The sequence below is a fragment of the Gymnoscopelus microlampas genome, assembly GCF_963454915.1.
Source record: "Gymnoscopelus microlampas genome assembly, chromosome: 21".
NCBI lineage: Eukaryota > Metazoa > Chordata > Actinopteri > Myctophiformes > Myctophidae > Gymnoscopelus > Gymnoscopelus microlampas.
The window spans coordinates 40,602,831-40,674,919 of NC_139958.1; the positions used below are offsets into that span (position 1 = coordinate 40,602,831).

The following is a 72,089-nucleotide window of genomic DNA, read 5'->3' on the forward strand; positions in this document are numbered from 1 at the left end:
TCCGTCTTTTCCTCACAGCTGCCTACGACACGGTCTGGCTACGTGGGCTACACATGAAGCTTCTGGAAACCATCCCAGATAAGCACATGGTGAGCTTTATAATGGAGACGCTGAGCAACCGCAGCTTCCGGCTACTGACCAGCAACGGCCAGAGCAGCAGGGTGAGAAAGCTCAAGAACGGTGTCCCACAGGGTTCGGTGCTGGCACCCACGCTGTTTAACATCTACATCCATGACCTACCCCCAACAACATCAAGGAAGTATGGTTATGCAGATGACCTGGCCATCCTAACCAGCAAACCATCCTGGCAGGCAGTGGAGGAGGGCCTCTCGGAGGACATGAGCATCCTGTCCTCGTACCTGAAGGACTGGCGCCTCAAGCTCAGTGTGGACAAGACCGTGTCTACAATGTTGCTGGACTGGCTTGCTGCAACGGAGATGAGGATCTGATGACATACGCAAGAAGAAGAAGATCCACTTTGATAGTGTTTTGCTTTCCCTTGGAAAGTTGCACAACTTCATATAAAGAGGCAAATGTCTTGGCCTTATTCTTTCGAATAGGTGGTTTCAGAGCCAGGTGCTGGTCACTATCTGGAGGCTCACACAGACGTTTCTCGACAAAGACTTTCATTTGTACTTGTCCAAGTTCTTCTGCATTAAGCAGAGATTCCTGAATCTCAGATGTGACTACAGTACATCCTTGTTGATCATGTTTTTCAATGTGTCGCCACCATCTTGAAACACACCATGCTGTTTCAATGACACAACTATTCTGCCTTCATCAGAGTCGTCTTTTTCTTTTTTTGTGCACTCATTGTGTGTGTACTCATCATCTTCATTGCCTGATGTCATTCCTAGCAAAGCTGCTGTCTGATAAACTATGTGTGTCCTCAGATTATATGACAATGTCCATCTACTCAGTGCAGACCCTATTCTGGTAATACCTACTAAGCCTCCACTCTTCTTTCCTGTAGCATTTAGCCATTCTCTACTTTGGTCCGCTGAGCAAGGTGTTTGTGGCTGATATTTGAGTTAGGCCATCACTTTATACCACAGGCTTGCAATATGCTCTTTCAGCAGTTTCTTCACAAGTATTATGAACTTGGTTACCTTTATATATTTTCACTCTCTGATTTAAATGCATATTTTATGAACAACCTTCATTGTAACATAAATACTGTCAAACATAAATTATCAATATTACATCAGGAGCAATGGAGGGTGGACATTTGGAAAAAAGCAAAGTTAAGAAATTATGTTCAATATAAAGAGAATTATATCACTGAACCTTATGTTGCATTCAATCTAAAGAGAGGACAGAGGTCTCTCTGTGCCCAGTTAAGATCTGGTGCATTGCCTCTGGCAATTGAGGTGGGTAGATATACTGGCATTCCTGAGGAGCAGCGATTGTGTGTTCTGTGTGACCTGGGAGTTGTGGAGGATGAGGTTCATTTTGTTTTTCACTGTCCACTGTACAATGATGTACGAAATTCTTTATTTGAAAAAATGCAGGATAAGAATCCAGATTTGTTTTGGATGTATGAATGTTATATGTTAAGTTGGCTGTTCAATAAGGAAGTTTTTGTTTTAGGAAAATTCATAGAGAAAGCATGGCAGTTGAGATGGAGGACGATGTACCCGTAACTTGGACAATCAAAATGTTTATGTATTCTGTCTGTGGTGTATCTTGGTGTATATGTACATTGTGTGAGTGTCTTATAAGCCCGTGCGGGCTGGGCATCATGTGGTGCAGGACACTATAATAAAAATCTATCTATCTATCTATATAATGACACATTTATGTACATCATTATTGGGAACATTTATTGGTGAATAATATTCACCAATAAATGACAATTTTCACAATATATGAGTTTTAAGTAGTTTCCTCACACTTGATTTCAAACCAAAATATTTAATTGGATTCCTCATAAATGAAAAACTAAAAAAAAAGAAAATCAATCAAGTTTCTACCTTGTTTAGTCAAAAAGATGCTTTGTAATATATTCCAGCATTGTGGCGGCCGCCATCTTTAAATGGTCCATTTTGAGGGCTTAGCGGCCATTTTTGAGCTTGGCACACAGCAAATTTGGATTCAGCACACCTTAATACCCCTAAAAAACATGTGTGCCATAAATTAACACGATTTGCCTTCAGCACTTTAAATAAGCACATTTTCTGAAATCCTGCCTAGTCTACTCCCAGACTCCCACTCCATCATCTTATTCATCAGTCAGAGTTCAGAGTTGTATACCTGGACACATCATGTTTGATTTACTCCGCCTTTTCTGCTTGATCTCTCTCTCTCACACTTATGCCAGCGTTCCATTGAATACCCTCCTCCGAATACCCTGCTTTGGAGGGTTAACCCATTGAGACCTGAAGCCGATTCTACATGTCTCCTAAATCTCAACAGTTTTCTGAAAAACGTATGTTTCTATATCAGTGGTGCTCAATCTTTTTCATGTCAAGGACCCCCAAAATGATATGTATTTGCCCACGGACCCCCATCAAAATATTGTGTTCCAGGGACCCCCAGAAGTAAAGTTTTGAGTTCAAAATGATCGCTTTAAAAGTATTTATATTTAAAGATTTGCACACATTTTCACGATTTTTCAAAAATAGCAGATCTACAAGCTCGTAGCGCGGCACTCGGTGCCGCGCTATGAGCTTGTATATCTGCTATTTTTGAATAGCCCAAAGTGTAAAATAATGCTTTTTAGCTCAAATCTAAAAATGACACAGTTCCAGGTCTTAAAGGACGACTTCACCACTTTTCAACATATCTTCATATAATAGGTCCTCACTAATGCTCATGATAAAATGGTAAAAAAAAATCCTAATCAGTCTGTGTCTCAGAGGAGGGCTGTAGACAGTTCAGAAACCCGTCTACCAGTGACATCATCGATGGGGAATCCAAGCTAATAGAAACTGCAGGCTTTGTGTTCCTGGAAAGTTACAATGCAATAATAGATCCCATTGTTCTCCCCTTAATAAAAATCAGAATAAAACATTTTTAATCTTTTTGGAAAAAAGAATCCTGCCTAACGATGATGTCACTGGTAGACGGGTTTCTGGACTGTCCACAGCCCTCCTATGAGACACAGACCAAGTAGATTTTTTTAAAATCATTTTATCATGAGCATTAGTGAGGACCTATTATATGAAGATATGTTGAAAAGTGGTGAAGTCGTCCTTTAAGGCAAGCTGCATTATGTAACTTTCCTCTTCTACCCCGGATTTGAACCCGGTTTCCTGTGCAAGTGCTGACATTTTTACCATTGAGCTAATAGAGCCTGCCTGCTTGCTCAGGGGATAAATTGAATCTTGACCAGCAGGTCAAAATTTGAGTCAAATCCTGTGTCTAGGTGAGACATGACCTTTGGCACAATCTAAATGTTTTTATTGTATTTACATACTCTACCATATAGATTGGACACAATTACATTTTAGATACATAGTGCCACTTATAAATGATCACTTTGTAATGCCTTGAAACATAGTCATGGATTCCTTTGTTTGTTTTTAGACTTAAAACATTTTTGTTTTTGTTTTAAGTTGTGCGTAGTTGGGGGGAGGGGGGTCTCCTATACATTGTTTATCTATTTTCTTGACCTTTTTATGCCATGTAGCACTTTAAGATTTGTTTCAAATATAAATTGCATTATGAATAAAACTTATTATTATTATTATTCATAGTGTTTATATTTCTGACTGACCTTTCTCAAGAGACATTTAAGGGTTCTGATTTTCATTGTGTTTAAAAAATTACTGATATGAACAAAACACTGTATAGGGCTGCATAATATAATGAAAATGTATCGTCATTGCAATATACATACTGTATATCGCAGTCTTGTATGTCACAAAAGAGATTATTTAACTTGTTTTCAAGTTTTTAAACAGTCCATATAAAGTGTGATTTTGTTTAGAATTGCACAAAAATGTTTTAAGCGAAGTAGTGAGAAACTGCATTGCTAAGTTGGTGGTATATATTCATTGTCAATAGCAGCTGTAGCCAGACGCAATGTTTTCACTCAAACCATGTTGTTGGAATGGAAATATAATACAATTATTTCTTCTTCTTTCAGTTTGTGCGCACAGTATTCATTGTAGACATTGCAACTGTATTCTTCAGTTTTTGTTTACTGATCTCGAGTCATATCGTCATCTATAGATGTAACTAATCAGTAACGCTATTGCACCTCTTCTCCCACACCGGTGCACAACGAGACCCCCAAAGTCTATCAAACACATAATGGCAGGGAAATACATGGCACTTTGCCTATACATAAATTGGCAATTCGCCCATCCACTACATGCGTCACGCCAGTCCACCTGCCTCAAAATCAAATAAAACAAAACAAAAGCGGAAGATGAAAATGAATGCTTTGAAAGAATAGTGAAGTCATTTATTTCGCCTCCGGTCTTGCAAACTTCCCCTTTGGTAAATGCAAAGGTGATCATTTGTTTATGAAACACTGTAGCTTTATGTATTCACAGACAATGAGTACTAGAGTATCATTTTATTAACAGTAATTAACATCCTCAACATGACTCCTCTCTCTCACACACACACAGTTGTTTAATGTTTGGGGGAAGGATGGTTGTGTGCAGTAACATGTGTGGGTGGGACTCCTGGTCCGTAGCCTGTGTGATAGACCACTGGGACTGGTATTCAGATGAGAGACATGGCATTGGGCCAATCATGTAATCTCTCTCTGCTCTGTGGGCCGGGGCTACTCAAGGATTGGCCAGTTTAGATGACAGACAAACCGATGGGCCAATTGCATGATATCTCCCCTCTGTGGGCTTGTAGTTAGCCAAAAAAAGAATGATGAACAATAAAATATCCATACTTCTGTCACAAATTCCCCACAGCTGGGTTGCGATATCCAGGTATTCATTTAACAGCAGTGCAGGGCTGTAGTGAGCAAGTCTCCACTCCATTCTGGCTTCCAGAAAACAGTGGCAGTATGAAATGTGTCTGTCTGATGTTTTTTGGGGTTGGGAAGCCCTCCCGAAACGAACTGACTTTGGTTGTTCTGGTATTGTACAGCTACCTTTAGCCAGACAATTACATTGCCAGTTGTTATTTAGCTTCTGCTGTGATCCAGATCTCAACCTGGCAGTATATCTAATAATCTATCTACAGTAGTTGACTAATCGGTAATCCTACTGCACCTCTCCTCCCACACCGGTGCACGAGTCCCCAAAACACCAAACACACGCAGGCGGAGAAAATACTGCACTTAACCAACAGAAATTGCCCATTTGCCCGCGTCCACTGCGCGTATCATGCCAATCCACCTGCCTCAAAATAAGGCCCAAGGTATTTCAGTCAACAGTTATCAACACTATTTCTCACTCAAATATGAGATGTAAATATAGTGTTTATAGCAGGGGTCTTCAACAGCAGGTCCGGGACCCCTAGGGGGTCCTCAGAGTTACTACACGGGGGCTGCCAAATCTTTGTATAATGAACCAGTTGAACCCTATAGCATCCCTATTCTAAGGGGAACATTGACCGACAATAATAGTATTTTCAGCAAATAGGTTTGGTGCAGGGGAGAAAAAGAGCAGTATGGGGTTTAAGTGGTTAACTGACTGAAAATACATGAATCCAACACAACGCTACACAATGATAGTGCTGTCAAACAGGTCTATGAAGCTATTATGAAATCTGTGAAAAAGTTGAATCTGCAACACAATCTTATACAATAGTGGGGTTCCCTGCTTCATCTCTCACTCAGCTAAGGGGTCCTTGGCCTAAACAACGTTGAAAGGCCCTGGTTTATAGAATGATACTCAGAGTGTATGACCAGGCCAATGATGACAGCCAATAGGAGAAGACACAGCAGACACTGCAACAGCTACTGTATGTAACAATTCTTCTTTGACACGTCAGAGCCTGGAAAACATTATGACAAACCATGAGGTTACTTCAGAGAGTTTAGTTCCAAAATAAGACATTTAAAATAAGTTACACCTTTGATGCTTTGTGAAAGATGATATCAAAATGATATCACACTATGAAATACACATTTACAGCATGGGCCACGTTGAAATAATTTTTGATGAATTAGGGTTTGGCAACTTCTCCAGACAGCACCTTGTGTGTCATTGACATACACGTCCGCAGACATTCTAGTTGATCTTCAAATTGCACTTGTTGAAAAACTCACAAAAGAGGAAGATGAAAATGAATGCTTTGAGTGAATAGTGAAGTAATTCATGTATACACTGGTTCTGTAAAATGTCCCTTTGGGGAATGCAAAGCAGCAAATGCAAAGCAGCCTGTCATTAACACAGACAGACTGTGAATGATGACTCCTTCATGTTATACTGTAGGTTGTACAACATTATGTCTCATTGTAAACATGGCACGGTATAGTGTTTCACTCTGGAAGGATTTCCATGAATTATAGTAACCCCAGAACTAGTTAAGTTAAGGGTGGGTGGTTGTTTATTTAACTTTTGTTGTTGACACAGATACAGTAAGGTTATACAAGCTCTTTCTGACAGTCCATTCACAAGATGACTGATAATTATATTACAGTGGATTTACAGTAAATGACATGTGAGAGTAAAGTACATATCCACCACCGTAGAATCGAGTTTGAATCCAACACGATGCAAGCAGCCTTCCAAGCGTCTATATGAACACTGGGTGGGGAGGAAGATTGTTGTCACTGCAGGTACTATCTCGTTTTGTTTTCCCTGACATGGCAACGATATGCTTCTGTAGTTTGTGGTCCAAAATATATATATTTTTAAATAGAGCCCTGTTTTAATAACAAAATCTAACTAAACTAGATCATTATTAAAATATATAATCATTATGATAGCCTAATAATAATAATAAAATCAGATGCTCTTGAAAGAAAGAAAGTTTGGTGACATTCTAGCAGTTCAGCACAGTGTGTGGTGTTGGTCATCTCTACAGTACATTCATTCTGTGGACCCTATCCTGAGGTGACTATTCACCAAAAATGGATCTACAAGCTCACTATGTTTGGATATTTGGTGTAGAGGGAAAAAGAAGGGGGCCTAGGCCTAGGCTAGCATAGACCCCAGGCCGGCTGAAGACAGTGTGCATAGGTTTATGATTAACACTGTGTTTACAAAATCACTGATATGAATTAAAACACTGTTATGGAATTACAACTAAATTACCAGTTGTGTAGAAGAACATAATAAACATTTATGTGCTGAAAACCCCTGCAGTGCTTAACCTGAATGTGCCTTGTTTAATGGAAGTTGCGTGTCAGTGCTCTTGGTGTCCTGCTTTTTAATTTAATGTGATTACGACATGACAGTACAGACTCGAGGACGAGTCCCCTTTTTCAAGACCGGGAGAAGTGTGGCGTGTGTGGGGGAGCACACGCTCAGTAACAATGCTGTACAACACAGGTGGAGCAGATGTTACACTCTGCTAAAGTCTCAGCCCTATCTGGCTACAGGAGACCATATAGATACATTCCTACCTCACATGAAGTCAGATAACTCCCCCTGACTAACTGTCTTCACCGCTGGCAAGACTATAACCTGCGAACGGCCCCCTCCCGTCCCCAGAGGGCCGTACCGCAAGACGAAGTGCTCCGTTCCTCTGAGAGAATCCAACTGACTGTTTTATCATGTCAGCGTGTTTTAATGGGGTGGGAAACGCAGCGCTACAGGTAGAACGGGTGGTCATAAGTAGGCTATATAGCTGGAGGGGCTAATATGCTAGATATTTACAATGTACATTTATAAAACAATATTGTACCAAGTACCATCATTACAGTATGTACAACTAGTAACCTCCTCTACAGGTGATGTCATCAATGTGTAATTCTGTACAGCTGCCTTTTCAGAACTTCTCATTTTAAGTCATTTCCATATGATTATATTAAAAAAAGCAAACTGATATAGTTGTCTAGATATGGACTAGTATGTAAATATCTGAAGTTGTTCCTCATCTGTTGCCCTACATTTAAAGAAGCCCAAACCCAGGGACATGTATTATTCATTTTACACATACTGTACATCGCCTGTATCTTCCGTGAGGAAGAAGCCCAACAAATCCACGGTGAGGCCTTTAAGGAGGGCCATTCAAGCAAGCCGCAAGTGGAGCCTGCAGTACCACCACAGCCCAAGAAACATTCAGGTCCTGGACCTGGTGAGACTAGGCTCTGTGGCCATCCACAGAGCCTAGTCCCTGCACATGCCAGAGCCTCTCCTCTCACCCAGTCCCGGCAGAGTATAGTTTCGCGAAGCGGATTGAGTGGCCCTGTCTGACCCTAAGAGGACTGACCATGGGTAGCTACTGGGACGTAAGTTGGGGGGCTTGATCAACCCCGGCTGGGTCACCTGGGCGAGAGTGTATGTTGCGAGACCCGAAACACCGGTCGACCCCAGGCTACAACACTAATGATACGTCCCAGTTGCATCCATGTGATGTTTTTCTTTATTATACATTTGTCGCAAAAGTGTATTTTATATCATAGAGGTGCAACAGTTTATATCAGCTCACAAACAGAACATTGATTTGATTATTTCTATACAATGAAATGTAACAGTAATTTAAAATGCAGTCAGTAATTTGTATTCATGTACTGTTTTATTCGTGTGTGTTACAAAGTTACAATTACAGTTTTAACAAACTGATTTGAACCAAATCCAGTTCCATCACAATTCAACACAGAATGCAAAACACTTTATTGATCTATCTGTCTGTGGTATTAAAATGAAACAGATGGCTAGTATTCATGTATTACCTGTTACATTACATAGAGTCCCCTTTAACTAAATAATGAAAATATGAATTTAAATTATCCTCTTGAAACCCAGCATGCCCATTCAGGGGGGAACATTTGCCAAAAATAGCAGATCTACAAGCTCACATCATGTCGTGAAGAGATTTGGTGCACAGAAAAAGGTGGTCCAAGTAGAATTGTAACTCTGGCCTGTTTTACTAAGGTTAAAGTGGTTAAGTAATGTCTACAGTGCATGTTGGGTAGAATTACAAGTCAGACAAACCAAAGCAAACACATAAACTATTACATGTAAACACACCATCATGTAGCTGTACCAACACACCACATAACTAATACACTGTGGAAACTAGAAAAAGTGCTCCTCGGAGCACAGGTCTCCGCCAGGTCAGGTACGTTATTCTGGCCTCCTGGTGGCGCTATAATAGGCCAATGTGAAAAGGGTAGCATTTATTCTTAGGTCTTTCACAGCAATCAGACACTGCATTCATGATTTGAGGCATTTTGTTCCAAGAATGTCTTTTACTAAATTAGATCTGCTGGTGGCGCTATAACAGGCCAATGTGAATGTGAAAAGGGGGCCATTTCTTCCTCGGCCTAGTGTGAATCTGCATGCAAAATTTCACTGAAATTGCACACTGCGTTCATGTTTTGAGGCATTTTATTCCAAACTGACCAATCCTGAAAACTTTGGAAGCCACTGTAAGCCAAGTAGGATGGAATATGAAATATCGGACAGATCCATCAGAATCACATGACTATGGAGATACTGTGTACCAATTTGCGTGATTTTTGGACACAATCTGAAGGATTAATATCCAAAAATGTATTTTACATAAGTCGGGCCTCCTGGTGGCGCTGTAAAAAGCAAATGTGAAAAATGCAGTGCAGATGTTTCTCCTTGGCCTCTAGGGAGTGTGCGTGCAAAGTTTCACGCAGATCTGTGCAGTTATACTTAAAAATGCAAATCGGCCGGTGATAGCGCCACCATGAGGCTGATTTGAAAAACTTTAAGTGGCATTTCTTCCTCGGCCTAGTGGGAATGTACGTGTGCAATTTTATGGAAATGGCAAGCTGCGTTCATGATTTGAGGCAGTTTGTTCAAAACTAACCAATCCTGCAAACTTTGGAAGCCAACCTTAGCCAATGAGGATGGAATATGGGAAATTTAACAGATCCGGGTTGATCACATGACTATAGAGATACTGTGTACCAATTTGCATGACGTTTAGTTAAAAGCTGTAGGAGTAATGGGAAAAAATGGGTTTCGCAAAAATCTGCCTCCTGGTGGCGCTATAACAGGCCCATGTGAAAAAATTGGGGCAGAGGTTCTGAATTGGCATCGAGGGAGTGTGTGTGCACAGTTTCGGAGCGACCGGGCCAACGGTGCCGGAGATTAGCTGGTAACACACAGACAGGACGGACACACACACACACACACACACACACACACACACACACACACACACACACACACACACACACACACACACACACACACACACACACACACACACACACACACACACACACACACACACACACACACACACACACACACACACGGACGGACGGACGGGGTGGAAAACATACTCTCTCGCCATGCCTTTCGGCCTGGCGGAGACAATGAGGATCTCACTAGATAACAATTTCACACATCCAAGGTCTATTTGCTGAACACGGTCCATCGTTCCATCCTCCTTGATACAACTCAACACAGTCTTCTCCTCCATTAACAAAGTCATTAGGCTCAGTACCGCGCCAGTACCTGTAGGAACATTTCATTCATTACAATACCTTCACAAGAATGTTTTATTTCTTTGAACGTTTAGTTTTTTTTAATCATTACTTCATTATTTAACTGGATAATAAAATAAACAACAGATACAGTATAATTGTCTTTTTTATAGCGTTTATACCATTTAGAAAAAAAATTTGGTGAAATATGTGAATGTATAGTGGATGAAATGAAGAGTAGAAGAATGAAGGAAGGGTCTTACGTTGCGGTGGTCAGTGGCGTTCCATCTACCCACTTCCAGACTCCTTCTGTCTCACTGTCAGTCAATCCCATCCACACACTCTGCTCCCTGACAACGACTCTGACAACCAAGTCCTGGACAGAAAAGCAGCTGGTTACTGAAGTACAATCTGTACAATAAGTAGGTAGGTAGGTACTTTATTCATCCCAGAGGGGAAATAGATGTGTGTCTCTCAACCAAATGGAATAGGTTATTGCACTGATGGACACATACATGCACGCACGCACGCAAGCGCACACACACACACACGCACACGCACACGCACACACACACACACACACACACACACACACACACACACACACACACACACACACACACACACACACACACACACACACTTCACCTGTTTTTCTTTGCTGTTTATGATGATCAGGTCAGATTGTTTGGCTGTACAGTATGCTCTGCTCTCCTCCCAGGTTTTACTCTCAGTAGAGATGTAGAGATAACACACACCATCACCAAATGTGAATTCACGTGATTCTAACAACACAATATAATGTTAGACACTGTTTTTACATGCTCAGATTAATGACAAATGATTAACAACATGATATAAGAATGAAGAAAAACAGTGATGTCTCACTGACCACAGAGAATCTTCTTGATGTCATCTCGTTCAATTAGGTTGGTATGTCTGGTCTTTAACTCATCAAAACTAGTCTGCAACTTGTCTTTCTGTTTGGTCATGTTGTCATGTCTGGTCTGTAACTCTTCAAATCTAGTATTCCACTGGTCTTTCTGTGCAGTCATGTTGTTAAGTCTGGTCTGTAAGTTGTCTTTCTGTTCAGCCATGTTGTTAAGTCTGGTCTGTAACTTGTCTTTCTGTCCAGTCATGTTGTCATGTCTGGACTGCAGGTAGTTTTTCTCTTTAATCGATGCACAATCTGTAAAGAAGGAGAATCAATAAACAGATTATCTTTACATTCAACTTTATTCTGATTGTTATCTTCATTTGACAATGAGACAAAAGGACCTTTTGCTGAAAGACGTCATGTACGGTGGGGAGTGTTATACACTGGTGTTTAGGATGGAGGAACTGTGGCCAAGTGGCGAGGTGGGAGGGATCATATTTAATTATGTTGTACAGACCTCTGCCTAATGACTGCTGTACAGACCTCTTATAGACAAATCCACAGACGCGTTGCCTGTAGGCAGTCATAACTGCGGTGTCCACACCACGACACCACGACACCGCAGGTATGACTGCCTACAGGCAGTGTGTCTGTCTGTAGATTAGTCTATACAGGTCTTCAATGTTTTCATGCCAAGGACCCCCTAGCTGAGAGAGAGGTGAAGCAGGGACCCCCTCTGTATTGTATGAAATTGTGTATCAGATTAAACTTTTTTTGTTTACTTGGTCTGCTCTTTTTTCCCTCTACACCTATACCTCTTTGCCAAAAATAGCTGATCCACAAGCTCACAACGTCTCGCAGCGCGAGGCGTTGTGAGCTTGTAGATCTGCTATTTTTGGCTAAAGTTCTCCTCAGAAAAGAGATGCTAGGGTTCAAGTGGTTAAGGTAAAAAAATACATTATATCACACAAAGATTTGGCGGACCCCCTGTAGTGACTCTGAGGACCCCCTAGGGGTCCCGGACCCCCTGTTGAAGACCCGTGGTCTATACAGTAGGTGGATATAAACTCAGGCTCTGCATGGACAGATAATGGACTATACCTGTCTATGTGACCTGTCCATGAAAAAAATGTTGTCTATAGGGGTGTTAGTTACCCTCTGAATTTGTTTCCAGTTCACTGGAGTATGAAAGGCAAAGTCCATGGACAGTCCACTGGACTCTCCATAATGTGTTCCCTGTTATAAACACTACATAAACACCTAAAGAAACTGTTCAATAACATCTGGTAATGATCGAAACAGAACTTGGCAGTGAGTGAATTTGAAATAATCTATCTATAGCTGACTAATCAGTAAGCTTACTGGAGCTCTCCTCCCACAACTGTGCGCACGCAGGCAGGGGAAAAAAATCACCTAAAGAAATTATCAATCTGCTTCACATTTTACGCCAATCCACCTACCTCAAAGAGGTAAAATCTCAAATATTTAATTCAACAGCCATCAGCAGTATTTGTGAGTCAAAACGTAGACACACATAGTGTTCATAGAAAGATACTCACAGAGTATGACCAGGACAATGATGCCAGCCAATAGGAGAAGACACAGCAGCCCCACACACACTGCAGCAGCTATGTAGCGATTCTGCTTTGACACTTCACCGCCTGAAAAACAAACGGCATCAACATAATAGACACTTCATCACACTTTACTTTATATTAGGTTTTAGAGAGTTTAGTTCCAAAATAAGACATTTGAAATAAGTTTGAAATACATTTTTTGAGTGAAAATGGCAGATCTACAAGCTCACAACTTTTTTTTTTTTTACGAGTGCATTTTTTAAGACGCACCTATTATAATGGATAGTAAACCAAAAAAGTCATAAAGAGAGTTTACCCACGTCTGCAGACACCACTACGCTGTCTAACGCCCATAGCTACGTGAACCCATTAAAACCGGGAAAGGATCCGTGTACATTTTAGATTTCAGTGTTGGCTATTCAAAAATAGCAGATATACAAGCTCACAGCACGTCACATCTGCTATTTTAGATTTTTTGGGGGAAAAATCTGCTGATTTAGAAGGCGTTTGTACAATCGGCCTCTGGTCTTGCGTTAATTAACTAATTATGGAATATTTTTTTCTTTGTTTAGGTTTTATTTTACCTCCATGCTGCTGTTGTGCTGTGTTGTTCTGTACAGCATCCTTCTGTATGCCGGGGTCAGGGTTGGGGTCAGGTTGCTTTGCAGTCACATAGATACTACTATATACTATTCTATCTTCCCACTCTTCTCTGTCTTCTCCCTCTTCTTCTCCCTCTCCTTCTCTCTCTCCTTCTCTCTCTCTTCGGCCATATCTGACCTTCTTGGTCAGATCTGGCTTGGCATACACGTCCTCACTCATTCTAGTTGATCTGCAAACTGCACTCGCTGTACGATTTGTAGGAAAACAAAGGTCACAAAAGCGGAAGATTAAAATGAATGCTTTGAAAAAATAGTGAAGTCATTTATTTCTCCTTTGTTCCTGAAAACTTCCCTTTCGGTAAATGCAAAGGTGCTAATTTGTTTATGAAACACTGTAGCTTTATGTATTCACAGACAATGAGTGCATATCATCGCATTAACCCTTTAAGGCCTGAGGCCGATTCTACAAATGTCTTCTAAATCAGTAGTTTTCAAACCTTTTCGTGCCAAGGACCCCCAAATTGATACGTATTTGGCCGCAGACCCCCCCCCCCCCCCCATCTGAAAATGCTTTGTGCCAGGGAGAAGATTTGTGTTAAAAAATACAAAATGATTCAACATTTTTCAAACACTTTCAAGATTTTTCAAAAATGTTAAAATGTACAAGCTCACAAGTGACTTGCTCTGAGCTTGTATATCTGCTATTTTTTATTGGCCAATGCTAAAATCTAATATGACACTTTCCCGGTTTTAAGTAAATAACATCACTGTCAATGAGGAACATGGCAGGTTCTTCTGGTGGTCCCCCTTGTCCAAGGTCGCTGTTTTCTTCAAGCCCAGATCAGCTGCAGCGTCTCCTCAGCCATGAATTCTATCAAACCACCTGCAGCCACTGTGTTTGGCGGCTGAATTTATTCCACGTTTGGAGACGTTTATTACCTTTTGCAGCAATATCAGTAAAAGTGACCGTTTTATACTCCAGCCACAGTATCAGTGGTCACAAACACTGAGCTTTGACCAGACATGGTATGACCAAGGTGTATGCTGAGTTCTGTTGCATCAATTTGGTCTGTGTGGACCCCAGCACATAGCCTACCTGGTCTGTGTATGTTATGTATACACTATGAATACATTCACAACAGCCATATTGTGAAGACATTCCCAGCTGTTACCAATGATACTAATGAAGGCTCTGTTCCATTCTGGTCAAACAGAGTCAGGGTGCTGATATTGTGCATTGTTGGCTCACTGGAAACACTCTGTTACACCAGTGTGTCTAAAGTTGGGGTCCAGGGACCCTCATGGGCTTCCAAATGGCCCCTTACGGGTGTGTAACTCTGAGAGTGTACAAATGGAACCAAATGTAAACCACTGTGCTACACTAAATGGAACAGAGCCTTCATTAGTATCATTAGTAACACCTGTGAAGGAAGTGATAATATGGCTGCTGTGCATAGAGCCTATTGCCCTTTAGGCCAGTGGTTCTCAACCTGAGGGTCGGGGGTCTGGTCAAACATTGACCAAATTGTCAAATAATATTAGAAAGAGGCAACAATTTAGAAAATGGCCGATCTACAAGCTCACAACGCGGGGCATCTGCTATTTTCACAATAGTTATCTATGGAACAGAGTCAAACTAAAATCGAATGCCCCAACTCCTACATTCCAAGTGCTTATCAGGGTGGGGGGTCCCCGGTTCATATATGATTATTTTTGAGGGGGTCACGGCCTGAAAAGGTTGAGAACCACTGCTTTAAGCTGTAACATTACTATGTTTTTCTTGGTAATGACAACATGCCACACTACCTTTTTTAGTTTTTCCTTTTTCCTTGTTATTATTTGGGGGCATTTGCAGGTCTTATTCAACAGAAACAGTGGAGAGAGACAGGAAGGGCCTTGGGCCAGATTCTAACTCGGGCTGAGCCTTAAAGGAGCATGTCACCCATTTTCAACCATATCTTCATATAATCCTCATTAATGCTCATTAGCACCATTTCCGTCTACTCACTCTGTGTCTCATTGGTGTGCTGTGGACAGTTCAGAAACCTGACTACCAGTGACATCATCGATGGGGATTCCAAGCTACAGTAATATAAACGACAGCCTTTCTCTTCCTGGAAAGGTAGCATGCTGAAATAGAAGCAAATTGTTCTCGCATTAATAAAGGAATAAAGTTTGAAAACTTGTTTGAAACCTGTCTACCAATGATGTCACTGGTAGGCGGGCACAGCGTTTAGCAGACAGAAAGAGTGTCATTTCATAATGAGCATTAGTGAGGACCAGTTGAGGATAAAAAGGTTAAGCGCTACTTTAATGGTATGCACTCTACCAGCTGAGCCAACTTGGGGCGCCCACCACATTACTTTTAGATGTGTTCGATGTCCACGCAATTGTCTCCATACAGCCTGTAACTCTGTAATACACTGTAATGATTAAATAATGACGGTCATTTATTATATCCCTGCCCCCCATCGGCCTGTGCCTTTTCATACACACACACAACCCCAAAACATTGTCATCACATGACCCAGGCAGACAGAAAGATGGTGGGAGGTAGGACACGCCTCCTGGCGGAGATTTGCACTCTACTGAGCGCGCCTGTCAAGTTTACAGTATGTTCTTTAACCCATTAAGACCTGAGGCCGATTCTACAAATGTCTTCTAAATCACAAACAGTTTTCTGAAAAACGTATGACGCACAGTGGTGCTCAAAACTTTTCATGTCAAGGACCCCTAAAGTATTATGTATTTGGCCGCCAACTGCCCATCTCAAAATAGGGACCCCCAGAAGCAAAGATTTTTTAATTAAAAATGTTTGTTTAAAAATATATATTATATTGAAAGATTTGCAAAAATGTTCAAGATTTTTTAAAGAAAATAGCAGATCTACAAGCTCATAGCACGGCACGAAGTGACGCACTATGAGCTTGTACTGTATATCTGCTATTTTTTTTTTTGAAAGATCATGACACACACTCAAATATATAGCTAAAAGCTAAAATGACACAGATGCTTATTGGGTTACTGTACTGCTCCACTGTATGTATGGGGCTTCTTTCTTTTTTTCCTTTATTTATTCAGGGAAGCACATTGAGAGCAAGCCCTCTTTTTCAAGGACGCCCTGATCACAGCATGTAAAACAAAGTACAGGTATAAAACACAATACATATAATGAAAAACAATAACACACATTTGAACTACAATAAAACAAATCACAGTTGCCAATAAATATAGGGTTACATGAAACAGGAGCATAGTCACTGTGTAAAGTGTACTCAAGAAGCACCCAAAATGTCTCTATTGAGATCTGCTAGTTTCAAAAGATTTGTGTACATTTCATACATTTGAAAACTTGTGAAACGGGACATTCTGCATAATGAGTACCTTCTACTTTTGGTACTAAGTACATTTTTATACCAATACCTTTGTACTACTCAAGTAAATTTTCAATTCCGGACTTTTGCTATTTCTACATATTGATGCTTTTAGTAAAACATGTGAGTACTTTTCCCACAACTGCTCAACTCTGGCAAGAAAAACAAGTGATGGTGCAAGAGGCATGTCCTGCACTGGGTTGAGTCCTGTGGCTGTTGACAAGCCAGCCTGCTGTTGTTGTTTAAGACTGGGAGAACTCCATCAAAGGTGGCATGGACACATTATGCACCGGTCAGAAGGGCCTGAATGTCCCCCCACTATTGGGGGGACACTATTGCGATCGACTGGTCTATTTATGTATTTATTTTTCCAGACCGGCGCCTCACCAGCACCTCACCGTTTCCCATTGTGTTGCTGCAATGACCGTTCTGTTGTAATGGCTACGTGCAGTTGCTCTCTCAGATCAACTAGGTGTCATCGTATCAGACAAGCTAATACACAACAAATCGTTGATCTGTGTATGCTGGCTGTGGGTGTGAATGAAGTAAATGCCCGCGGGGCTTGGCTGCTAGAATCAAGTGCTGCTATGATAGACTGACTGCAGGGATCAGATTACTGCAGGCAAAATATGGGGGAACAAAGTTGTTCCTCCAGTTAAAGTGAGAGCCGAGAGTACACGCACAAAGCACATCAAATTATACCTCTGTGGAATCAAAGTGCACCGTGGCATCACGTGATCATGAATCCTTATTAATCGAGGCGAAAACATGCAATTTAAGGTCAATGTCTCTTATTGTAAGCTGCTACAGCATGGAGTAGGCTGTAGCTGACATCTCGCCTACTGTGTTAGAACAGCATTTTAGGTTTGGCAGGTCCATAACATAATGGGTGCCTTCTGGGTGTGTCTTTCTTTTTTCTTTTTTTATGTCGGCTTCACTCAGAACCAATTTCAGGGGTCCATGAGGGTTTGGGTCCACCATTTTGAATGTGAAGAGCTCTATGTGTATAATATCTAATCTAATATGTTCACTATTTATTCTGACTTCCTTACACACAATTCCCTTAAATTAAAGTCTGAAAATGACTTTAACATTTACAATCTGTTCTTTACCCAGAGCTATAGTGCTTATAGTTCGTTAATTAAATTCCGAGGGCTCGTTGTCCATTTGGTTACATTTGTATACTCTTCGGAGCTACACCAAAACTGACAGTGACGTCATCGGCGACCCCCCAGCTAATGTCCCCCGACTTTTTCTCTCATGATGGCGCGCTTGCTTGGACATCAAACGCAAATCCTCCCTACTGTTTCCACACATGCTTGAACATCCATATGTCAACAGCTGACAACTTTCTGTAAACAGCCATGCTCACAGGATGTGTCCAAAACTACCGATGTTTGTTTAAAGTCCCGCCTGGCCGGGCGGCATCATTTGAACTGAAGCAGGGCATCGTGGAAGAGAAGATAAAGGGAGATAGGAGAGGAGTGGAGAGGAGTGGAGTGGAGTGGAGTGGGGAGAGGAGAGGAGAGAAACAGTGGGTCGGGACCCACATTTGGGTCGCAGACCGATTGTCACAAGTAAATATTTCCTTGTGTCCGTTTCCTACATTTTGAAATATATTTCAAAGATCAAAAAAAGTTTAAACAAAATAAGTCACAATTGTTCATCAATTAAAAACAATTAAAAAAAAAATCCATAAAACAAAATCTAATAATTTCCATAAATATATATTTTTTAAAGTTTAAGAAGTAGTGAAAATAGCAGATCCACAAGTTAGTAGATCGGCTACTTTCACTACTTTGGGTCCTGGGCAAACGGAAATTAAATGAAAAACGTCCTTGTTTGTATTTTGAGGCGATGCTGTGGGCGAGTGGCAGACAGTATGCTCTCAGAACATAGTTGACGCTCCAAGCTAAATTGGCCTCAACCCTGCTCCTGTCGTCACGGGATCTTTTCCCGCCAAACACTTTCCGCCAAATCCTTTATGATACAACATCACAGGGAGCTCTGCAGACCGAAGATAATCCTTCAAACATTTTCATCACTTCAATCCCCCATTCCCCCAACCCCGTCCATTCCATCTGCACACTGATTGGCTGTCTGCAGATCTAATCTGCCAGCCAGAGCATGCAGGTCCTGACAGATCGCACACCAAAAACAGCTCCGTTCCCCCCTCAGGGTGACGAGGTGTCAAAATAATACTCTTCTCAATGCTCTGAGTGGCGGCCTCGTTTTGAAATATGTAATTTCAGCCACACACCTATACAGTAACATTATTCCAATGCACTGGTTCTCAATATGGGGTCCGGGGACCCCCGCGCGAGTCGGAGGGCTCGCTCGAAACGGTGGTCCTTGAGGCGGTTACAGGAGGTCCCAGCAAGGGTCTATTTCACTCATTATTTCACCAGCTAGAAGTTAACCCAATGAGAGAATGCATAAGAACAGTCTGTCTATTCTCTTCAGAAAGTTCGGTGGGATACGCATTCTCACATTATTAACGGAGGTTTACTGGTTTATAACTCTAGTTGCACAACAAAAATAGCTGATCTGCAAACTCACAAAAACTGGTAACCCACCATGTCCCTTCTCTCTCTCTCTCTCTCTCTCTCTCTCTCTCTCTCTCTCTCTCGCTCTCTGGCCCCCCTCTCTGTCTGTCTGTCTGTCTGTGTCTGTCTGTCTGTCTGTCTCACACGCTGTGCATGCGAACACACGCACGCACGCACGCACGCACGCACGCACGCACGCACGCACACACACACGCACGCACGCACACACGCACGCACACGCACACACACGCACGCACACACACGCACACACACACACACACACACACACACACACACAGGACACGCAACTTCTCCTGCCATGTTTAATTTACAGCACTCTTGTCCGGTGACCATTTGGGAGAAACTTCAGAGAAAACTATTTCCTACAAAAATAACAATCTATAAGCTTTTTACCAGATGTGCATCAATGCACTGTTTATGAACTATGCTTCATTCTGCCAGTGAGTTGGTTTATGATGGTGCTCTAAGGAGAGAGGGAACTCACATCACATCATGTTGAGAGAGACAGAAAAATACAGTAAAATACAGAGGATTTGTACTTTGTTGTAAGACGGAATTGTGTGCCGAAAAAAGCTGATCTATGCAAGCTCACAACGAGTTGCATTAGATTGGCATTTTGGGGGCATGCAACTGTATGCTATAAATGAAGCATAAGATTGGATAAAAAAAATGTCTAGTGGGGAGAAGGGGGTATCATGCACCCCCCAGAAATATACTTCTAATCATTTTCTAGATTGGAGAAAATGTGTAGAAAATGATGAGCTATGAAAATTTCATTTTCACTGTATCTCAGTAGCACTTAACTGAACAAATAAGGTGTCAATACATGTTGTGAGGGTCAAGGATCATAGAGTGATCACATGTACCTGTGGCATGCTGGTGTGCCAAATCAGTGCTGCCATTGCACATTTTTAGCCATCTGCAAAATAATTGCTTACCAATCACTTTCTTCGCCAATCTGTTCATAAAGGTGTCTACTACACCTCTCAATTAGTTCCAACCCAAATCCTCAGTGAAACTTTGTGAGAGCCAATCAAAGTTGGGGTACCCCGAGGGCCTGGGTGAAAAACTGTACAAATTGGCCAATATGAGCTTATGGGATGTCTAATTAGTGCTGAATCCATTCCCACTATTAGATTTTAGTAAGACTGACCCCATGCCATATAATCGGCCACACACACCTTTTAGGCAGGCTCCATCAATTTGTGGTGGCCATAATTTTCACTTTTCACATTTTTGTTGAGTGGTATATTTTGATACTCAAATGGAAATGTCTTTAATTTAGCATTAACTTTGAAATGTGATCTAAGAGTCTATGTCCATGTTTGTGATGTCCAGCAATGCATCTATTACCACGGTGCAGTCATGCGACCTTGCCTCGTTAGCATATTTGGCAATAATATTTGTTTATTTGATAGGGACAGTATAATGTTAATGAACAGGGCATTCAGCAGTACAGCATTGCATAGAGCAATTAGAATGCGGTGTAAAGAATGCGGTAAAGGATGCTATTTTCATCCTTAGTCCCTGACATGTAACAATAAAAACAAGATACCACAGTATGTAAGACAAAATACAAGGTAAAAAACTAAATACAAAACAAACATAGCAAAAGTGCAGTGCGTAAATAAAACTAGAAAACAGACAAACATACGGTGGCATTTAAATGAAGGAGAACACAAAAATAGTGAAATACCTTTAGGTACAGATTATTTAAGAGTTGATGTAAGAATCATTAAAAAAAACCTGGCCTCGGTTTAGAATGTGTGGTCTGGGAGAGAGAGCTCCAGTTCAGCAGAACGTGCAGGTCAGCAGGGGAAATATTTGACTGTGTGTCGGTGCTTTGCACAGAGTGAATAATGTCCGACATGACAGTTTAATGCTTATTCTGGTGAAAAACGCTTCCTCCGTGACTTTCTGGGGCAGAGCGGTAATCGTCACTGTCGGGGTGGAAACCTTGTATGTCCAAAACCGTTGCCTCTCAAGAAATGGAACAAAGAAGGACTGCATGTGTTCAAATAGCTCCAAGTTATTATTTAGTCACAAGCTCTAGTTAATAGTTTTCATTGGTTCAATTATATAATAAAACCCAGATATAAAACACTTAAAGACCACTTCACCAATTTTCAACAATTTCAATATTTCAAACTTTGACTTTGACCTCTTTATTGATAATAAATTATGTAAAATACCACACCACATTATCAAAAGGATAACATGCAAAAAAGCCAGGGGCTTATTTCCATTGCGGTCCTTTATGTGCAAATTATGTCGTGTTGCATAATGTGTATGTGTATGCGTGTACACATTTTTTATTCTTTATTCTTTATCAAGAATAATGGCTTCCAGGAAGAGAAAGGCTGTAGTTTCTATTAGCTTGGAATCCCCATCGATGATGTCACTGGTAGGCAGGTCTCTGAACTGGCCACAGCCCACCAATGAGACACAGAGTGAGTAGACAGAAATGGTGCCATCTAATAATTAGTGAGGACCAATTATATGAAGATAGTTTGAAAATGGATGAAATGCTCCTTTAACCACTTTCACTTTACTTTTTTTTTGTCAAAAATATTTTTGCGTGACACTCTTGTACATACAGTACATGGGCAACTGGCGACCCGGGGGCCACATGCGGCCCCACCTTCAGTTAATGCGGCCCACAGGTTAATATTGGAATACTGATATATTGTTGATTTCAGCAGTTACAATTCCAAACATGCAAACATGACCCGCTTTAATTACTTCAGTCTAAATTAGTAGCTTAATGACTAGTATTAAAATTCTATTGTCTTTTTTATGTCCAATATATTTGTATTTAAGTTCATAAAGTTAACATAAGTATAACTAAATGCATTTGAAATTATTGACATATAGATTGGCGAATTAAGGCTTTCATTTTAAGAAAAAAGTTAAAATACGGAGATAAGAGATGTCTGCAAAGGGCAATATTTGATGAAAACACATTAAAAGGTTGAAATATGGAGATACAAGGTATCTGCCCAACAGCGTTATTCAGGGGAAAAATGGTTCCTTCATGACTTTCCAGGGCAGAGGAGAGTATACTCATACTCCATGGGGCCGGGGAGGGTTTCAGTGAAATATGCTGCTTATTCACATTCATGAATTCAAGCTGGGGATATAAATTACACCCCAGACATGTCAATCCCACTCCCCCATGTAGAGTACTATTTCATCACAAAATGAAAGGGAGGGGAGCGCACGGCGATCAACGGCATAATTCGTGACTCGTCCATTTTGGAGTATGAGACACATTTTCCAGCATGACGTCACGTGAAGTAGCGATGCACAATTATTCTTTCTATTATATCTTATAGCTGCAATCTGTAAATTGTATGAAAACATCTACTCTAAACAAACTACCGCTCAATCAAGAGGCAATCCTCGCTTGGTCAGGAGAGATTGTTGAGCATATCAGCTTCATACAGTAGGCCTTCTGTCAACTAGCTGTATGACCTTAGTTGACAGGTTGACAGGACCCATGTTGGCATTAGGGATGCACGATTAATCACTCTTCATCTGCAATATCTGCCTTAAAAATATCGGTATTGAACCGATAATAATATAGTTTTGACCATAGCCAATATATATTTTTTTTTTTAATAATTATGTTTGAATGTGAGCTTTAAAAAAAGAAGAAGAAAAAAACAGTGAAATAGGACGTTCTGCATTTCACACACAGTACTTTAATAGTACTTTTGGCACTTATTTTGATGCCAATACATGCACTTTTTCACAAGTCAAATTTTGAATACAGAGTTATTTTTCTACATTGTGGTAGGCCTATTGCTGCTTTTACTTAAAGGGCAAGACCACTTTGGTAGAGGTTTGGGTTGTTCATGGCAAGTTACCTTGCCATGATGTAACAACCAAGGTGGAGAATAAATAAAAAAATAATTGCGCCATTAATTAGAAATTGATAATTCAAAATATGCAGATGTGACTTATAGTCATTGGAATGCCTTCTGAGGGTAGCAACATGCTTCTTGTTGACTTACAGTGTACGGTGAAACAGGTTACTAACTACACAACCCAAACCTCTACCAAAGTGGTCTTGCCCTTTAAGTAAAGGTAGCAATACCACTGCAATAGGACATGAATGGAGGGCTGCTCTAAAAATACAGTTGATGGTTGTTTGCCAGAAATACTCCCCTTGAGCTTATAAAAGTGTTTCCATTTCTTTTTAAGCTCCATGTTAGGCACAGCTCTGGAAGATTAAGGACACAGCAAGACACATTAATCTGCTCATTCATACAACATTGTAGCCACAGGTTATGAAGGACTAGGAATACTTTCACACACGCACACACACACACGCACGCACACACACACACACACACACACACACACACACACACACACACACACACACACACACACACACACACACACACACACACACACACACACACACACACACACACACACACACACACACACACACACACACACACACACGCACGCGCAATGTAAATCAACAGATTCAGGGGATCAAATCCCCTCAGATTTAACTATTTCTGGATGCCTCTCTAATAGCTCTTGTCAGGCATCATTTTGTAATTAGGATAACTAAATTAGCTCACTCCAAACCCAGTCAGCAGTCATAAATGTAATGAAGTTATTAAGGTTGCAGATTTATAGAACCATTAATATAGGCTATAAACTGATGATCTGACTTCATTACATTTATCTTAGCAGGTTGTAAAAATGGCATAAAAAGAAGAAAAAAGAAAGTAGGCCTAATAGTCTACAGTATCTTTACTGCCCCTTTTTCTGAAATATGCTGAGAAGCAAAACTCATGGGACATAATATATTATTTCTATAGACCCAATTAAAAATAAAACTAATTTAGACTTAGATTAATTGGAAAACTAAACAGCTTGAATATTAGGTAATATGCCTGCATTATTTTTTATTCCGCTCACTTGTTGCAAAGCATTTTACCTAAAGCCAACATCAACAGGACTGACCTTTTAAAGCATGTGGTTCTTAAATATGTTCTTGTGAAGGACCCCCAAATTAATATGTATTTGCATTTGCTTATAAAAATGACAAGTATACAGTCTATCTTCATTGCCATTTTCTATTAAATATGCTGAGAAGCTAAACTCACAGGACATAATTTATCAATTTATAATCGTATAATATATTATTAGCATTAATACAGTATTATAGTGGCTACAGTATCATGAGGAAGACTCTACTCTTACAGTACATGTAAGCATACTGTATACTGTATAGTGTTTAATCCTTACCACACTGCTATGATAACCGCTTTTTCCTCAGGAATGGATAAATCTGTCTGTCTGTCTGTCTGTCTGTCTGTCTGTCTGTCTGTCTGTCTGTCTGTCTGTCTGCCTGCCTGCCTGTCTGTCTGCCTGTCTGTCTGCCTGTCTGCCTGCCTGCCTGCCAGCCAGCTAGTGTTGCCATGTCTGCTCATTATAAGCGACTTTAGGCTTTTCTGTAAAGTTGCTTGTAAATTATTGGTGGTTGGGGGTTTTTGGGCGTGTTTTTTAAGATTTTGTTGCTTATTTGTGGCTTGCTTCCTAATGTTTGCTTCCTAATGTTGTTTAAACCAGTGGTTCTCAAACATGTCAAGGACCCATATGTAGACCTAAGTAATTGTCCGTGTATCCCCATCTGAAAATATTTGATGCCTAATGGTATTTGTCCCTGGCATTCAATATTTTCAGATATATATTTTATAGAACTTAAGTGGTTATGTTTAGTAGGCTAATACAAATCTAAATCTACAAAGTACTAACTAAAGTTTTCAAATAGTAGTGGAGTAGGCCTAAAAGTACGATATTTTGCTCTGAGAAGTGGAGTAGAAGTAAAATAATTGAAGATTGTAAATACTTCAGTAAAGTAAAAAATACCTCAAAAGTATACTTAAGTACAGTTCTTGAGTAAATGTACTTTAGTTACTTTTACACCACTGGCTTTCATATACCTAGCTGCTTATTTCTCTCGCAAAATCTGGCAACAACACTGCCAGCAGCCATCTGCACCAGAGAGCGGCTCAGTGGCTGTGAAGTGTCCGTCCTGGAAGCATCTCACAGCGGACTGGACCACTGGACTGACCGCATGGATGGAGACAGGCTGTGGTTGTACTGTGGACAGACGCGTCTGGACGCAGCAGTGAAAACATGTTGGATTATGATGGAATAATATTTTCTTGATCACCGTGGAAGGAATGGATCCGTAGTTTTTTTTTTTTTTTTAAATATCAACGTTACAACTACAAATAACGGGACAAAATGTAGTTACAATATGGAAGAAAAAAAAGATAAAGGAAAAAAATAAAATAAGCTCGAGGTTATACTTTTTAGGCAATATCACAGATCCTTCTGGTTTTCATATAGCTTTAGTGTAGCTACAATGCTTGTATGACAATATTATGACAATAATAAGGCTTTAAAAACAATCATATTTGGACGTTGGTTAGCAACTCTGCAAGAAATGGATCCATAGTTTTACAACGCGTTTGCTGTACAGAAGGACGTAATAACTACTAAAGAACACATATATGGGAATAAAAGTTGGATTTGGAATCTCAAGTAACCTTAAAGGAAGAGATTTTTCTGGAAAATATAGTAAGACGAAACTGGATTAGTCATCCTTTTTGGGAATTTCTTTTTTTTGGCTTTGATTTTTTTGGCTTTGATCATTTTAAGGACGTATGCATGGATTACAAAAGCGTCCAACACCAAATAAAGGCATTTATTTTGGTTTGATTGAAGTAACGCACTACAGTCCCGACGCTTTTGGCTGTTCTGTCTGTCTGTCCATTCAATGACAGATGATATCCTTTCAGGATCCGTTCCGCATCCATCCATCAGGGTGAGCTCACTGTCTGCAGTGGTGGAAAAGGTAGGCTACTCACATTTTGTAGGCTACTTGAGTAAAAGTGTCAATGCTGCAATGTAGAAATACTCTGTTGCTGCAAGTAAAAGTAGGCTACGGAATTAAAAATGTACTTGAGTAAAAGTGCAAAAGTATTGGTAAAATGTTCTTAGAAAGTAGGCCTACTCATTGTGCATATATTTTCCTCTGAGATGTAGTGGAGTAGAAGTAAAAGTACTGAAAATTGGAAATACTCCAGCAAAGTCAAAATTACCTCAAAATTGAGTAGTTGCTTTCCACGCTGCCTCCAGGATGCTGTTTTATTAACTCCTCTGGATCCCATACTGCAGGCCAACAGAATCCCCATCAGAATCCTCAGCATGTTGACGGCTCACCAGAACCACCTGATCCACCAGGAATACCTGCAGCCTCTCAGGACAGCTACACTCAGCATTGAGGTATAGAAACAACACAACTCTTTGTCTTATGACAAGTTTTAATTAATTCATTAAGTTTTAATGAATTTACTTATTTATTAACTCAATGATTATCAACATGTTTTGATCAGTTTGATAATTATGCAGTTATTATAGGCCATCCCATTTGATTTTTTTTTTGGGACCCCTATATCTACACTGTAAAATCCTCAGGGTTATTTTAACTGTGAGAGCGCACTTAGACTAATGGGTCCATTTGGTTCTATAGCTAAATTCCAATCCCCCAAACTCGGTCACTCCTCCACTCGCGCCTAAGCCCCGCCCCTGCGCGGAGCCGAGGATTATTTGCGAGGACGGAGTGGTCGACCGGTTGGCCTCACAGGATCGGAATGCACTCAAGCGTCATTTCAAAGCGTTCCGCGATCACTTATGACGTTTCATACAGCTGGACCAGAGCAGAGGCGTGGATGAAAATATACATGCATAGAATAATATGCAGGTATAGAATAATACAGAATATAAGAATAGACAATTCATCAATGTGGATGGCCACATTGTTATCTTTATAGTTAACATTTTGCGCAAAGCCGTTTATTCCTGAAATAGTGAATGGCCGGTGTTTTCGGCATGGTTTTGGGTTTCAAGCATTGTTTGTGTGGCCACATGTGGAGGAGGAGAATTTATACGTCACGGAAGAAGGGAAAAAAAACGTGTACACGTGATGCGGAAGTCTGCCGCGAGGAGCTGTGGAGACGGTCGAGCGTACACTTCATAGATATAGAAACCTAGATACCTCATTGGCCTCTGCAGTTCATTGTAACGACTGGTATCTCAATACAAGGCTCTTCCGCAGGGCTGTTTGACTACTGTCCAATCACATCGCGTTAACTACTGGCCAATCACAGCGCGTCTAACTGACTAGTTGCTGCACGGCTGCCTCTTAAGAAAAGACCCGCCCCACCTGCCTCTGTTTGGCCTACCGAACGCCCCCTTCTGTGACGCACACGGAAGTTTCCAGCTTGCCCTGCTGAAGCGGAAGGAAGTGGAAGGCTAGCCCAAGCCTTATATGGGCTAGCCCTGCGGAACAAGGAAGCGCGCCCGAGATACCAACGCTTCAGAGCCGAAGGAGGCGTCTACCTTTATATGTCTATGGTACACTTCATGTACACTCGCTCAATGCGGAAGCGGAGAGCCTCCTCGCCTCCTCCACTCGACTCCACTCGCCTCCTCCAAGAAGCAAATGAACAATTGGAACCAGACTACTTCCGGTTCGAAGTCGGAGTGACCGAGTGGGAGTGAGCGAGTTGCCGAGATTTTCGGTATTAGAATTTGGCTTATGTGTAGCTACACTCTCAGAGTTACAGTAAGGGTCCATTTGGACCCCTGGTGGTCTCGGACCCCATGTTGAGAGCCAGTGGGATAGACTATGTGTGTAATCCAACCAACCACTACCAACTATGATTCTTTCATGTTGCACTCTTAACAACATATAAGTTGTTTTAAACCATTTTAAGATTGATCGACTGGCTGGCTGGCTGGCTGGCTGGCTGACTGACTGACTGACTGACTGACTGACTGACTGACTGAAAATAAGGGCATGAATAAGACAATAAATATCAGTTGTGCTGCACTTATATTAATATATCATTTCCTAGTAAGCTTGGACTGTGTAGCTACGTATGTATCAACTTGCTTTTTATATACCTTGACCAAAATATTGTAGTGTCCTATTGTATGTCATAATATGAAATTACACATTTTAAAGCCTCATTATGTAACGTTTTTTTATTTATTTAAATCTGTATGGTAGAGTATGTTAATACAGTAGGCTATGACTAATTGGGGTGATTGTATTTTGTCTCCATTCTGTTGAGACATTTAGATCGTGTCAAAGGTCATGTCTCATCTAGACACAGGATCTGACACACATTTTGACCCGATGGTCAAGATTCAATGTATCCCCTGAGCAAGCAGGCAGGCTCTATTAGCTCAGTGGTAAAAAAATAAATCAGGACTTGCGCAGGAAACCAGGTACAATTCCAGGGTAGAAGAGGAAAGTTACGTAGTGCTGCTTTTAAGACAAGAGATTCAACCTATATCAAGCAATACTAACTTATTGTAATTTTTTAATATAACTCATACAATAATTTTTTTTCCTTCTTTTTTTGTAGTTGGATGCCAATAAAAGCCCTCTGGCGCTGCTAGCACAGACGTGCAGTCAGATTGGTAAACCAGACCCTCCGTCCTCCTCCTCCTCCAAACTGTCCTCTGCCTCCTCTGGGAGGACGCGGTCGTCCTCCAGACCCTCCTTGGGGACGCCGGGGGACAAGGAGGCCCGCGGACGCTCATCCATGCCGGGTTCGAACCCGGGGGAACGGCGATCCTCCCAGGTAGGCCCCCCTTCACAATTATGAACCCATTCAAACCGGGACAGCATCTGTGTTATTTCAGATTTTAGCTATATCTATGTACATTGGCTATTAAAAAATAGCTGATATACAAGCTCATAGCGCGGCACGAAGTGACCCGCTATGAGCTTGTTTATCTGCTATCTTTTTTTTTTATTGTGAAAATCTGTGCAAATCTTTAAATATATACTTTTTAAGTGAACATTTTTAAATCAAATCTTTGCTTCTGGGGGTTCCTGGAACCAAATATTTTGAGATGGAGGTCCGCAGCCAAATACATCATTTTGGGGGTCCTTGACATGAAAAAGTGTGAGCACCATTGCTATTCTGTAGCAACATACGTTTTTCAGAAAACTGATTTAGAAGACATTTGTAGAATCTGCCTCAGCGGTCTTCACCTGATCACAATTATTTGAGATAATCTGAGATATCCAAACGTTTCAAAACAAGCTTGTAGATCTGCTATTTCCACTTCTTTTTTGACAATTTTGGAAAGTATCAAATTATTAATTCTATGGCCTGTTGTGGCCATAATACTGTACATTATTTATTTTGATTATTGGTTGCGGCCATCATTTAGTCCTTTCTTCGTATATTTCAGTTATTTGTTATATTTGTCCTGTGCCAATTTCTGTTAACAAAGCCTAAAAGGCAAACGGAAATGTAATTTGGATTTATATGTTCCAATGTTCAATGCCAAAAACACAAACAAATCCTTAAAGGAGTAGTTCACCCCAAAAATTACTTATTTTCTATCAATTATGAAGCCTTGAATTCAAGGAGAATTTTAGTTTTTGTCGGATTCCTGAGCCAATAATCTGATGACCGGCGAAGTCTCCAAACAGACTCAAATAGTCTCCTATTGAGGCTTCTACTGACCGATGATCAAATTATTGGCTTAGGAATGTGACAAAAACAAAAAAATCTCCATGAATTCAAGGCTTCATTGGGTGTGTAAATGATTGAAAAGAAGTATTTTTTTTCCGGTGAACTGCTCCTTTAATCGCAATTATTTGCATGACAATTAATTATCAACTAAAATGTCGCGACCGTGTCAACCCTACTCCCAGGAAGACAAGTGCAGCTTCAAGCCCTACAACGACGACAAGGTGGGAGGAGAGAGTGGCAGAGACGGAGCTGGCAGCAACCTCAACTCTGGTGGCAGCACTAGTGACAAGACCGGTGGCTTCGGCGTCCCCAGCAACACCAGCAGCACTGATGGCGATACACCTAACTGCCGGCACACTTTCCCAACGCGGACCACCTCCCCGAAGCCCGGAGCAGACGGTGGCAGCCCACCCACATTGACACAGCACCCGTCGCAGCCTTACAGACGGAGCCGGTCACCCAGTGGACGGCGGAACTCGCCCTCTACGACTCCAAGCGGAGAGAACGACAGACACGGACGGGCCAGTCCCGACAGCCCTGTCAGCGTTGGCAGCAGTAACGGACGCCATCTTAAAAAAGATACGGACGTAAACGACGGCGCGGACGCGGACGGTCCACAACTGGCAAACTCCAGCCAGGTCAGAGCTAGCGCTAACTCCAGCAACGCTAGCTCTGAATGCGGCGGCTCCGACCATGAGGGGGATGCTAAGGGAGACTCTCCCCGGCCCGCGCAGCCGAACCTGGGTTCGACTGGACACGTTGCACCCGTCTCCCCCTATAAAGCCAGTCCATCCATGTTCCTTCCGGCCTCCTCTGGTGTTAATGGATACCATGGTTCTCTGGCGGGAGCCTACGCGGGCTATCCACTCCACCAAGGTTATTATAGTTTTGCATGTTTTATTCGTTTTTATTTTTATTTTGTTTTCAGTGTCAGTTTATTTATTTTGTTTTTAAAGCGGGTTCACTAGTTGTTTTTTTGTCCCTTTTTGGGGCTTAATTTTAGTTTTGTTTGTACTAGTCTTAGTGTTAGTTTCAGTTTTCTATTGTACTATGGGTTGGTCAGGGGTGAGTTTTAAAAACTTCAGAGAAATAGCAGATATATCAACAGCTAATAAGCTCACAATGCATCACATCTTCTTGTGATGTGTTGTGAGCTTGTAGTTATCTTTCCTTTTGTTTTTAGTTTTTAACAGATTTTAAAACAGGTCTTAAAAACAGTCACAGAAGTATTGGAAGACAAGAAATATTGACAAAGACTAATATTTTAGTTAGTTTTGTAAACACGCAATACAGTTTCAGTTAGTTATCGTTTTCTTTGTGAAGCCTAGTGTTTGTTTTTATTTCAGCGAACCAAAATGTGTTTTTCAATACTACTTTTCATTATTGCGTTCGTCTTAGTTAAGTTTAATAACCCTGCATCCCACTATGTTCCAGGGACGGACTCGGCCAACACCGGCCCGGGCGGCGTCTCAGGAAAGCCCCCGCCCACCAGCCCACCCACGGCCTCCACCCCTCCCTCCTTCATCCAGAGTTTCTGTCGGGACCCCTACTGTCTGACCTACCCCTGCGCGCCCCACCTCAACGACCCCTCCTCCCTAAAATCCGGCTTCCCATTGGTCTATCCCTCAATCCACCCGTCCTCCTCCACCTTCTCCCATCCTCTCTACACCTACGGCTTCGTGCTTCCTAGCGAGCCCCCGCGTCACACGGGCAACTGGCCGTGCGACAAGCGCTTCGCCGCCTCGGACGAGCTCTTGTCTCATCTCCATTCGCCCAGAGGGATGGACGGCAAGTTCCTCTCCGTCTGCCCGTCTGCTGTCCCATGCACCTCTGGACCCGGCTGTCACCTCCACTCGTCCCACCATCATCAGAGCGGCCCGTCTGCGTCCCTTCCCGGCTCGCTGGCTCTCAGAGGACCACCTCCTCCTCCAGGCCTGGGTTTAGCCCGCTATCACCCTTACTACAACAAGATGCAACTGTCCCTGGGGCCTCCAGGATCGATCCCCCTACTACACCAAGGTCATTAAGAGTTTTGAATTTATTTCATTTTATTTCAATTTCAGTTTAGATTTGATTTGTTAGTTTTTTTTAACCCATTATGACCTGAGGCCGATTCTACAAATGCCCTCTATATCATAGGTTCTCAAACTTTTTCGTGCCAAGGACCCCCTAAATGATGTATATTTGGTCGCGAACCCCCATCTGAAAAGGTTTTGTGCCAGGGACCCCCAGAAGAAAAGATTTGTGTAAAAGTATTATTCACTTAAAAAAAAAACACTGTTCTAAACTACCAATCCTAAGAGTTTTCTGAAAAACTTACGTTGCTGTATATGTTGCAAAAATCTAAAATGACAGAGATACTTTCCCGGTTTGAATTGGTTAAAGCAGGTTTGGGAGTTGAGTTTCAAATATATAGTATATATATGTTCAAAGATTTTTTTTTCAAAGATAGCAGATCTACAAGCTCATAGCGCGGCACTCGGTGCCACGCTATGAGCTTGCATGTCTGCTATTTTTGAATAGCCAAAGAAATCTAAATGATGACACACAGATGCGTTCCCGGTCTTAATGGATTAAAGTAATTATTATTATGGAGTAGATAACAACCCTGCACTCTCTGTCCTCTGCAGCATCGTATTACCCCCACTACGCCCTCTACAGCCAGAGACTGGGACCTGCATCTGCTCTGGGCTACCAGTGAAGACCACCTGCTTAGAGAAAACCCCCCCAAAGCACTTATTATTAATGGCGATCCATTGCTTCTTCCCCTGCTTCAGACTGTGGACCGTATCGGCCTGAGAATAGACTTAACGGGAATCTCCTCGTGCCTTTTGGATGGTAACTGAAGAGGATTTGGTGTTCCTGACACACTAGAGGTCACTCTAGTCGAGGTCAGAAGACGGCGCTCGGGTGGCGCAGTGGTAAAGTGCCTGCCCACCCACACGGAGGTTGTGGGTTCAAATCCACCGTGGTGCACCTGCCTTTATCGAGCGTCTATGCGAACGCAATAGGCTCTATATGCACAGCAGCCATATTGGAAAGAAATTGGGCCTCTTCTTACTTCCTTCACAGGTGTTACCAATGATACTAATGAAGGCTCTGTTCCATTCTGGTCAGGGTGCTGATATCGTGCATGTTGGCTCACTAGAAACACTCCATTTTGGTTCCCAAATGGCCCCTTATGGTGGGTGTGTAACTCTGAGAGTGTACAAATGGAACCAAATGGACCCTTACGGGTCCATTTGGTTCCATTTGTACACTCTCAGAGTTATGGGGGTCCTTGAAAATAAGACAACCACAATGCCACACGAAATGGAACTGAGCCTTAATTAGTATTATTGGTAGCACCTGTGAAGGAAGGAAGGAAGGGGCCCAATTCATTCCCAATATGGCTGCTGTGCATAGAGCCTATTGGCACGTGTTCAGGGGGACGGAAGCCGGTCGGTGAGGGTGATAACTGTCACTTTGCGTAATCCTACGGGCTGTCAGCAGGGAGTGTTGGGCGGGAGGAGGAGAACGAAGGCTCTACGTCCTCCCGGTGGAGGCTCCTCACTGGCAGGTGAGTCAGTAGGATACGACAGCAGTGACAACACACAATGTGTGTGGGGAGGAATTAATTGGCATAATGACTTAAACAGGGAGAAAGGGGGGTAAAACACCCCCCCCCCCCAAAAAAGGTGTCTGCAGATGGTTTGGATGGATACTGTCTGTAATGATTGATTCATTGATTTAGTTTATTTGTTGATACACAAAGGCCCATTAGCACTTCCAAAATGAAGCATCCGACAGGGAAATAAGTTGGAGGTCTGGCCTGAAAGATGGCAGCTGGTTGGAGGCTTTGTAATGGCACCCTGGATTATCTTAATCACGTGAATGTGTCCCTATTCTGGGGCAAACTTTCGGCGAAAATAACGGATCCACAAGCTCGCAACGCGCTGTGTGTTTTGGTGTGTTTTTTTTGTCGGGGAAAAGGAGTGAACCAAGTACAGAATCCTTATAGACGCTGGTCAACTAACTACAGTATAAGGGTTTAAGTGGTTAAAGAATTACTGATGAGACTAATGAGAACCACCGATGAGACTCAGAGTGAGTAGACAGAGATGGTTCCATCTTATAATGAGCATTAGTGAAGACCGATTATATGATAAGGGTTAAAAGGGGCTTGTTTAAGCTCATGCTGCAAGTATTGATTTAAGTATAAATAATAGTCTCTGCATAACTGTAGTTCCCTTTTCCAGAAGAATGAACATTTCCTGTTCCGGGTCAGTGTCTCATAGCTTCATTTGATTGGCTCAGCAGCAGATTTGACCCGGCAACACATGGTGTCGGGTGTTTATGCCACCTTCTGGAAAAGGGAACTGTTAAGGTTGTTACACACCGGGGCGATTTTTTCGTGCGAATAATGAGTTTTTTTTTTAAAAACCTTATAAAGTCAATGGCTCCGTACATGGAGCGAAAAAGCGAAAAAGCGAAGCGAAAAAGCGTCTTTTAATTATTCGGAACGAGTCCGAATTTTGCGTATATTCGCTATTTTCGCCGGTGTGTAAGGACCTTTATGCACAATCTATTGCCATGTGACAAGACCAGCAATAGGCTCTATTCACAGCAGCCATATTATGAAGACATTCACAGGTGTTACCAATGATACTAATGAAGGCACTGTTCCATGCATGGTCAAACAGAGTCAGGGTGCTGATATTGTGCATGTTGGCTCACTGGAAACACTCTGCTACACCAGTGGGTCTAAAGTTGGGGTCCAGGGACCCTCATGGGCTTCCAAATGGCCCTTTACGGGTGTGTAACTCTGAGAGTGTACAAATGGAACGGGTCCATTTGGTTCCATTTGTACACTCTCAGAGTTATGGGGGTCGTGGAAACCACTGTGCTACACTAAATGGAACAGAGCCTTCATTAGTATCATTGGTAACACCTGGGAAGGAAGTGATAATATGGCTGCTGTGCATAGAGCCTATAGTGCTGTGTGGAGGTCTGACCGCTATGAGGCGCTATGAGGAGGTATGGTCCCCATGACAGATGCTGGATTAACATCTTTATAGTTTATTAAACTTTGCTTTGAGAGGTTTGCTCTTCAATTCCGTGTCTTCCTACTGAGAATTTGTTTGTATCTCTTTTTTGGTTCCTATGTTGACTGTATGAATCTATTATTTTTTAACATCATTTAATAAGATCTTTGACAATTCACAGGCCAGTTATATTCCCGAATATATTCCCTTAACACCTTTAATAATTAATATCAATATCACATCTGAGTTATTATACCAAAATACCCCAAAAGAGATGTGATATTCTCTTTTTTGTAATACATATCACCTGGCAGTAATATCCAGTGAAAGTTGAGGTCATATTTTGTTTAATAAATTGCAACAGATATGTAAAAGCTGTGTCTTCATTTCTGTGGATCTACAATTACGTAATCTATGTTGTTCATTGACAATTCATTAACAATTATCCTGGATTCATGTTTCTTGTTTACCGTTACTTTTAGTCTTACATCTAACAATAAGAGACTAAATTGATTTAGCTGAAAGTACTGTATTTATTAGAAACAACAGGACCTACATTGTTTGAAGCACATATAGTGCGGTTTTATTTTACGTATTTTTCACAGTGTATGGTTTATATAATGCCTTTATTCAAAGAGCTTTACAATGTGCTTTACATTCACAAATTCACACACAATGCACGTACATTTTATCATATCCCTCCCCTTTTGCGTGGCATGCACTCATAGAGTCTCTTAAGGGTGCGTTCGGAAATGCGCACAGCGAGCGCACTCGCCTAGTAGTTTGTATTGGCCAGTGCGCTCAGTGCTATATTTTTGGAACGCACCCTTAACATACACTTTACACATCCCTCACTAAATAACTTCATACACATCTCATTTTAACCCATTATAACCGGGAATGTGGTCTACAAAGTAACTATCTGTGTAACCACTTTAACCATTATTTTATACTTTGGCTATTCAAAAATAGCAGATCTACAAAGCTCATAGCGCAGCACAGTGCCGCGCTATGAGCTTGTGAGTTTGTTTGACGATTCATTATAAATGATATGAGTCATTGTGATGGCGACATTGTGACGTAGTTGCGTGATGATATCATTACGCAGAGTAACCAATGACGTTACTGCTGCAACCGGGACCAGTTGTTACTGTAACCACTAGCCAGGGACACTTCTCTCCTTACAGTGTTGTAAACATTCTAATATACATTAGGATCACATCAGTAACCTCTGTTTTTACAGTGTTGTAAACAGCTGAGGAGAGGAAGAGCCATTCAGTACTTGGTTGAGACAGAGTTTCATGTTGGTAAAATGGTTCATACAGTCAGTCTCTGTGTGCTTTCAGACATTAACACTGCTTCTAAAAAAAAGTGCTTCTTCTGACTCTGAGCTCTGTCAGCTACACCTGTGTCGTGGGTAAACCCAAGAAGGGAAAAGTATCGCCAGCTCACTTTGTAGTCAGGGGATATTAGCAGAATATTTTCCAATCTTGGAATAAATTCCTTACCAAAAACGATCTTCACCAATGTGTTTGTAAAGGTGTCTAGTAACACATCTCAAAAAGACTGAAATTCAGTATCCCTAGGAGAATTTTTGACAGCTCCTTAAAGTTGGGGTACCCACCATAACCTTGGTTAAAAAAAATCAAAAACAAATCAAAAATTAATTCTGTTTTAAGTAGCATGTGAGGGGTCAAACTAGGGTGTTTTTATGATTCTGAATCCATTGCAATCATTTGTTTTGCACCAAAACCACTCCTTGGGCTAAAAACGGCCATAGCCATGTATACTTTTTGTGTAAAAAGCCCATTGAGATTGGGCTGTTTTTAGCCCAAGGAGTGGTTTTGGTGCAAAACAAATCTGGGTTGGCTCAAGGTAGAACGCAGATTAAAACATCTCTCAATGGGTCTGGTCTTCAAGATACTCAGAGAGGATCAGTGCCCACTGCCCAGATACCTGTCAAACTACTTATCTAGAGTGAGTGATGTCCATGGGCACAACACCAGAAGGAGATCTCGTTTCTCCCATTTTGGTTATTTGAAAAAGAAGAATCTTGAAAAAGAAATACATGAACCTTTTGGAATATTTGTGAAAGATTTTCAAAGCACAAATCTTATCAAAATATTTTCAGATGGGGTCCGCAGCCTTCATTACGGGTCCATTTGGTTCCATTTGTACACTCTCAGAGTTATGGTGGTACTTGAAATTAAAATGTTTGAGAACTGCTATAATTGTAATAGGCTCTATTCACAGCAGCCATATTATGAAGACATTCACAGGTGTTACCAATGATACTAATGAAGGCTCTGTTCCATTCTGGTCAAACGGAGTCAGGGTGCTGATATTGTGCATGTTGGCTCACTGGAAACACTCTGCTACACCAGTGGGTCTACAGTTGGGGTCCAGGGACCCTCCTGGGCTTCCAAATGGCCCTTTGCGGGTGTGTAACTCTGAGAGTGTACAAATGGAACCAAATGGACCCGTAAGGGTCCTAATAAGGGTGTCATTGGTAACACCTGTGAAGGAAGTGATAATATGGTGCAGATGTGCTACCTTTGATGCTTTTGTGTGACGCTGTGGTGTGATCAAGTAGGGCATTAATTTACGAAAAAACACAAAAAGTTAGAATACGGAGATAAGAGGTTTCTGCCCGACAGCAACGATATGCATCACTAACATAGAGCTCCTCACAGGAGAACGTTGGTGTTGCCATGACATATTATAAGCAACTTTGGGCTTGTTTTTCTGTAAAGTTGCTTGTAAATTATTGGTAGTTGCAGGTTTTTGGCTTGTCTCTAACAGGTATAGTTGCTTATTTGGGCTTGTTGTTTAAACCAGTGGTTCTCAAACATTTTCATGTCAAGGACCCCCAGATGTATTTGTCCACGGACCCCCCCCCCCCTCCACACACACACACACACACACACACACACACACACACACACACACACACACACACACACACACACACACACACACACACACACACACACACACACACACACACACACACACCCATCTACAAATATATTTGTGCCAGGAACCCCTGTATCAGATTTGTGTTGTTTAAATGTTTCAGAAAATATTCATAATCTTTCGCTTTCTTTTTTTTCAAGATTTGTTTGAAAATAGCAGATCTACAAGCTCACAAAGCATCGCAAGACAGACAGACAGACAGACAGACAGACAGACAGACAGACAGACAGACAGACAGACAGACACCTGTATTGATGAATTTCAGTCGCCCAGAGGCAGCACAGCAGTTAAGAGTTACAGGTACAGAGCAGGAAAGAACTGTCGTATAGCAATACTAAGGCAAGAAAATACGAAACACTGTCAATACAGAAAAAAAGTATACAATAGTGTCTATCAATACAACTAGCCTGCACGATTCAGGAAAGCTACGACACAATTGGTTACAGTGTCCGCAGAACAAAGCCCAAAACATAACCACTAAACTTTACCATAAAACAACCATTTCTATTTCATTTATTTTTTTCCGGATGCAGTTAAAAGATGTATTATTAGAAAGTCAAAATAATAAAATACTAATAACTCCAGAGTGCACAAAAAGGGAATAGAAAATCATAAATGTAACACTTATCTAGTCCTACACCTTCTAGCTTCTATATTTATCAAAAATACAAAATTTCTAAGGAAGAGAAAATATCATGAACAAACAGAAAGGAAATGAAAACAACAACAACCTTATTTCTATATCCTTTCAATTTTGAGGATCAGGAAAAATTGGTCGTCAGACTCTTACAATAGTTCTCAAATTCGACTTTAGTTGTGGGGACATTCCCTCTCGAGCATAGTACAACACACACTGTTACGGCCCTATATGGCCATAGTGATTGTGTGTCTAACCCTCTGTCAGTAGTTTCAGTGCTGCATGATGAATGAAGGTGGGAGTGGCCTAGGAGATTGGAGGAGTGGCGTGGAGATTGGGGCTCACCTGGACTTCATTCCCCAAATCAACCAGCCAGTATAAATCGCTGGAAAGAACAACCCACAAGCTTCTTTTACCATTGCAACACCACATGCTGCTGATCCTTTTTTGTCTAGTTAGCTAGTGTTTAATAGGTCTGTAGGCTGTGTGCCATACCTTCCTGCTTGGTGCGGAAGGTACCTTTAATACTGAGTGTTTAAAGTATAGACAATTCTAATATAAGCTAGTCTTAATCATATTCCCAAACCTTTTTCCTGAGCAGGGAAGCTGGTAGGGGTGTGCCGCCATTTTTTTGTTCCCCCTTTTTGTCCTTGTTTTTCTAGGTAGGGAGTTTAGATTGTACTTTTTGTTTTGGTGTAGCTTAGACTGTTCTCTTTTCAGGTAGGATGTTCTGGCTTTGGCCACCCTGACGTTTTTGCTTGTTTGTTTATCCCTTTGTGAATTTAAGACAAAGTTAATTAATATATTGTACACTTTTTTGGTTGACCCTGACTGGTTTGAAATATGTTACGCCTCTATATCCTCTAGACCTTATAAGGTCGTAACGCACGTACGCACGCGCACACACACGCACCCACAGCAGCGCTTCCACCTTTAACCTTGCGGTTGCCTCTCTGTCAGACATGCATGATTAATGGAGCTCGGCTCGCATTGTTTCCTGCATACTTACAGTAATGAATGATGACTGCTTCACCCCACTGGTGGACAGTAACTACGTACTTTTACTTTAGTACTTAATTATATTAGTACATTTTTGGAGTTTTGATTCTATTATTATATATTATATATTTTTTAAAGTAAGTACTCTAGTACTTTAACTCAAGTACAACTTTCACTTGAAGTTGAGTAATATTTGACCAGGAAAGAGTAGACAGAAATGGGGCCATCTTATAATTAGCATTAATGAGGAGTGAGACCAATTACAGTATATGAAGATAAGGTTGGAAATGGTGTGCTCCTTTAAGTGCTTTAGGCTTAATTCTCTTTTGTCGTGGTACGCATTCAGATTAGGTTTAGTGTTACACTATCTTTCATTAACCTTTTCATTAATCATTGAGTCGTTGTTTTGATTGTGTGGCTTTAAATATATGTAATGTTTTAACAAAAAATTAGACACAAGTTGCATTAATGCTATGAAACTGGGTCATTTAAAGCTATGGTATTTTCAGTTATTACCACTTAAGAATAAGTATAACGATAAACGTAGATTGTAAGTGGGTTATAATTGTGTGGTCATCATTATTTAATAGTCACTAAGGTACTGAGATGAACTTTAGGCACCGTACTTCAAGAGAGTATTTCATAATTTTGACATGGCTGACTCCTGGTGGTGGTGAGGCGATATAGCACATTTGTCTTGTTTAGTTAAGTAGCCAAGCTATATTTTCTGAAATGCATTTTATTTGAGAAAGAAATGTGACCATAAATTAATGTCAGACTAAAAGCCCTACAACCACTATGTAAAGATGAATTCAAGCTTTAGGGAAAGGTGTTCAGTCAACAGCTGAGGGTCTTCCTGTCTCTCCAGCTCTTTAATAAACAGAAATGTACATGTTCGGGATGGGATACCAATGTCATGCAATCAGGAGAGAGAACTCATACAGGATAAACAAGTGAAATTGGAAGTGATGGAACAAAGAAATCAGCAGACACAATTGGAACTGGAACAGTATAAAATTGAAGCTGATAAATGGGTAATCTCTGTATCCTTCTTCAGTAGTAGGCCTACGGGGCCAGTGAAGTGTCAGCTGGTCCTGATGGAGGACTACCATACATCCTCAGTTGCATCCTCTCAGCAAGTTTGGCCTGCACAATACATAGCTGACTCCATTTGCTAGGGACCTTCAAAGAGAGCCCTTTCTTCTGTGATGGTTTGAACACCCACACTTGAAAAAGTGCTCTCATACACATCGAAGCTGGGGTCCGCCTCCAGCTTCAGCAAGGGGATGAGCCTTGCAGGACAACTATAGACTCTCACTTGGGCGTGGAGAGAAACAAAAAGACGTGCATATGCGTGCATATGCGGTGCAGTCGCCCTCAATGAAACTGATGAAAAATTGTGCCCCCCTCCCCTCCATTACATAACCCCTGGTGCCGATGATGAACCAGCACCATCATTGATTTCAACTGTCCTTCTTTAAAGCAAATTTTGTAAAAGCTGCGCCCAAAGAAGCATTCTACACATTTTGTTTCATACAGTGTATGTTGCCAGGTGTGGATTACCCCACGGGCCCAGCCCCAGGGGCCAAAGAGCTCAGGGTGCTCTATAGAATCTGTGTTGTTGCTGTTAACAACTTTGGATTTCTCTTCAAAGGCCCACGGGCTTATAATAATAAACTGTATTTAATATCTTAACAGTGTTACTACAGTGCTTAGTCATTCATGTCAATAACAGAGCCCCAAATGTCCTCCTGGAAACTCAAGGAATAGCCTAAACATTCACTTTGTAGATGTTACAAGAAAGAAACCATCATGATACATTTTATCCTGCCAGTTTATCTGTAGGACTTTAGAGGGCCATGAAAAAAGCAAGTGCAAAACAGCATTGGAATCTCTAAAATCCTGTTGAGATGCAGGTGTGTTAATATGGTGCTGGCGTTCTGTAGCATGCATGTGTGTTGTAGACCTAGACACACTTGCAGTTGAAAATAGTTATTGCGATGTTGACTGCAAGTTAGTGTACCTGCTGGGTGGGCCTTTTACAAGTCTGCGCTGCCGAGGGCCCATTATCTCGTAGCTTATTACAGATCCTGCATGTGAAACTGATGCACTTAATGAAAAAGAAATGGTACTTAAAGGGGATTGTCACCGCCTTGCTACATTGTTAGTGTTGCTGTAAACAAAAGGATGGGCACGAAATACTGGTCAATGATTGGACCAGTATACAATAAATGAATACTTCACAAACTAATCCTGTCATTCCTGTATTAGCCGTTCACTTTAATCATAATATTATGAATTATAGTAACAGTAGCCTAATCATGAGTTTATATTTCATTTGTATTGTATGTAAGCCTATGTGTTATTTATTTGCACAGTTTATATACTAACACATGGACTGAAATACACACCCAGCTCATAGAGCAGCGAGTTGTGTTCGATAACCGTACAAGTACAAGCCCTCCGTAGTCCTGTCCCTTTTCACAAGACTCTGTTCCGGCCTATGTGCCCTTTGTAGGATGTCATAATTATGCTTAGTTTACTCATTTTGATGCCCTCATCAATCCACATCTTTTTTTAATGATGCTCTTGCTTTGATAAACAATCCAAGTTGTGAGTTCCTGAGAGTTGGTTTTCATTAATGCATTTTTACAAATTGATTCAAATGTATACACCTGTACAAATACAGTCAGAGTAACATAAATCTTTATTAATGTATTCATGTTGAAAATAGAACATTTATTTTAGCTTGATACATAGAATGCCATCACCACCACCACCACAAATTCAGCATCAGAAATCATCACCTTTTAAGATTGAACCAAAGAAAATTGAATCAACTGCCTTTTTTACAATTTAGTCTTTAATCCAATTTAATTTTTATTTTATTGTCTGCAGTCTATCTTATCATTTTACAATTGAAGTCAAGGAAGAAATTGGATAGAAGCAAAATGCTGCAAACTACTGCACATTATCCAATTATAGATCCTGGTAAGTAAAAAAACACAAAATGTTTGAAAATAAAGTCTGACAGCATTAATATTCGTAATAATTTTGCCGAACACCTAAATACTTACTAAGCCACTTATATGCTGATGATTATTATGATGATTATATGCTATTTATCTTTTTCTGTTTTTCATCATTTTACACAGGAAGTCTGTTCGTCCTTTCCCTAAAACACCTAATGTAGTCAGAACTGCTGAATCACTCCCAATTCAAAACCATTGTCTGACTCACCTCTTCAGACTCTACCTCACCCACTCGCACCGATCACTTCAGATTCCACCCCACCCCTTAAGACTCCTCTTTCCTTGTATGCCTTCTTGTCGCCTATTTGTTTATATATATATTTTTTTATATATTGTGCTAGTTTACTATGCAATTACCTGTATATGACATCAGCAATACCTACACATTTACTTTACTTGTAAGCAGTCTATAAAACAAAAGGAGCATGATATGGACATTCCATTTCTATCTTTCTGTTTAAACCATGGTCAGTTGTGTCTCAGTAGCCTGGAAAGAGGTAGAATGGTTTTGTCAAAGTGCATCTATCTTTGGTGGCCATCTGTTTTATTTTCTCCAATTTATTTTCTTCAAAGCGGTTCATGACCTGTGTGATTAAAACAGCGTATGAAAGGTACAGTTGTTTGACAGATAATAGAGCAAATGACATGCAGTTATATGATGATAAGATTATTGTTCATAATTGCTGTTAGGTGACTGCAAATTGTAATCATTTCCATCACTTGCCTTCCTGAAAAGTTCCTCAATGTGATCCTCATGGGCAAACGTGTTGAATATCCCAACAATGTACTGGATAAGAAAGGATCCATCTCTGACATGTCTATATGAAGGAGTATCTGCAGGATAAAATATAAAGATGGGTTTCAAACACTTGGCTCTCATTGGCTACATTTTCTTAGTGATACAAGATGGAGGAGAAAACAGCCACAACACTTAAACGGACTACAAAAGTGATTTATGTGTGGATTATATTCTGTACTGTCCACATTCAGCATGACAAGACGATTTCGAGAAGATTTCAGCGGCAGGCAATGTATATTTTGTGTGAGTGTGTTCAGTAACCCCTGCTACTGATCAAATACTAGTCTATAGGGTGTAGGGATGGGACCATATGAAAATAACATGTCACGATTATTGTGTCAATTAAAGATATTATCGTTAAAAATCTAAATAAGCTTGAAGCTTAAAATGCCACTTTTGTTAACCACTTGAATCCCCAGCATCCCTGTTCTGGTGGAGTGTTTACCAAAAATTGCCAATGTAAAAGATTGGCTATATTTTTGGCGAATCGCTTTGTGTGGAGTGAAATAAGAACGTACCAAATGCGCTCTTTAAAGGTCTGTTTTATCAAGTATAGAGGGTTTAAGTGGTACTGAATAAGTGAAAACGGAAGTGATGACACTAAATAGTGAACGGACAAAATTGGAAGTGGAACACTATAAAACTGAAGCAGATAAATGTCTCCTCTCTCTTGGATGAAATTGGCAACCCACCTGAAAATGTATTCTAAGTTTATTAAAGAACTGGAGAGACATGGAGACCCTTAATATAGAGTTAATATAGAGCTTTAACTTCATAACTAAAAACGTTTTGTTTTAACAAAAAAAAACGACTTTTAATTTACCAAGTTCTATTCATCATTAAGACTTAAGTCGTTTTTTTTAATGAACTAGCAAATATGTTAAATTTACACTCACGCGGGGTGCTGGAATGGAGGGAAATGAAGTCCTTTTCTATGGTCTTCTCACCGTCTGTGTCATTATCCTCATCACCATCTTCGGAAGCATCGCTATCATCACCATCAAGAAGTACACCCCCTGGCTCCCCTGCAACAAAAATGTCCTATTTTTAACTTTACTTACTGAAATCTAACCAGCCAGTTTTCAGTTACATCGAAAATTATTCATATTATTGGTCAGGACAACAGATATAAGAGAACATTTTGTCAATGGATCTCATTCACAACGCTCATCTTACATTTTGACTATATTTTAGTGTAGGCCAACTCCAAAGACCAATGTTGGATTCATGAAAGGGTGTGTAAAGCCTTGATTTGTGTGCATCTCAGTTGTTTGAACCAATCACATGGATTAAACGGAAGACACACAGATTGTTCCAGACTTGCGAGGTCCCTGGGTAGAGGACCATGATAGTTGTAATCAATTCACCAAATTGTGGTCACACTTGCAGAGACGACAAACACTTTGAGTGTCATAATTATGTTCAGTTCTGAATCCATCAGTACTGAACAATAAAAAATGGTTTGAAATGTGCCTCATGCCTATAAGCCCAATTTGCATCCTTACTTCAAAAACAAGCAATAGATCAATTAACAGACATCATTCTTTCTTTTCTTTTATACTGTATGTTTTGACAAATGTTGGGCAAATAGACATTTAGTTTGAGATTCATGGCACTACGAAATTGATTTTCCATGAGTGGCATCATGCGTGTTTTCTGCCATGTACGACCATCTCAGAGCATATCACATTCAGTTAATGATGATTTTGCTCATGGAAACACACAAGCATTTTATGATCATAATATGTTTCGTGAATGAGGCCCATTGTGTCTCTTAAGATATTTTAGTACTTTACAGTACATCTGTCGTCACATGTGTTTACTTTCATACTAAGCTGGGTCATAAAGTGCAACTACAAGGAATGGTTCCTATGGAAACCAGAGCATCACCTCCCCTGCAGCTCTGGATGATGATAACTTTGGGTTTGTTCCACAGAGCTGGACAGTTGTCTTTGTTCAGGTGGGGGTAGATCTTTTCAACGGGGTACTCTTTCCCATCTGTGCCATAGATGACTCCCATCTCTCCATGAGACATGATGACAACAAAAACACTGTCTGTGCTGAAGAGACGTGGGTCTTGTGAAAATTTCTTGACAGCTGAGTCAATCTCCTGTAACAAAATATTAAATCAATCACTATATCACCACTCATTACATCACTATGAACCTTTGAACTGGACATATTCCCTTCAGCTGTTAAGCCTACAGTACCTCCGCAGTGAGATCTCTGTATTTCTCCACGTCATAGCCCAACGCTTTGAGCAACATTAAAGTTTCCTCCTCATCTTTATCAGCACCATTCCTCGTCTTCTGAGAAGCAAACTTCACATTATTGATTAAAAGTGCCAAGCGATCCCTAGAGGACTTCTCACGCACAGGGTAAATCTGTGAAGAAAATGTTTTTTTGAACAGGTGAAATTATGCAACAAGAGTTCAACACCAAATGTTGGCTATTAGGGTATCTCTCCTTCTATACATTTTTTACCCAACCCATATTTGTGAAACCAAATATAATCTTCAAAAAACTATCTATAGAGTGTAGAGATGCTACCATAACCTTAACAGTACTGCATAAGTTCTATTTTATGAGCACAACTCAGTAGTATACTTACAATACAAAGCTTCTCATGCACGTCTTATTTACATTATTTCACATGAGATGCCTGGTATGGCTTTTACATTTTTATTAGAAGTACTTACCTCTTTATTCTTTAGATTCTCCTTCAGGAATGCATCAGTACAGGGGATGAGTGTTTTGGACATTTCACATGTCTTTGCCTCCGGGGACGGTGCCACAGCTGTAAACCACAAGGTATAGCATCAGTAATTCTGTCTACTCGGTGGAGTGGGAGGAAAACGCAAACTGCATGGGATGAAGTGGGGTGTGGCCTATTTGTCTAGGTGTTTGATAATTGACTTGGCAATCCACTTTTCTGCCACCTTTGATATCACTGGTAGGATGCTTGTGGGCCTGTAACTTGACATGTCAGTTTTGGTGCCAGATTTTAAGATTGGTGTTACCATGGCAACCTTCCACAGAGATGTTTGTGAATTACTAGTACTACTAAATGTCATTTGCCATTAATTATTATTATAAAATTGGTAAATCAACAAGCTAATTTATAGATGGATAAAAACTGAGAGAATACTTTGGGGGGGCAATAGTGGATAAACTGAATGTGTAAGTACCCCCAACATATAGGCTACATTCACTAACCACTGCTCACTTAAACTTAATTATAAAATCATCATATAAATGAATGTAACAGAATTCTTCATACTCACTGTAAGCATAATATGTAATGCAACAATCAGTAACAGTGACATTTAGTATTCATTTTTACCAAAAAATATAAACTAACAGGAAGCATTTGATTCTCTTAAACACTTGAACCCCTGCAAACTTCTGGGGGAACCTTATCCAAAAATAGCCGATCTACAAGCTCAGAACCCGTCGCGTTGCAATGTGATGTGATCTTGTAGATTGTCAGTGGGTGAAGAGTGAAAAAAGAGCGTACCAAGTACAGTTGTAAGGTACATTTTACTAAAGATAGAATATTTAGGTGATTAAGAAGATTAAACTAGTATGTTTCCTAAATTATATTGAATTGCATGCTTTGAAAAATAGATTACATTACGGTCATTTAGCAGACACTTTTATCCAAAGCGACTTACAATAAGATCAAGCCTAGTTTTTTATAAATCTATTTGAATAGATCACTCCAGTAGGCTAGCAAACATACAAAATACATTGCCCATAAATAACATAGTCTGACTTCACAAATAATTAGTATAAAAAGATGATAATGGTCACAATGTTTAATAGCATTTTTAGAATCTTTCAAAATGGGTTTTTATTTTTTAAAGGACAACTTTGGTATTTTACAACCAAGGATTATATGTTAGCTTGTAATTAAAGTAAATAAAAGATGAGTGTTATTTTTTTTTCATTTACTGCTTTCTATAGTTTTAGCAATTTTCGCGATATTTTTTACAGTGGGCGGGGGCATTCTGTCCGGTGGCTAAATATGCCTTTTTTACACAATAAAAAAGGTCCTGTGGTCTTTGATGGCCAGATGTGAGTTATTGGGGGCTAGAAGAGCTACTGTAAATAATAATAAAGAAAATGCTGGGTTATTGTGTAAAAAAAGACATATTTAGCCACCGGACAGAATGCCCCCGCCCACTGTAAAAAAAAATCGCGAAAATTGCTAAAACTATAGAAAGCAGTAAATTAAAAAAATGTAACATTCATCTTTTATTTACTTTAATTACAATCTAAAACATAAACCTTGGTTGTAAAAAAACAAAGTTGTCCTTTAAAGCAAAAATTGCCGATCTACAAGCTCACAAGCTGGCATGGAGAGGTTTTGCAGTATATATTTTTTCGTAATTTGATGTACAATGAGTGGTAATTTAATGGCAGTGTACTTGGCCTTGTTCCCAGCCTTTACTCATTTGCAAAGAGAAAAGCCTGGTCACGACCTAATGCACAGAGTGTCTATAGGGGCGGGACCACCGTCAGACGTATTTCCCTCGGAAACAATCTTTTTTGACGAATCAAAACACTCGTTTCATTCACAGAGAATGTAAACAGATTTGTAAAGTGTCCGGTAATTCCGGTACTTCCGTTTAGACACTCAACCGGCTAGGTCTTTCCCAGCGTGCAGTGTACTGAACAAACATTAACCAAAAAGTAACCAAAAAACGTCATTAACACAAGTCGATGCGCACCAGGAGAAGGAGAAGGAGCGTTTTTATTTTTAATAAACTTAAACTTTTACTGACAGCAGTAATGAATGCAGGCTAGTGAAAATAAGGCAACATAAACACATAAGAATTGTGTGAAAAACCCAATGGTTCAATGGTTTGTGATCAGATTGACTGCTTAATGAAAAGTAAAGGCAACAATGTTCAACTGAAATTGCAAAAACAAGCAGTAGGACAGCTGGTCTCAGTCTGATTGCTGGAAAAAAATGTTTCATCTATATTATACAATATATAGCCTGTATGATAAAATACATTATTTTACAATCTATAAAACAAAATCATGATATGGAAATTCCATTTGACCACTACATGCCCTAGGCCTATATTATGTCATACGGCAAATAGTGAAAATAGCAGATCTAAAAGTTCACAGATTCTGGATCATCTATTTCTGGTCTTTGGAAATATATATATATCCAAAACTTTACCCAAGTTAATGTGGTTAAAATATGTCTGTTTGAGTGGCCAGTTGTGTCACACTAACCTGGGAAAAGGTAGAATGGTTGAGTTAAAGTGCATCTCTCTTTGCTGGGTACCGGTTTTCTTTTTTCAAATTCTTCAAAGTGGTACATGACCTGTGTGATTAAAACAGTGTATGAAAGGTACAGTAGTTTGACTAGAGCAGATGATACATGCAGTTATAATATGATAACATTATTGTTCATAATTGCAGTTAGTTGGCTGTTATGCCATGTCACACTATACAGGATAATCGAGGACATGTGGGTTAGGGAACGCACGCCCTCCCAACAATCGGAGGGCGTTCCCTACCGCAGCCTAGATTATGAGCATCATTATTTGAGTGCGTGGGGATCTCATTTTAAATAAGCCATTGTGCTTTTATGAGCGATCCAGTTTAGAGGACCTTGTATTGTGAATTGTACTTCCATGTACTGTTTCCATGTCTTTCTAAATAACGTACTTCAATCAATCAATCAGCAATTATTGGGCTAGAATAGATTATCCGCTAGCGAGAGCGATTCAAAGTTCTAATCTGCTCCAATTTGCTCACAGACGATCAGAGCTGCCAAGATAATTTTCAAACATGTTTTACATTACATACACACAAATGTCTATATAATGTGTCTTACCAGGCATCTAAGGACCATTCGTCCATTGCCACCGCAAATTTGCTACTGCATGCTGGTGACCAAAAGCTAAAGCTCTTGATTAACGGTGAAGAAATGCAGCTCCATTAGTATACATTCCACGCCTTGGCCAAGCCCACTGAACTTGACCATTAATTTTGCAGGTGTCTATCAACATACATACATGATCTAATAATTAGATTGACACTAATGTTGTATTATTTAGTGTAAACAAGTAAAAACTAGAAAAAGTGCTCCTCGGAGCACAGGTCTCCGCCTGGTCAGGTAGGTTAGTGTGGGCCAGCAATGTTCGGAATTTGCCACTAAGGCTGGAATGTAAAAAAATCTGAAGGATCCGTCTTGATCACTTGACAAAAGAGAGGCCGCAAAAAGCGGCCTCCTGGTGGCGCTACAACAGGCCCATGTGAACATTTGGGGCAGAGGTTCTGAATTGGCATCCAGGGAGTGTGTGTGCACAGTTTTACTGCGATCAAGCCAACAGTGCCAGAGATTCGCTGTCCACAGACGGAGGGGGCGATGGACACACACACGCACGCACGCACGCACGCACGCACGCACGCACGCACGCACGCACGCACGCACACACACACACACACACACACACACACACACACACACACACACACACACACACACACACACACACACACACACACACACACACACACACACACACACACACACACGGACGGACGGACGGACGGACGGACGGACAGGGTGCAAAACATAGTCTCAGGCCATGCCTTTCGGCCTGGCGGAGACAATATTGTAATAACTCTATGCTCACACAAGCTTAAATACTGTAGCTGATAGTTTCCTGTTAGCCTATATAAGCGCAAAGTCACAGCTCCAAATCTGTTCTTAAAGAGACAGGCCCCAATTCACTAGATCACAGACATAAATCACATGAACAATTCATTTTGATGGAAATCGATCTGTAGACGGAGATCTGACCCGCATGTGCATGTGATCACAGCACATTGAGGTCCGATAATCATAATAAAATTCTGTAGTGTGTGATGCACCATACTTTTAAAATCTTCTAGTGTGCATGTTTAAGATTATTTTAGAATATCATCTTATACAGTTATCGTGTAGTTAATGATGTTACCAGATTGTCTAATTGTTTAAGATTTAAAACTCCTGTAGCTTTAGATCACAATGAAAAACTATGAAATTGTAATCATTTGCAACACTTGCCTTCCTGAAAAGTTCCTCAATGTGATCCTCATGGCCAAACTTGTTGAATATCTCAACAATGTGCTGAATAAGAAAGGATCCATCAACTGTATCTCTATAGGAAGAAGTATCTGCAGGATAAAATAAGAGAATGATATCACATAGTAAGTATTTTATAATTTAAGTACCTGATCCAGGATTTAATCTAGCAAATTCTATTCATCATAAAGACTTATATAGATGTTTTCCCTCCTCCCTCAAATATGTTAATGCACACTCACATGGGGTGCAAGAAAGGAGGGAGATGAAGTTCTTTTCTTTGTGCACCCAAACAGGACGACGCACCACGTGCATGGCTGTGGCATTCGGAAGGTTGAAAGATGACACGATCACAGCATCTTCTTCTTCATCATCATCATCATCATCATCATCACGTGCAACCGCAGACTTCTCTGAAACAACAATGTCGTATGTTTTAACTTTACTCACTTAAGGTAAGGTAATAGATTTTTTTTGGTTAAAACAAAACGTTTTTTGTTAAAAGGTTAAAGGTCTATATTGTGATTGTAATTATTGCTATAGAGTGTTTGTTCAGTAACAGGGGTCTCCCTGTCTCTCCAGCTCTTTATTAAACAGAACATACATTTTTATGTAGGTGGTAGCTTAATTTTGTGTTCCAGTTCCAATCTCATTACACCCGCTTTCTCTGGAACTGTATCCGGTGCAGTCCACACACACATTAACCTCGCGTCACCAAACTTTCAACCGCTGAGGAAAGCCTGGTATTCGTTAAATTTAATTAAATGGCCACGCCCACAAAAAAAAAGAAGAAAAAAAATCCGGTTCCGGGTGTTGTGGGTTCCGGCTTTTCGGCATCGCTTTGTTTTGGTTCCCCCTGTTAGCATTTAAATGCTAAATGGAATATAACTACTAGTTTAGTCTCGCCAGTCGCTACGAGTTGGAATAAAGGAGAGATATACCAAACTATTCCGATAAGCTAAACGCCGCATCAAGGATTTTATTGGGTAGGCCCTAAAAGTATGCTGCCCTTGATTGCGTGGAATTATTTTGGGTTGATACACAGGCATTCCGGTTCTCGTGCGGGTTCCGGCCGCCCGACCGGATCATAAACCCGAAAAAGGTATTGATCCCAGGCTACACACACATATGCATGGTCACAGCTGTTTGTATTTCCTTTGATTCTCTCTAGGCCGGAAATGCAACCTGGCAAAGCAAATCGACACCAAAATAAGTTTTGGTCGAACTTCTTCTTTTTTTTTTGATAATTAAAGTAGCGGCGAAGAGGAAAAAAGGGCTCCCTCACGGTGTGCATTTGCTAATGATCAATGGCCATGTGCAAGTGCAGAGCAATTGCTTATGCCACTGAGGAGAACCAAGGAGAACAGACAGACAGACCGACTGACATTCCTAAAGTTATATGTAGGATATTATTATTACTTACCCTATCTTTAAATAGCTCCTTATCCTCTGGGTGTGTGCCCGATCACTTTAAACACGCAAGTATCCAACCACTCTTAAAAAAACCAAGCCTTGATCCACAAGTTCACAGTAATTATAGGCCAATCTCCAAACTCCCTTTCATCTCAAAAATCTTAGAAAAAGTTGTCTGCAATCAACTTCTACAGTTCCTTAATCAGAACAATACATTTGATAAGTTTCAGTCCGGCTTCCGCCAGAAGCACAGCACTGAAACTGCACTACTTAAAGTCTCTAGTGACATCCTTATGAGAGCCGATGTCGGTGAGTGCTCAGTGCTGCTGCTGCTTGACTTGAGCGCAGCGTTCGACACGATAGACCATTCCATCCTCCTTAATAGGCTCCAACAGTGGGCGGGACTAACCGGGTCGGCCCTGACATGGTTATCCTCCTATCTGACTGGGAGAAGTGTGGCTGTCGCCTGTGACAATTATGTCTCCTCCTCAGCTCCCCTGACCTGTGGGGTCCCCCAGGGCTCCATACTTGGTCCAATTCTATTCTCCCTCTACATGCTCCCCCTTGGCACTCTTATTAACAGCTTCGAAGGAATATCATATCATTGTTATGCTGATGATACACAAATATATCTCTCATTCAAGCAAACTGATCTCACTAAACTCACAGTCTTGCATGACTGTTTAACTGGCATCAACCATTGGATGGCACAAAACTTTTTACAACTCAACCCTGATAAAAACCGAAATCCTCATCATAGGCCCTGAGATTAGCTCAAATGCAATTCGTCTGTCCCTTGGTCCCCTGGCAACTAATGTCAAACAGTCTGCAAAGAACCTAGGTGTCTTCTTTGACAATCAAATGAACTTTGATTTCCATATTAAAAAGGTTACCCAGTCATGCTTCTACCATCTACGCAATATCGCAAAAATAAAATCAATGCTCACTTCTCAAGACCTGGAAAAAATCATGCACGCTTTTGTCTCCTCCCGTCTCGACTATTGTAACGGACTCTATACCACCCTGAGCCGTTCATCATTATCCCGACTTCAACTAGTTCAGAATACGGCAGCCAGAATCCTCACAAACACCAACCGCAGAGCACACATAACCCCGGTACTAGCCGCACTGCACTGGCTACCAATTAGGTCCAGAATAGAATTTAAAATTATCTTAACCACTTATAAAGCATTACACGGACTGGCCCCATCTTATATTTCGGACCTACTGCCCCCTAAGGACAATATGAGATCCCTCAGGTCTTCTGACAAAGGCCTTCTCAAAATACCTAAGTCCAACCTCAAAACAAAGGGTGACCGGGCTTTTGCAGTGGCCGCTCCCACACTGTGGAACGCCCTACCATTGGCCCTAAAAAATGCAGAGTCTGTTGAAGGTTTTAAGAGGATGTTAAAAACACATTTGTTCCGTAAGCATTTTTACCCATGAAGTTCTACCTGACTTTCATGGACAAATTGCTTTGTTTTAATCATTGTTGTATTGTTTTATTACTCTATTTATATTCCTTTATACTCTGTTGTTATCGTGTTAATTTTGTTTAATCATGCTCCATTGTACAGCACTTTGTAACCTTGTTTTGAAATGTGCTTTATAAATAAAATTTACTTACTTACTTACTTACTAAATCCAGTTCTCAGTTATACAGAAAACAATTCATATCGTTAACCAGGACAATATATTTTAACACAATAATGTCCACTTTCATACTAAGCTGGGTCATAAATGCAACTATGCAACTTCCTATGGCAACCAGAGCATCACCTTTTCTGCAGGCCTGGATGATGATAACTTTGGGTTTGTTCCACAGAGCTGGACAGTTCTTTGCATCCAGGTGTGTGTAGATATTTTCAATGGGGAACTCGTCCTGCTTATTCTTTGGCCAGTCCTTGCCAAAGATGGCTCCCATCTTCCCATGAGACATGATGACAACAAAAACGCTGTCTGTGCTGAAGAGACGTGGATCTTGTGAAAACTTCTTGACAGCTGAGTCAATCTCCTGTAACAAAATATGAATTCAATCACTCACTACATCACTATGAATCTTTGAGCTGGACATATTCCCTTCCCCTGTTAAGCCTACAGTACCTCCGCAGTGAGATTTGTGTATTTCTGCACATCATATCCACACTCTTCGAGCAACATTAACATGTTCTCCTCATCTTTCTTGGCACCGTGCCTCTTCTTGTCAGCTTTAGCAAAATCCTCATTAGTGATTAAAAGGGCCAGGCGATTCCTAGAGGACTTCTCAGGCACAGATTGAGTCTGTGGGGAGACAAAATTATATTTGGTAGCACATTACAATCATTAACCACTTATATACTTGATTTAATTACACCAAAGGACCACAATATAAAGTTTCGCCGGGCCGGGTTGCCTACCCAGAGCCCGCACATTTTGGAAGTCAGTCATAGCCAATTGGTATGGAATAAGAAAAATCTAACTAAAACCGATATAATGTGTGGGCCTATATGGGGCCCGGCTACACCGGGGGCGGAACGGAACGGTAGCGCAGGTGGAGCGGATCTGTGTTTGTTGTATCTGTGTTTGTTGTTAACATCCACACACTGTCTATATCTATGACATACTGTCCTAAAAAGGAGAAAAACACAGCTAAATATCTATCATCAATTCAGTGTTAATAATGTCGGGCCAAAATTCGACTTGTTTAACTACAAGTCAAAGTTTGCCAGCAAGTTTCTTTCATATTAGCCAATCCTATATTAAAATTGCCTACAGGGTCAACGGATGGCGGGCGGGCGGAGAGTGGGTGGACGTCACAAACGTAACATGCAGTCTTGCAAGGCGCACGGTTGCTCCGATCTGCACCAAACTTGGCACGAACACAGGGTCAGGGGCCCCTGGGGTGCCTCATTTGCGCAACATAGGACTAGGTTTGAAGGCCGCGTGGCGGCCTGAAAATCTAGTTCATTAGCCTATTAATTATCCTGCTGTTTTTTGTTTAGTTTTATTTTATTTTATTTGTATGTTTTTATTTGGTCAGATGTAACTACAAGTCAAAGTTGTCCAGCAAGTTTCTTTCATTTTATTAATTTATATTATTATTATTATTATTATTATTATTCAGATATTTATTTGAATTTCTTTCGTGACAGCGCGGCGAGCATTATTTTGTCGTCGGACAGAGCGAGAACAACACGGCTCTGTTGCTTTAGCCTACATCTATGTTTTCTCATGATGCAAAGTTCAAGTCGGCCTATCATGTACATTTGTAGGCTACTTGTAGCTAATGGTTAATTGGCTATACAACAAATATCACAAGTTACATGTAAAGAATAAAAAAACATCCGTTTTGGCGAAGGACCTTCTTCACGTTGCGAGTGATACAACAAATATACAATATATATTCTCTATTGAGCAAGAGGACAGTGATCTGTGGAGCTACATAGGCTATAGCCCACCAACACATCTGTCACATAGATTGTATTCAGGTGCACAAAGGACTTTTAGTTACCAATATAAATAATACCAATATATTTATATTGTATCTGTTATTATATCGTTATTGTCGGGTGGAAACCTCATAATGTCCAAGATCTGATAGTTTTGCTACTTTTGGCACTGTAGTATGACTTAGTGGGGCACTCAAAGAAAACATAAAATACAGAGATAAGAGGTTTCTGCCCAACAGCAACGACCCGCGCGCACGTGTCAAAATAGAGTACTCACGCAAAAATAGGATTTACGCGTGGACGTCTACGGAGCTTAAGCACAGACGTCTACGGAGCTTACTCGCAGATGTCTACGGAGCTTACACACAACCTACGTGGCGCTCTCGCGCTCGGTGTAGCCGGGTTCCATTGATTATAGTGGGCAGCCGTACGGTCGATGCATACGCTCCGCGGACGGAGTGGAGCAGTTCTTTGTCTGGTGTAGCCCGGGCCTAAGAGTTATAGGCCAAAAGAAAGTGCCCGGTTATAGCGCCTTCATGAGGAATTTTGGTATAGGAGGTTCTTCCTTGGCTTATCTCAATCGGTCCAGTGATGTCCAAGATGGAAGGACACAGGCAGACACACACACACACACACAGAGACGCACGCACGCACGCACGCACGCACGCACGCACGCACGCACGCACGCACGCACGCACACACACACACACACACACACACACACACACACACACACACACACACACACACACACACAGTTAGTATGTATTATTAACTGGTAGTATATTTGATTGCAATTATATAGTTTAAAGCTTTTTTCCTTATCTGTGAAGTATAATGGAGATGTTCCTGAGACAATGTCTAGTTGTCTAGGTGAAGTGGCTCAGTGTCCAGCTAATTCCATGGAATGTTAATTTGCCTTAGACCGGAGTAAAGGTCAATTTAGAGGGTCAAGAGTGACCACAATGGAATGATCTGTCTTTTGTTCTTAATGATATTTTTGTTCTTAATGATCTGTGTTTTGTTCTTTAATGGATAACTGATGTGTAGGAAGGAGGAGCTTGTGGAAGTGAATTGTATATGTAAGCCTCTCTCACTGTGGATGGTCATCTAACGATTTACTAACCCAGACAGGCCTGTCCTAATAAACCAAGCTTAGAATGATTCTTGACTCCTGTGAAGTTATTATCAGAACCTGACCATCGAAGTTACGTAGTAACACACACACACACACACACACACACACACACACACACACACACACACACACACACAGACACACACACACACACACACACACACAGGCACGCACGCACGCACGCACGCACGCACGCACGCACGCACGCACGCACGCACGCACGCACGCACGCACGCACGCACGCACACACACACACACACACACACACACACACACACACACACACACACACACACACACACACACACTGCTGCACAAGATCCTGCTTACTTAAAACCTACTTAATGATCACTTAACCTACAATGTTATAGGGCATAGCAGTGGCGGCCATTTTATGGTTCCACTTCAAAATACTCAATGCATTTTTCCCATTGCCATTTTTCCCATTGACATTTCCAAAAATATTTATATCAATTGATTTAAGCCTAGAATCAAGCCATCCAGGGTCCTGGTGAATCATGACCATAAAACATTGTTTTCTGTGATTTTTTTTTATTTTATATTTAATTATATGATATATTATAGTTAATAAATACCCTTTGTTTTGCAGTTTTCAAAAAAGTTTTTCCACAGAATCAAATGTTTTATGGTCATGATTCACCAGGACCCTGGATGGCTTGATTCTAGGCTTAAAATAATTGATATAAATATTTTTGGAAATGTCAATGGGAAAAATGCATTGACTATTTTGAAGTGGAACCAGAAAATGGCCGCCACTGCTATGCCCTATTTCACAACACATGGCATGTCTGGTATGCCCTGAATTTCTTTTATTAATCACATTTATTTGACATTCACCTGATGTATAAGCTTCTGGAGTGTATCTTTCTCTGAATCTGTCAAGAGATTTTTCTCCAGGTCCAGGGCAAGGAACTTCTGCAATAATGATGATGATTTATCTGCAAATTCTGCAAATGTACAGTACAACAGGTTAATATGGTATATAACAATGTATGAACCTGCACATGGACACTAGAACATCTGGAAATATATTAGAACGTATTAGAACTTGATTTGCCTAAAGAAAGAATATTTTCTGCATTTACTGCTCTCATACATTTCCTGTATGAGAGCTGCACTTGCAGCGTACGTGACATACAGCCTGCATCTATGGCTGATCAGTGAGGTCAAAGAGTACCCAAGATGTGATATATTTAACCTAATGTAATACATGCACACATGCAAGTGTGAATCATTTGATTTTCTGGTGTTATTAATGATTTAATTTACTCATGTATAATTGCTGATAATATGCAGTATAATTGCATTTACTGAATTATGCTCAGGTATAAGACACATTTTGGGGGACATTTAACCCCTCAGTATGTGAAGGATCCGATTCTCAGTTTTATGTAATGTGTGTTTATAAGTTCTGTTCTTATTTTAATGTGTTCATCTAATTAATGCATAGTATTCATTCAATGTGTGTATACTGTATGTCCTGGTACAGAGTGTGTGCTTGATATTAGGTGCACAGCAGTGCCTCTGTACAATGCCAGATGGGCATTCCAATCTTATCTGTAAGTTCTCGCCCCTGGTACTTTTCACCCACTCAGAGAGAAAGTATTTGTACTTTCATATTACTTTTCTAGTATACGCCCACTCTCTGGGCATCTGTGTTTTGTGCTGTGCTGTAATAAATATGTGTTAAGCTGTCTGGACACCAGACTGACTCCGGGAATGCTGGTGTTCATATCTCCTTGCGCAAGTAAAACTAAGTTCTCATGAGTCTGTGTGAAGTTATGGTGTGATCAAAGCCCTAAGGTGTATGTAAAATGATAAAGAACCTATCAGTATGCCCATATATGGCCATGCTGATAATGTTGTGCAAGGTGCAAAGTAAGCGTTTTTTGTGTGTGTGGGTGGCTGTTGGCAAAGTCACACACACAGACACACTGGCCCTCATTTATAAACGCGGTGTAGACCAAATAATGGGCGTACGGCGTAATCACCGCAATTTTCGGCATTTATCAATATATCCTGGCGTGGGCTTTATCCTACGGTACGCTGAGATCTCACGTCTGGTCGAGACCAGTTGTTGACGTTGGCTGCACCCGTTTATTCCATTCTAGACCTGCGGAGCACCATTGTCTGACTGTCTGACAAGCATCTGGACACATAATCCACTCCTAAATGTGTATATCTACACTAATAAATAATCGCTGTGAAAATATATCATTTTATAAAGTAATTTAAACAAACTGCTTTAACAGTCATTCAGATAAGATTGTAGATCTACAAGCTCACAAGCCAGTATTGCATCGCAACGCGTTGTGAGCTTGTAGATCTGCTATTTTCAAAAATATACGAGCGCTTTTGCGCCGGGAGTCCCGCGGTCGGGACGGCACCTTTTCATGGACAGTGAGGTCTACAAACTTACAGTAGCTTGTCCTATGTTATGGAGTTATGTCATAGAGAGTTATGAAGACTACAACCTGGCTGGGTTAAGGATATAAACCCGACGCTCCAATCTCTTATTAACGTGGGCGGCACGGGATCACTGCAGTCTGCAGACCGCCCGAGTCTCATGGGGAATATAGCCTACTACATGAATGCTTTAGTGTAACTTGAACGAGCACTGCTCGGTATGGGGTAAATAAATATACAAACGTATTCCATTCATGGCGATGTAATTGGTATCATAATATGTCATTCATGTAGGCTACAAGCCTACGTGACAATTAGATTGTACCGCTACGGTACGGAGTGTGTATGTGTGTGTGTGTGTGTGTGTGTGTGTGTGTGTGTGTGTGTGTGTGTGTGTGGAGAGAGAGGGCGTGTGCGTGTGCGTGTCTGGCGAGGCGATTCTTATTGGCTTTTCATGTCTTTGGTCGTATTCTGGTTCGTCTTCATGTCGTAAAATCGGGGCGTTTTGAGAATATTTATGGGGCGTGTTATTTAAATGACGCTCGTTTCAGCCGTGACATTTATCATTCGCTGGGACCAAGTGTAAGCTCGGATCAGCTGTGTAGGATGCGTTGATAAATGTGACTTCGACGTTGGTGTACGGCCGAATATATGGAAAAATATACGGCGGTTTATACGCTGCGTTGATAAATGAGGGCCACTGACTTCTGAGAATCACCTATAGCGTCTGACTTCTAAGAATTGGCATGCACGCCTATGTGCACGCAAATACACACACACACTGACTTTCTTAACTTTCGAAAAATGACCTACGTGCACACCTACGTGCACACACATACACACACTGATGTCTGGGGTGACAATTTTTGGGGTGAACTATCCCTTTAAGGGGCTTACGGATGGTGACCAGACTTAAGACAAAGAAATTGCCGTAAATTCCCTGAAGGCCACGGGCCTGCTAAACACGGTCAATTTTTTTCTGAAATCACCATGGCGGAGAACAGGTTGTTCAGGTTGTGGCATGTTTGTGACCCGAATGTTCCAGAACAAATCTGGGGAGGTGAATGGACACCACTTACCTCTACCCCAACACCACTAAAGTGCCCTAGAGCAAGGCAGTGAACCCCCAACTGCTCCAGTGGAGCTGTTCAGTGGCCAACAGTATAAGACTGCGGTTGTACTGGGCGGTTCCCAGGTTTTAATGTGTCCATGTAGACAATATCTATGAAGATTAAGAAATGGGATGAGTGAATATTAATTCAGGTTCGGGATCTCTCATAATGGGTCGGGTCGGGTGGGGTTTAAAAAAAAAACCTGACAGACTTACTTAGTGTATCTTGACACCCCTAACCCTCCCCATCATCCCTGTCCGACACACACACACACACACACACACACACACACACACACACACACACACACACACACACACGCTTTTATCCAAATCGACTTACAATAAGTGCATTCAACATAGGTAGGGAATCTAATCACCAGAAGTCTTAAGTGCATTTCCTGCAAAAACCAGCAACCAAGAGTATACCTAGCGCTAAGGTAAAAGTGCTATATATCAGCTACCTACTTTCTTAAACAGATGAGACAAAATAGCAAGCTGTCACACACACACACACACACACACACACACACACACACACACACACACACACACACACACACACACACACACACACACACACACACACACACACACACACACACACACACACACACACACACACGCGTTGGACACAGCGGGAAACGTGGCACTCAATTTGCACTCAAAGCATCACAATGGAAATAAGCTGTCTCAAGCTGTTTTTTTGTACAGTACAATATAGGCTATGCATTTTTGCTAATAACAACTGATAGAGTTCATCTGGATTGATCATAATTTGTCTAGTGTCATAAACCTGCTTAAAATGTCAATTTAATATAATGGTGTCATATTGGCCTAAATCAGTCATGTACTCTAGTCTATTCTCTTATTCTCCTGTCTCTCATACAAGGTCAAAGCAGCTGGCTACAGGCTTTCTGTGGTTATCTGTTGGCTCCTCAAGTTATGTCAATATGGGATGTTTTGAGAACACTATCTCTGTGTTCTTCTCTACGCTAACCCTTCTTTCAGTGTCACGAAGTCACCACTGACCAGTGACCGGCCAGAGCCGAGGTCAAAGTGTTGTTTGAGACATGTGGACGCTGTTTGTCCAAAGATAAACTGTCACACCATCATCATCATCTTCATCATCTACCATCCTCATCTTCATCATCTTCATCTGACGACAACTAGCATCATCACTCTCCACCAATGGCAGGATTACACCTCAGACGGCTGGATGCTTGATCTGTCTTCCATGATGTCATATGTTTATGTTAACGGACGCTGTTAAATCCAGTGCTTTCTCTGTTCAACTTCAGAGAGACACGACCGATGATGCCTTCAATACCTGTGATACTGTAACCTTCCCAGTCTCTCTGTCTGAATATAATCGTTATAACCAATGGCTGCCTGTGTTCTGAGTCTGCTTTTCTTTGTCGCCTTTATGAAAGTGTCTGGTACTTTGTGTGGGTGATAAGGAAAAAACAGCTCCATCAACAACTGCAATCAATCAACTGCAATTGATTGACTCAATCAATCAATCAATAGATTCTGAGGAATCCAACATTTTTGTTCAATTTTTTTGTTGGGAACACGGTTGACAAACAGATCAATTTAATGCGGTCTACACCATCATTTTTTATGAAACGTTAACAGTTAACACACTTGTAAAACACGTGTCGCCGTTGTAACGGAAATACAATTTATATTCCCTTTAGGCTATTCATTTATCGATTATTGATTATGCATTTAGTATTTATATTCAGTTCAGTTATATTAATATATGACTATATGCTGATTTGTCTGAATGTAATGTCCCAAGAGAAGTAAATTAGTCTGATAATATGTCTTATGAGTTTAGTACACCCTCAGTGTACTTATTAAGCAGCAGGCTCACACAGCAAGGTCAAATAGCTATTCCTCTGTAGGCAAGCGGCAGACCTAGACAGCAAGACGATGAGTTATAAGGTTTTATGAACGCAAGGAGAATGTTTCTCGTATCAGGCGTCAGTATGCTGGCTAGGGCAGTAACTATGGCCTCGGCATAGAGCAGTGGGCCTTCCACTCTCAGTCGTTCAGAATGGAACACATGTTTATAGTTGGTCAGGGTAGTGTCGCTGCTCTTGGACGCTGAGCGTGGAGCAGCACATTTCATAGTCAGGCAGAATTGACCTTCCATACTCAAGTGCTGAGAACACATATTTTGGTCAGACAGAAGAATGTCAGTCCTCAGTGTTATCCTAACAATGTGTATGCAACCGGACCCTGTCCACCTTCCCTTCCCCCATCTCCTTCCATCCCTTCCCCCATCTCCTTCCATCCCTTTCCCCTGTCCACCTTTCCCTTCCTCCATGTCCGTCTATCCCTTTTCCCTCTCCCTCTCTGTTATTTATTAACTGCAATTCAAAAATGGCCCCTGTCCAAGTCCTAACCTACCCCCCCCCCCCCCCCCACACTCTCTTTCTTTTTTTGTACATATTTTCACTCTTCATACCAGTAACCTGTAAACTGATTGTATGACATTCTGTATAGTAGTGTGTATATCTGTCTGTCTCTTATATCATCATGATTTGTGTGCATGGGGATCTCATTTTAAACAAGCTCAGTGCTTAATGTGTCTTCCAGTTTAGTAGACCTTGTATTGCAAATTTGTACTTCCATGTACTGTCATGTACTGTTCTCATGTCTTACTAAAGAAAGTACATCGATCAATCAAACAAACACTGCAGTATGACGAAGTAGGGCATTCATTTATGAAAAAGAAAAGTAGCTGGGTTGATCTACTTTACATATACAAAAAAAAACTACTCTTACCTGCCATTCTTCACTATTGTAGAATCTTGGGTGGACTTCAGACTTCAGTCTTTGTTTGCTCAACTTGCTGAAGGCGCGGGGCGAAGCAGAGAGAGAGAGAGAGAGAGAGAGAGAGAGAGAGAGAGAGAGAGAGAGAGAGAGAGAGAGAGAGAGAGAGAGAGAGAGAGAGAGAGAGAGAGAGAGAGAGAGAGAATGGGAGGCAGCATCCTCTGCTCTCATCTTACTGCTGTAAATAGTTTTCAGATCCGGTCTAGAGCACGCCTACTGTATCCGGTCAAACAAGGCTGACTGTCATAATGACAGTATGCAGTGGTGGAAAAAGTACTCAGATATTTTACTTAAGTAAAAGTATCAATACTGCAATGTAGAAGTACTCTGTTAGAGTAAAAGTCTGGAATAAAACATTCACTTGAGTAAAAGTACAAAAGTATTGGTATCAAAATGTACTTAAAGTACCAAAAGTAAAAGTACTAAATGAAAATAGCAGATCTACAAGCTCACAACGTGTGGCATCGCAACGCATTGTGAGCTTGTAGATCTGCTATTTTCAAATAGCCTAGGTATAAAATAGGGCTAAAGTGGTTAATTATGTTTTATAACGTAATCATTTCTATCTGCAAAGTAACTAGTAACTAAAGTTTTCAAATAATTGTAGTGGAGTAAAAGTACAACATTTGCCTCTGAGATGTAGTGGAGTAGAAGTAAAAGTATTGGAAATTGGAAATACTCAAGTAAACTAAAAGTACCTCAAAACTGTACAGTACAGTTTTGAGGTACTTTTAGTTTACTTGAGTATTACTGGTACCAGTATTACTGGTACTTAAGTACAGTACTTGAGTAAATGTACTTTGTTACTTGACACCATAGCCCCTACGGAACCTCTCCCTCCGCTATGTAGCTCCGAGATGAGGTCCCTCTTTAGTTTCTGCCGTATGTTGTTGGCCTTGTCGCACATTTTCCACTTTACATGTTTCTTACCCCTTTCTGCACATCGTATCCAAAAAGTAAAGCATTTGCGCCACTCTCTCAGATGTTTTAAATTTTAGCTGGCAATAAAATCTATCCAACGAGTTGAAGAAAGTATTTAATTTGCCTCGGTTTTCATCCGGTTCCATGTTTTTAAGACATTGCGCAAGAGTTGTGCCCGTAGAGATAACATTACTGATTCCCCTACTGGTCAAATGTTGAATTGCATCTTATAATGCAAAATATTTTGGAACCGGATGAAAACCGAGGCAAATTAAATACTTTCTTCAACTCGTTAGATAGATTTTATTGCCAGCTAAAATTTAAAACATCTGAGAGAGTGGCGCAAATGCTTTACTTTTTGGATACGATGTGCAGAAAGGGGTAAGAAACATGTAAAGTGGAAAATGTGCGACAAGGCCTACAGCATACGGCAGAAACTAAAGAGGGACCTCATCTCGGAGCTGCATAGCGGAGGGAGAGGTTCCGTAGGGGCTATTGACACCACTGACAGTATGTATGTAGAAAGCCTCGTCTCTAGTTTCTACTCCGAGTCAAACAGCGTGGTCCGGTCTAGAGCCCGCCTTCTATATCCGGTCATTTGTACATGAGCATTACATGCACCACTTCCGCATCCGTTCTAGACCCAGAACAACAAACCAGTTTCCGTATCCGTCTCTAAACCGGATCTGCAACCTTGTGAAGCAACATCGACGCCCAGTTTAAAAGTAAAGCAGTGTGATTCCTCCTCCTCCTCCTCCTCCTCCTCCTCCTCCCTCCTCCTTTCATCCCAGCAGCTCCACCTCTAATGCAGTGTTGCCATGTCGGCTTATTATAAGCGACTTTGGGCTTCTTTTTCTGTAAAGTTGCTTGTAAATTGGTAGTTGCGGGTTGCATTGTTGTTTATTATTTAAACCAGTGTTTCTCAAATATTTTCATAAATGTTTTGTGCCCAGGGGAGCATTTGTGTCGTTAGAATGTTTTAAACAAATATTCCAAATATTCCACATTTGCAAGACAAGAGTTTTTTGAAAATAGCAGATCTACAAGCTCACAACACATGGCATCGTGAGCTTGTATGCATATGCATACATAGGTTTGAAGTGCTCATGTGGCCTAGTCATAAAAAAACATGTGAATGTGAATTGTTTTTTTGGCTTCTATTGTGTTCTCTTGTTTGATCTCCTTCCCACTTGCCCCCCTACCCCTCTTCTTCTCTCTCTCCCCACTCTTCTTTCTACGGAATTTAACGTTGCGATGGGAATGATGTACAAAAACAAATTTCACCCACTTTTTTACCTTGTAAACCTGTGATGTGACAATAAACCTGATTCTGATTATGATTCTCCTTCAAAACCGATCTAAAAGAGCATAACGGTGGCTGTAAAAAAGTCAAAGCCTACAAACTGTTAATAAAGTAATCAATCAATCAATCAATCAATCAATCAATCAATCAATCAATCAATCAATCATTGGGAACATGGGAACTATACACGAAAGCGAATTTCACCCACCCACCTGTGATGTGACAATAAACCTGATTGATTCTAATTCTGATCTAAAGTTGCTTCTTTTGGGCTTGTTTTCCTAGACTAGGTTGCTTATTTCTCTCGGAAAATCTGGCAACGCTGATCCTCTCCTCCTTCCCAAAAAAATCTCCCTGCTGCAGCAAAGAAAGCCTTGTTGTTTTGTTGTTGTTGTTGTTATTGTTTACCATCCATAATCTATAGATCGGATCAATGAAAGGGCGATGGTATCGATGAGCGATCAGCAGGACAACAGATCGATACTGATCATATCGACATCTGATCAACAGCAACTTGCAACAAAGTCTCACGTCAAACTGGTTGGGATTCAGTCGATGTGAGTTTAACACAAAACTTCTAGTGGTGGGAAAAGTACTCACATTGTTTTACTTGAGTAAAAGTATAAATACCGCAATGTAGATCTGTTAAGTAAGTTCCGCCGATAATCGAAATGTACTTGAGTAAAAGTACAAAAGTATTGGCATCTTAAAGTACCAAAAGTAGAAATTAGTCGCAATCTCATGATGCAGAATGTCCCCATTTCACAAGTTTTCAAATTTATTAAAATCTTTTGAAAATAGCAGATCTACAAGGCCGAAATTGGGCTGAAGTGGTTAATGTATGTTTTGTAATAATAATCAAAATCTACAAAGTAACTAGTAACTAGTCACACTAGAAATCTGACATGATTTGCTACCTGGATAAAGTCTTCAAATAATTGTAGTGGAGTAAAAGTACAATATTTGCCAGAGATGTTGTAAGTGGAGTAGAAGTTAAAGTACTGAAGGTTATCCAGTAAACTAAGTAAAAAATAGCTCAAAAGTGTTTAAGTACACTGTACTTGAGTAAATTTACTTAATTTACACCACTGTTTAAAACAAACTTCAAAGGCCCTGCCGTCCAACTTTAACAATTTGATATACACTTTATTACGGCGGTGTCACTCGCCGAAAATAACAGCAGATCTACAAGTGGGACGCGACGCTTGTGACTGAGCTTGTAGATCTGCTGCTATTTTCGCAATATACATATAAAATGAATCGCTGCTTTTGTCTCTCTGTCAGTGTTGCCATGTCTGCTCATTATAAGCGACGTGCTTTAAATGTGTGGTGGTTGCGGTTTTTTGTTTCTAAAATGTAGTTGCTTATTTGGGCTTGCTTAAACCAGTGTTTCTCAAACATTTTTGGAAATGTTCCAAAATGACCTGTTGTTGTTTTTGTTGTTGTAAATAGCTGTATCCTAGTCGCTTATTTTGGGCTCGTTTTCGTATGTTTAATGTTTATGCAGCCTAAGCCTACACGATAATGTACAACACACACATATCATGTATGTTTATATACAGAGACACGTGGCATGGTAGTAGTTCTTTACACAAGGAGAGAGAGAGAGAGAGAGAGAGAGAGAGAGAGAGAGAGAGAGAGAGAGAGAGAGAGAGAGAGGGGCTTTTAAACCCAAGCAGAATTCCTTTATAAACCATATGGTTGTTCAAGCTGGAGAAGTTGTTTTGGCTCTTGTCATTCATCATTATTATAACATGGTGTGTGTGTGTGTGTGTGTGTGTGTGTGTGTGTGTGTGTGTGTGTGTGTGTGTGTGTGTGTGTCCTCTGTTCAATGTTTTTATGATAAACAGCTTACAGCTTTCTCTCTGTTGTGGCTTTACTGCATAATCTGATTTAAAGCCGCAATGCACAGTTTTCATGTCCTACCCTGAACGCAAACTTCTACCTCTCATGCTAGAGGGGGGTATATTGCACGTATGAGCTTCAGGCAGTACTAGCCTAGTAAGCCTACTTGTCAACCAGTCCAGTAGTTGTCCTACCAGACAGACAGCTGTCTCAATCTTATCCATGGTTGACTGTTTACACATTCAGGCTGAAGAAGTAGATTGTTTGAGGTCTTAGTCATTCATTGTTATCAAAATGTAGTTTTTTTTATTGATTCTGACAATTGTCGAATATTGAAAGAACTGGAAATCTGTCAGTCACCTGTTCAATGTTTTGTAATGGTAATAAGGCTATTTGTCAGTGAATCGGGGTAATAAGGCTGTGTGTCAGTGAATAATGATAATGAATTGCATTTTTATGGCGCTTTTCTAAGTACTCAAACTTACTCAAGGCGCTTTACAATGGTTCATTCATTCAATCAGGGTAATAAGGCTACGTGTAAGTGAATCAGGGTAATTAGGCTGTGTGTGTGTCAGTGAATCAGGTAATAAGGCTGTGTGTCAGTGAATCGGATAATAAGGCTACGTGTCAGCGAATCAGGGTAATTAGGCTGTGTGTGAATCAATCGGATAATAAGGCCATGTGTCAGTGAATCAGGGTAATAAGGCTGTGTGTCAGCGAATCAGGGTGATACGGCTATATGTCAGTGAATCAGGGTAATAAGGCTGGGTCAGACAGTGAATCATGGTAATAAGGCTGTGTCAGTGAATCAGGCTAATAAGACCATGTGTCAGTGAATCAGGGTAATACGGATATGTGCCAGTGAGTCAGGTATAAGACATACCTGTGAGTGAATCAGGGTAATAAGGCTGTGTGTCAGTGAATCAGGGTAATACGGATGTGTGCCAGTGAGTCAGGTATAAGACATAACCTGTGAGTGAATCAGGGTAATAAGGCTGTATCAGTGAATCAGGGTAATACGGATGTGTGCCAGTGAGTCAGGTATAAGACATAATAACCTGTGAGTGAATCAGGGTAATAAGTCTGTCTCACAGTGAATCATGGTGTGTGTTCAGACCAGAGACAGAGCATGGAGGAGAGGACAGACAGTGGAGGAACGGGGCCAGGCTGCAGGGAGGAGACAGAGACTCCCAGGCGTCCAGGGACCCCCAGACCCCCACGGACACAGAGCCACAGCCTCCAGAGACCAGGAGGAAGACGTCATCCCCCCTGAGGTGAAGTAGGCTGCACACTACTCTGTCTCAAAACCTGTCAGTGTTTGGCCGGGTTTCAGCTGAACTTAGTCCAGTACTGGGCCAGCCAGTGACACTAGACCAGAGTTGATTTTGATTTAGTTTTAGTCATAGTCTTTTGAATAAAATTCAATTTAGTTTTAGTCATATTTTAGTCATCTGAAAAGTTTTAGTTTTTATCTAGTTTTTATCTAGTTTTTATCTAGTTTTTAACTAGTTTTAACTAGTTTGCGTTCCCATAGAACAGTCCAATATTCACTTACATTTCAGCTTAGGGACACATGCTTTGTCCTAGTTTTCATAATTGACGAGTCTCATTACCTGGTTGGGTTGGATTCCATTTGTACACTCTCAGAGTTACAGACCCATAAGGGTCCATTTGGTTCCTAACTATCCATCATCTAGTTTTAGTCGACTAAATATCACAATATTATAGTCGACTAAATCGACAGTTGATTTAGTCGACTAAAATGTATATTGGCGGTGCCTTGATGGCGTCGTAATGCCTGATTTTACACTTGGTTGCATGCTGAAAATAGCCGATCTACAAGCTCAAAACGCGTTGTGAGCTTGTAGATCGGCTATTTTCAGAGCGCAACCAAACATTAAATGACTTGTCTTTTTGTTCTGCTGGATCTCTTCTCCACTAGTCCCAACTGTCTAGTTTTTATTTGTTGACGAAATTGTCAATATATTTAGTCTTAGTTTTAGTCATCATAGCTTAGTTTTTATTTTGTTTTCGTCAGTGGAAAAAGGCAGTCGACGTACATTCTTCGTCATAGTTTTAGTCGACAAAATCAACACTGCACTAGACCTACTGTAAATGGTAAGTGGTGCATTTACGTACAGTATATACCGTAGCGCCTTTATCCAAGGCACTTTAAACCTGATTCACGCTTTAGTCGCGCGCCGAGAATAGCAGACCTACAAGGTCCCAATGCATTGCGGATGCGACGCGTTGTGAGCTTCTACGTCTGCTATTCTCAGGCTCTGCGCGCAAAACCATCACGCAATGGAGCATAATGCTTTTACCGTGTGCATTAGATTCACCCATTGACACACACACATTGACACACGGCCTGTGTAGACAAAAAAACATGCAAGACACCAACCTACTCATCAGGAGCAGTTAGGGGTTCAGTGTCTCGCTCAAGGACACTTCGGCAATAACCCAGGGGGAGCCGGGGATCGAACCAGGAACTTTGTGATTCGGCTGCTCTACCCCCTCTCCCACTGTAGGACTACAGTGTGCTAATGTCCATCCTGTTTGATATATCTGCACGCTATTTACTCAATTCATGCAGTAGTTTAGCCTATACCATGTTGAACAACCTTGCCCAAAGAATGCCCATAAATCATTTGATTTATGCCAGTGGTTCTCAAACTTTTTCATGTCAAGGACCCCCAAATTTACTCTTATTAGCCCGCGGACCCCCATTTGAAAAGATATGCCAGGGACCCCCATAAGAGAAGATTTTTTACGGCTCTAGCAGTGATTATCAACCATTTTAATTTCAAGGACCCCCAGTTTGACATGTATTAGGCTACGGACCTCCATTTAATGGCATTTCTATCTCTGGGACCCCAGAGTGGGCAAATGGAACCATTTGTACTATTTGGTTCCATTTGTACACTCTCAGAGTTACATACCCAAAAGGGTCCATTTGGTTCCTAACTATCCATCATTTAACTGGGGACCCCCTGGAACTCCCACAAGGACCCCTGGGGGTCCCCGGACCCCACTCTGAGAACCAATGATTTATGCCATTTATGGGCAGCAAATTTGTATTGGATTTGTTTTGGGAAGCCATTCTTTGTCTGCAGTCTATGGATGCTTCTTGAAGTTATCTCCACAGGTTTTTCTTTTTATGTTTAAAGCTAAATTAAATCAAATCCAATAAATATTGTACGTGCATTAACAACTTAAAGGAGGAGTTCACCCAAAAAATGACTTATTTTCTATCAATTGCACACCTTATGAAGCCTTGAATCCATGGATTATTTTTTGGTTTTGTCGCATTCCTAAACTAATAATTTGATTCCCGTCTCCTACCGGCTAATGTATCCGGTAGACACAAAGTAGATTATTTGTGTCTCCTACCGGAAATACACACGGTCGTCAAATTAATGTTTTAGGAATGCCACAAAAACAAAAATAAATCCATGAAATCAGGCTTCATGGGGTGTGTAATTGATAGAAAATAAGTCATTTTTTGGGTGAACTCCTCCTTTAAACCGTGTTGTATGTTGTTAGGACATTTAGACTAGTCTCAATGGGAGGACTGTTCTGACAATAACATTTAGTCTGTACATATATTTACTTGTTTAATAGAACAATATATTTGTGTTATCTTTGATTTGATAATTATGGATGTAGTCATTGTGCTAATAAGTTATTAATATTATCTTTGTGTTGTTATTTTCAGATCTAGACACGCGGAGCAGCTTTCACCCATTCTAGTTCCAAGTGACGGTGAAAGGAAGCTGGAACGGAAGAAGGTCCAACCCAACCAGGTAATGAGACTTGTCAATAGGCTCTATTAGGGGCGGGAATTGCCAGGTACCTGACGATTCAATTCGATTCCGATTCTGAGCGCTACGATTCAATTAAATTGCGATTATTGCGATTATTGCGATTATTGCGATTCCTGCGATTCCCGATTCATTGCGATTCCAATACATGATTTATTTCCCCCTCACTGTGCGACTAATAAACAAAGTGCTTTCTAATGACCCATAATGAAAACATATTCATTTACTTCCATTATCTTTTATTGAAAATAAAAACAAATGGAAGAGATGTGTGGAAGGTTATGTTTGCCAACATGTCATGAACAATTGCAGAAACCCAACAGTCATTTTTTGGAAAATAATACTGACTTATATAAAACAAAGGCTGCTCAATATTCTGATGACCAATCAAAAACACTGCTACTCTGTGCAATTAGCAATGTAATAAAGAACAAAATGCAAAACATTTAGCAGCTTTCTTAAAAAAAAAAGAAATTCTGTACCAACATTCAATAAACAAAAAAATAATATTAATGACATAAGATGTCAATATTAACAAATAAAGAAATACTTTAAACCAAATGCTCCTGTTGTGCAAACAAACTGCAAATAACTGACCCCAAGCTTCCTTAATGACACTTCAGTAACTGAACATTAATTGGAAAATAATACTGACTTATACAAAACAAAGGCTGCTCAATATTCTGATGACCAACCAAAAACACTGCTACTGTGTGCAATTAGCAATGTAATAAAGAACAAAATACAAAACATTTAGCAGCTTTCTTTAAAAAATAATAAATTCTGTACCAACATTCAAAACAATAATATTAATGACATAAGATGTCAATATTAACAAATAAAGAAATACTGTAAACCAAATGCTCCTGTTGTGCAAACAAACTGCAAATAACTGACCCCAAGCTTCCTTAATGACACTTCAGTAACTGAACATTAAATCCCTGAATAAACAAAGCACCTTTTTTTCTAATGAAGACAATTCAGGGTTCTTCTGACCTCAACCAAAATCCTGCCATGCCATTGAATACATGGAAGTTAGTGCATGTTCTTGTTTAAGAACAGAAGTTGGTCAAGATGCTTTGGCTTGAGGGTGCTCCTCTGTGCAGTCAGAATGTCCCCTGCAGTAGAGAAGACTCTCTCTGAGGAGACACTGGTGCCTGGAATGCACAGATATCTCTTAGCCAA

At 40.7% G+C, this 72,089-nt stretch overlaps 5 protein-coding genes across 8 annotated transcripts in view; 2 read left to right on the plus strand and 3 right to left on the minus strand.

Annotated features, from left to right (window-relative positions):
* Nucleotides 1-10,393: 10,393 nt before the first annotated feature.
* LOC311037999 (uncharacterized protein) lies at nucleotides 10,394-13,768 on the minus strand (the record flags this gene model as incomplete). The annotated part of the gene is made up of 6 exons (XM_084047295.1): nucleotides 10,394-10,523; nucleotides 10,756-10,868; nucleotides 11,141-11,277; nucleotides 11,385-11,681; nucleotides 12,929-13,030; nucleotides 13,531-13,768. 6 exons carry the CDS (start codon nucleotides 13,766-13,768, stop codon nucleotides 10,394-10,396), a joined length of 1,017 nt encoding a protein of 338 aa, XP_083903421.1.
* An 11,796-nt stretch (nucleotides 13,769-25,564) lies between these two features.
* Nucleotides 25,565-33,259, plus strand: LOC311037140 (zinc finger protein 703-like). 2 transcript variants are annotated; one of them, XM_084046236.1, is made up of 6 exons: nucleotides 25,565-26,381; nucleotides 26,666-26,812; nucleotides 28,963-29,181; nucleotides 30,270-30,963; nucleotides 31,522-32,106; nucleotides 32,718-33,259. In XM_084046236.1, exons 1-6 carry the CDS (start codon nucleotides 26,304-26,306, stop codon nucleotides 32,786-32,788), a joined length of 1,794 nt encoding a protein of 597 aa, XP_083902362.1. In that variant the 5' UTR covers nucleotides 25,565-26,303; the 3' UTR covers nucleotides 32,789-33,259. The 2 variants fall into 2 exon arrangements, with proteins under 2 accessions (XP_083902362.1, XP_083902363.1); XM_084046237.1 differs by having other exon boundaries at nucleotides 26,705-26,812.
* Nucleotides 33,260-40,897: 7,638 nt separating this feature from the next.
* Nucleotides 40,898-46,316, minus strand: LOC311038000 (caspase a-like; the record flags this gene model as incomplete). The annotated part of the gene is made up of 6 exons (XM_084047296.1): nucleotides 40,898-41,040; nucleotides 43,476-43,589; nucleotides 44,451-44,579; nucleotides 45,445-45,664; nucleotides 45,765-45,938; nucleotides 46,254-46,316. The coding sequence occupies 6 exons, from the start codon at nucleotides 46,314-46,316 to the stop codon at nucleotides 40,898-40,900; spliced, it is 843 nt and encodes a 280-aa protein (XP_083903422.1).
* Nucleotides 46,317-46,386: 70 nt separating this feature from the next.
* Nucleotides 46,387-54,474, minus strand: LOC311038001 (caspase a-like; the record flags this gene model as incomplete). Its single annotated transcript, XM_084047297.1, has 6 exons — nucleotides 46,387-46,416; nucleotides 50,633-50,742; nucleotides 50,893-51,063; nucleotides 53,843-54,077; nucleotides 54,167-54,343; nucleotides 54,460-54,474. 6 exons carry the CDS (start codon nucleotides 54,472-54,474, stop codon nucleotides 46,387-46,389), a joined length of 738 nt encoding a protein of 245 aa, XP_083903423.1.
* An 11,108-nt stretch (nucleotides 54,475-65,582) lies between these two features.
* Nucleotides 65,583-72,089, plus strand: part of LOC311037136 (GRAM domain-containing protein 2B-like) — a 23,611-nt gene continuing 17,104 nt past the window's right edge. For all 3 annotated transcript variants that reach the window (XM_084046226.1, XM_084046227.1, XM_084046228.1), the window contains exons 1-3: nucleotides 65,583-65,792; nucleotides 68,196-68,354; nucleotides 70,799-70,886. In XM_084046226.1, coding sequence (XP_083902352.1) covers nucleotides 65,680-65,792; nucleotides 68,196-68,354; nucleotides 70,799-70,886 — 360 coding nt within the window. In that variant the 5' untranslated portion in view covers nucleotides 65,583-65,679. The remainder of the gene's footprint in view (nucleotides 65,793-68,195; nucleotides 68,355-70,798; nucleotides 70,887-72,089) is intronic.

Excerpts from the sequence above, each read along its gene's own strand:
- LOC311037140 (XM_084046236.1), top strand. The coding sequence starts at position 26,304 with ATGACAGATGATATCCTTTCAGGATCCGTTCCGCATCCATCCATCAGG. Across the intron at positions 26,382-26,665 it reads TGTCTGCAGTGGTGGAAAAG|GATGCTGTTTTATTAACTCC; the intron begins GTAGGCTACTCA and ends CGCTGCCTCCAG. Across the intron at positions 29,182-30,269 it reads GGGAACGGCGATCCTCCCAG|GAAGACAAGTGCAGCTTCAA; the intron begins GTAGGCCCCCCT and ends CCCTACTCCCAG.